The sequence below is a fragment of the Phasianus colchicus genome, chromosome Z, assembly GCF_987193195.1.
Source record: "Phasianus colchicus chromosome Z, bPhaCol1.hap1.1, whole genome shotgun sequence".
NCBI classification, from domain to species: Eukaryota; Metazoa; Chordata; class Aves; order Galliformes; family Phasianidae; genus Phasianus; species Phasianus colchicus.
The window spans coordinates 8,095,599-8,165,305 of record NC_143476.1 but is presented as its reverse complement, the minus strand read 5'-3'; the positions used below and the strand labels follow the sequence as shown (position 1 = coordinate 8,165,305).

General features: G+C 48.7%; 2 protein-coding genes and 3 long non-coding RNA genes across 5 annotated transcripts; all 5 read right to left on the bottom strand.

Annotated features, from left to right (window-relative positions):
- Positions 1–16,852: 16,852 nt before the first annotated feature.
- LOC149912399 (uncharacterized) lies at positions 16,853–17,735 on the bottom strand. Its single transcript, XR_016462296.1, has 3 exons — positions 17,677–17,735; positions 17,429–17,511; positions 16,853–17,068 (listed from the first exon to the last, which is right to left on the bottom strand). It is a non-coding gene; the product is annotated as an uncharacterized LOC149912399 (long non-coding RNA).
- A 1,467-nt stretch (positions 17,736–19,202) lies between these two features.
- Positions 19,203–20,707, bottom strand: LOC149912398 (rho GTPase-activating protein 33-like). The gene is made up of 3 exons (XM_090132484.1): positions 20,330–20,707; positions 19,562–19,684; positions 19,203–19,380 (listed from the first exon to the last, which is right to left on the bottom strand). Exons 1-3 carry the CDS (start codon positions 20,381–20,383, stop codon positions 19,243–19,245), a joined length of 315 nt encoding a protein of 104 aa, XP_089988610.1. The 5' UTR covers positions 20,384–20,707; the 3' UTR covers positions 19,203–19,242.
- An 18,668-nt stretch (positions 20,708–39,375) lies between these two features.
- LOC149912397 (uncharacterized) lies at positions 39,376–40,342 on the bottom strand. The gene is made up of 3 exons (XR_016462211.1): positions 40,284–40,342; positions 40,036–40,118; positions 39,376–39,675 (listed from the first exon to the last, which is right to left on the bottom strand). It is a non-coding gene; the product is annotated as an uncharacterized LOC149912397 (long non-coding RNA).
- A 14-nt stretch (positions 40,343–40,356) lies between these two features.
- LOC149912396 (uncharacterized) lies at positions 40,357–41,596 on the bottom strand. The gene is made up of 4 exons (XR_016462210.1): positions 41,515–41,596; positions 40,892–41,035; positions 40,512–40,614; positions 40,357–40,416 (listed from the first exon to the last, which is right to left on the bottom strand). It is a non-coding gene; the product is annotated as an uncharacterized LOC149912396 (long non-coding RNA).
- A 213-nt stretch (positions 41,597–41,809) lies between these two features.
- Positions 41,810–43,016, bottom strand: LOC149912395 (rho GTPase-activating protein 33-like). The gene is made up of 3 exons (XM_090131007.1): positions 42,937–43,016; positions 42,169–42,291; positions 41,810–41,987 (listed from the first exon to the last, which is right to left on the bottom strand). The coding sequence occupies exons 1-3, from the start codon at positions 42,988–42,990 to the stop codon at positions 41,850–41,852; spliced, it is 315 nt and encodes a 104-aa protein (XP_089987133.1). The 5' UTR covers positions 42,991–43,016; the 3' UTR covers positions 41,810–41,849.
- Positions 43,017–69,707: the final 26,691 nt, after the last annotated feature.

Below are 69,707 nucleotides of genomic sequence, written 5' to 3'. Positions count from 1 at the left end.
ATGGCAAAGCAGGTAAAAGATGGTTTTCCTTGTGTGACACAGGAGCTCTTGACTTGAAAGCAAGAGGGATGCAATAGAAAGAGCTGCAACCTCTGCCAGACATGGCAAAGTGAGTGGGATGTTGTTTCAATTAGTGCTGATGTCAGGAAGGACTGTAAGGATGGAAAGGCTGGTGTTTGCCATGGGCTGGGAAACACATCTGGTTTTCATTTTCTCTTTCTCTTTGAGTGCCAGATAAACATGGGATAGTTTGCCCTCACCTTGGACCCCTCCTACCCTCTTCTGCTGAAATGGAGAAATGTTCCAGCTTCTAGAAGGACATCAGGACAAAGATGTGTAATGAAAATAAGTCCAGGCTGGCTGTCCTTGTGGGCATCAGCTGCTGGCATCTGCATTGCTGCTGCCATGAGCATGGCACAGCAGGTAAAAGATTGCTTTTCCTTGTGTGACACAGGAGCTCTAGACTTGAAAGCAAGAGGGATGCAATAGAAAGAGCTGCAACCTCTGCCAGACATGGCAAAGGTGAGTGGGATGTTTTTTCAGTTGCTGATGATTTCAGGAAGGACTGTAAGAATGGAAAGTCTGGTGTTTGCCATGGGCTGGGAAACACATCTGGTTTTCATCTTCTCTTTGTCTTTGTGTGCCAGAAAAAGAGGAGAGTGTGCCCTAACCTTGGACCCCTCCTGCCCTCTTCTGCTGAGATGGAGAAATGTTCCAGCTTGTAGAAGGACATCAGGACAAAGATATGTAATGAAAATAAGTCCAGGCTGGCTGTCCTTGTGGGCATCAGCTGCTGGCATCTGCATTGCTGCTGCCATGAGCACGGCAAAGCAGGTAAAAGATTGCGTTTCCTTGTGTGACACAGGAGCTCTTGACTTGAAAGCTAGAGGGATGCAATAGAAAGAGCTGCAACCTCTGCCAGACATGGCAAGGGTGAGTGGGATGTTGTTTCCATTGCCTATGATGTCAGGAAGGATTGTAAGGATGGAGAGGCTGGTGTTTGCCATGGGCTGGGAAACACATCTGGTTTTCATTTTCTCTTTCTCTTTGAGTGCCAGATAAACATGGGATAGTTTGCCCTCACCTTGGACCCCTCCTGCCCTCTTCTGCTGAAATGGAGAAATGTTCCAGCTTCTAGAAGGACATCAGGACAAAGATATGTAATGAAAATAAGTCCAGGCTGGCTGTCCTTGTGGGCATCAGCTGCTGGCATCTGCATTGCTGCTGCCAAGAGCATGGCACAGCAGGTAAAAGATTGCTTTTCTTTGTGTGACACAGGAGCTCTTGACTTGAAAGCTAGAGGGATGCAATAGAAAGAGCTGCAACCTCTGCCAGACATGGCAAAGGTGAGTGGGATGTTGTTTCAGTTGCTGCTGATGTCAGGAAGGACTGTAAGGATGGAAAGGCTGGTGTTTGCCATGGGCTGGGAAACACATCTGGTTTTCATTTTCTCTTTCTCTTTGAGTGCCAGATAAAGAGCAGAGTGTGCCCTCACCTTGGACCCCTCCTGCCCTCTTCTGCTGAGATGGAGAAATGTTCCAGCTTCTAGAAGGACATCAGGACAAAGATATGTAATGTAAATAAGTCCAGGCTGGCTGTCCTTGTGGGCATCAGCTGCTGGCATCTGCATTGCTGCTGCCTAGAGCATGGCACAGCAGGTAAAAGATTGCTTTTCTTTGTGTGACACAGGAGCTCTTGACTTGAAAGCTAGAGGGATGCAATAGAAAGAGCTGCAACCTCTGCCAGACATGGCAAAGGTGAGTGGGATGTTTTTTCAATTATTGCTGAAGTCTGGAAGACTGTAAGGATGGAAAGGCTGGTTTTTGCCATGGGCTGGGAAACACATCTGGTTTTCATTTTCTCTTTCTCTTTGAGTGCCAGATAAAGAGCAGAGTGTGCTTTCAACTTGGACCCCTCCTGCCCTCTTCTGCTGACATGGAGAAATGTTCGAGCTTGTAGAAGGACATCAGGACAAAGATGTGTAATGAAAATAAGTCCAGGCTGGCTGTCCTTGTGGGCATCAGCTGCTGGCATCTGCATTGCTGCTGCCATGAGCATGGCACAGCAGGTAAAAGATTGCTTTTCCTTGTGTGACACAAGAGCTCTTGACTTGAAAGCTAGAGGGATGCAATAGAAAGAGTTGCAACCTCTGCCAGACATGGCAAAGGTGAGTGGGATGTTGTTTCAATTAGTGCTGATGTCAGGAGGACTGTAAGGATGGAAAGGCTGGTGTTTGCCATGGGCAGTGAAACACATCTGGTTTTCATTTTCTCTTTCTCTTTGAGTGCCAGATAAACATGGGATAGTTTGCCCTCACCTTGGACCCCTCCTACCCTCTTCTGCTGAAATGGAGAAATGTTCCAGCTTGTAGAAGGACATCAGGACAAAGATATGTAATGAAAATAAGTCCAGGCTGGCTGTCCTTGTGGGCATCAGCTGCTGGCATCTGCATTGCTGCTGCCATGAGCATGGCACAGCAGGTAAAAGATTGCTTTTCCTTGTGTGACACAAGAGCTCTTGACTTGAAAGCTAGAGGGATGCAATAGAAAGAGTTGCAACCTCTGCCAGACATGGCAAAGGTGAGTGGGATGTTGTTTCAGTTGCTGCTGATGTCAGGAAGGACTGTAAGGATGGAAAGGCTGGTGTTTGCCATGGGCTGGGAAACACATCTTGTTTTCATCTTCTCTTTGTGTGCCAGATAAAGAGCAGAGTGTGCCCTCACCTTGGACCCCTCCTGCCCTCTTCTGCTGAGATGGAGAAATGTTCCAGCTTGTAGAAGGACATCAGGACAAAGATATGTAATGAAAATAAGTCCAGGCTGGCTGTCCTTGTGGGCATCAGCTGCTGGCATCTGCATTGCTGCTGCCATGAGCATGGCACAGCAGGTAAAAGATTGCTTTTCCTTGTGTGACACAGGAGCTCTTGACTTGAAAGCTAGAGGGATGCAATAGAAAGAGCTGCAACCTCTGCCAGACATGGCAAAGGTGAGTGGGATGTTGTTTCAATTAGTGCTGAAGTCTGGAAGACTGTAAGGATGGAAAGGCTGGTGTTTGCCATGGGCTGGGAAACACATCTTGTTTTCATCTTCTCTTTGTGTGCCAGATAAAGAGCAGAGTGTGCCCTCACCTTGGACCCCTCCTGCCCTCTTCTGCTGAGATGGAGAAATGTTCCAGCTTGTAGAAGGACATCAGGACAAAGATATGTAATGAAAATAAGTCCAGGCTGGCTGTCCTTGTGGGCATCAGCTGCTGGCATCTGCATTGCTGCTGCCATGAGCATGGCACAGCAGGTAAAAGATTGCTTTTCCTTGTGTGACACAGGAGCTCTTGACTTGAAAGCTAGAGGGATGCAATAGAAAGAGCTGCAACCTCTGCCAGACATGGCAAAGGTGAGTGGGATGTTGTTTCAATTAGTGCTGAAGTCTGGAAGACTGTAAGGATGGAAAGGCTGGTGTTTGCCATGGGCTGGGAAACACATCTGGTTTTCATTTTCTCTTTCTCTTTGAGTGCCAGATAAAGAGCAGAGTGTGCCCTCACCTTGGACCCCTCCTGCCCTCTTCTGCTGAGATGGAGAAATGTTCCAGCTTGTAGAAGGACATCAGGACAAAGATGTGTAATGAAAATAAGTCCAGGCTGGCTGTCCTTGTGGGCATCAGCTGCTGGCATCTGCATTGCTGCTGCCATGAGCATGGCACAGCAGGTAAAAATGGTTTTCCTTGTGTGACACAGGAGCTCTTGACTTGAAAGCAAGAGGGATGCAATAGAAAGAGCTGCAACCTCTGCCAGACATGGCAAAGGTGAGTGGGATGTTGTTTCAATTAGTGCTGATGTCAGGAGGACTGTAAGGATGGAAAGGCTGGTGTTTGCCATGGGCAGTGAAACACATCTGGTTTTCATTTTCTCTTTCTCTTTGAGTGCCAGATAAACATGGGATAGTTTGCCCTCACCTTGGACCCCTCCTACCCTCTTCTGCTGAAATGGAGAAATGTTCCAGCTTGTAGAAGGACATCAGGACAAAGATATGTAATGAAAATAAGTCCAGGCTGGCTGTCCTTGTGGGCATCAGCTGCTGGCATCTGCATTGCTGCTGCCATGAGCATGGCACAGCAGGTAAAAGATTGCTTTTCCTTGTGTGACACAGGAGCTCTTGACTTGAAAGCTAGAGGGATGCAATAGAAAGAGCTGCAACCTCTGCCAGACATGGCAAAGGTGAGTGGGATGTTGTTTCAATTAGTGCTGATGTCAGGAGGACTGTAAGGATGGAAAGGCTGGTGTTTGCCATGGGCTGGGAAACACATCTGGTTTTCATTTTCTCTTTCTCTTTGAGTGCCAGATAAACAGGGGATAGTTTGCCCTCACCTTGGACCCCTCCTACCCTCTTCTGCTGAAATGGAGAAATGTTCCAGCTTGTAGAAGGACATCAGGACAAAGATATGTAATGAAAATAAGTCCAGGCTGGCTGTCCTTGTGGGCATCAGCTGCTGGCATCTGCATTGCTGCTGCCATGAGCATGGCAAAGCAGCTAAAAGATTGCGTTTCCTTGTGTGACACAGGAGCTCTTGACTTGAAAGCTAGAGGGATGCAATAGAAAGAGCTGCAACCTCTGCCAGACATGGCAAAGGTGAGTGAGATGTTGTTTCAATTAGTGCTGATGTCAGGAAGGACTGTAAGGATGGAAAGGCTGGTGTTTGCCATGGGCTTGGAAACACATCTGGTTTTCATTTTCTCTTTCTCTTTGAGTGCCAGATAAAGAGCAGAGTGTGCCCTCACCTTGGACCCCTCCTGCCCTCTTCTGCTGAAATGGAGAAATGTTCCAGCTTCTAGAAGGACATCAGGACAAAGATATGTAATGAAAATAAGTCCAGGCTGGCTGTCCTTGTGGGAATCAGCTGCTGGCATCTGCATTGCTGCTGCCATGAGCATGGCACAGCAGGTAAAAGATTGCTTTTCCTTGTGTGACACAGGAGCTCTTGACTTGAAAGCAAGAGGGATGCAATAGAAAGAGCTGCAACCTCTGCCAGACATGGCAAAGGTGAGTGGGATGTTGTTTCAATTAGTGCTGATGTCAGGAGGACTGTAAGGATGGAAAGGCTGGTGTTTGCCATGGGCAGTGAAACACATCTGGTTTTCATTTTCTCTTTCTCTTTGAGTGCCAGATAAACATGGGATAGTTTGCCCTCACCTTGGACCCCTCCTGCCCTCTTCTGCTGAAATGGAGAAATGTTCCAGCTTCTAGAAGGACATCAGGACAAAGATATGTAATGTAAATAAGTCCAGGCTGGCTGTCCTTGTGGGCATCAGCTGCTGGCATCTGCATTGCTGCTGCCATGAGCATGGCACAGCAGGTAAAAGATTGCTTTTCTTTGTGTGACACAGGAGCTCTTGACTTGAAAGCTAGAGGGATGCAATAGAAAGAGCTGCAACCTCTGCCAGACATGGCAAAGGTGAGTGGGATGTTGTTTCAATTAGTGCTGATGTCAGGAAGGACTGTAAGGATGGAAAGGCTGGTGTTTGCCATGGGCTGGGAAACACATCTGGTTTTCATCTTCTCTTTGTCTTTGTGTGCCAGAAAAAGAGGAGAGTGTGCCCTAACCCTGGACCCATCCTGCCCTCTTCTGCTGAGATGGAGAAATGTTCCAGCTTGTAGAAGGACATCAGGACAAAGATATGTAATGAAAATAAGTCCAGGCTGGCTGTCCTTGTGGGAATCAGCTGCTGGCATCTGCATTGCTGCTGCCATGAGCATGGCAAAGCAGGTAAAAGATTGCGTTTCCTTGTGTGACACAGGAGCTCTTGACTTGAAAGCTAGAGGGATGCAATAGAAAGAGCTGCAACCTCTGCCAGACATGGCAAAGGTGAGTGGGATGTTGTTTCCATTGCTGATGATGTCAGGAAGGATTGTAAGGATGGAGAGGCTGGTGTTTGCCATGGGCAGGGAGACACATCTTGTTTTCATTTTCTCTTTCTCTTTGAGTGCCAGATAAACATGGGATAGTTTGCCCTCACCTTGGACCCCTCCTGCCCTCTTCTGCTGAAATGGAGAAATGTTCCAGCTTCTAGAAGGACATCAGGACAAAGATATGTAATGAAAATAAGTCCAGGCTGGCTGTCCTTGTGGGCATCAGATGCTGGCATCTGCATTGCTGCTGCCATGAGCATGGCACAGCAGGTAAATGATTGCTTTTCCTTGTGTGACACAGGAGCTCTTGACTTGAAACCAAGTGGGATGCAATAGAAAGAGCTGCAACCTCTGCCAGACATGGCAAGGGTGAGTGGGATGTTGTTTCAATTATTGCTGAAGTCAGGAAGACTGTAAGGATGGAAAGGCTGGTGTTTGCCATGGGCTGGGAAACACATCTGGTTTTCATTTTCTCTTTGTCTTTGTGTGCCAGAAAAAGAGGAGAGTGTGTCCTCAACTTGGACCCCTCCTGCCCTCTTCTGCTGAGATGGAGAAATGTTCCAGCTTGTAGAAGGACATCAGGACAAAGATATGTAATGAAAATAAGTCCAGGCTGGCTGTCCTTGTGGGCATCAGCTGCTGGCATCTGCATTGCTGCTGCCATGAGCATGGCAAAGCAGGTAAAAGATGGCTTTTCCTTGTGTGACACAGGAGCTCTTGACTTGAAAGCAAGAGGGATGCAATAGAAAGAGCTGCAACCTCTGCCAGACATGGCAAAGGTGAGTGGGATGTTGTTTCAATTAGTGCTGATGTCAGGAGGACTGTAAGGATGGAAAGGCTGGTGTTTGCCATGGGCAGTGAAACACATCTGGTTTTCATTTTCTCTTTCTCTTTGAGTGCCAGATAAACATGGGATAGTTTGCCCTCACCTTGGACCCCTCCTACCCTCTTCTGCTGAAATGGAGAAATGTTCCAGGTTCTAGAAGGACATCAGGACAAAGATGTGTAATGAAAATAAGTCCAGGCTGGCTGTCCTTGTGGGCATCAGCTGCTGGCATCTGCATTGCTGCTGCCATGAGCATGGCAAAGCAGGTAAAAGATTGCGTTTCCTTGTGTGACACAGGAGCTCTTGACTTGAAAGCTAGAGGGATGCAATAGAAAGAGCTGCAACCTCTGCCAGACATGGCAAAGGTGAGTGAGATGTTGTTTCAATTAGTGCTGATGTCAGGAAGGACTGTAAGGATGGAAAGGCTGGTGTTTGCCATGGGCAGTGAAACACATCTGGTTTTCATTTTCTCTTTCTCTTTGAGTGCCAGATAAAGAGCAGAGTGTGCCCTCACCTTGGACCCCTCCTGCCCTCTTCTGCTGAAATGGAGAAATGTTCCAGCTTCTAGAAGGACATCAGGACAAAGATATGTAATGAAAATAAGTCCAGGCTGGCTGTCCTTGTGGGAATCAGCTGCTGGCATCTGCATTGCTGCTGCCATGAGCATGGCACAGCAGGTAAAAGATTGCTTTTCCTTGTGTGACACAGGAGCTCTTGACTTGAAAGCAAGAGGGATGCAATAGAAAGAGCTGCAACCTCTGCCAGACATGGCAAAGGTGAGTGGGATGTTGTTTCAATTAGTGCTGATGTCAGGAAGGACTGTAAGGATGGAAAGGCTGGTGTTTGCCATGGGCAGTGAAACACATCTGGTTTTCATTTTCTCTTTCTCTTTGAGTGCCAGATAAACATGGGATAGTTTGCCCTCACCTTGGACCCCTCCTACCCTCTTCTGCTGAAATGGAGAAATGTTCCAGCTTGTAGAAGGACATCAGGACAAAGATATGTAATGAAAATAAGTCCAGGCTGGCTGTCCTTGTGGGCATCAGCTGCTGGCATCTGCATTGCTGCTGCCATGAGCATGGCAAAGCAGGTAAAAGATTGCGTTTCCTTGTGTGACACAGGAGCTCTTGACTTGAAAGCTAGAGGGATGCAATAGAAAGAGCTGCAACCTCTGCCAGACATGGCAAGGGTGAGTGGGATGTTGTTTCCATTGCTGATGATGTCAGGAAGGATTGTAAGGATGGAGAGGCTGGTGTTTGCCATGGGCAGGGAAACACATCTTGTTTTCATTTTCTCTTTCTCTTTGAGTGCCAGATAAACATGGGATAGTTTGCCCTCACCTTGGACCCCACCTGCCCTCTGCTGCTCAGAGGGAGAAATGTTCCAGCTTGTAGAAGGACATCAGGACAAAGATATGTAATGAAAATAAGTCCAGGCTGGCTGTCCTTGTGGGCATCAGCTGCTGGCATCTGCATTGCTGCTGCCATGAGCATGGCACAGAACTAAAAGATTGCGTTTCCTTGTGTGACACAGGAGCTCTTGACTTGAAAGCTAGAGGGATGCAATAGAAAGAGCTGCAACCTCTGCCAGACATGGCAAAGGTGAGTGGGATGTTGTTTCAATTATTGCTGAAGTCAGGAAGACTGTAAGGATGGAAAGGCTGGTGTTTGCCATGGGCTGGGAAACACATCTTTTTTTCATCTTCTCTTTGTGTGCCAGAAAAGAGCAGAGTGTGCCCTCAACTTGGACCCCTCCTGCCCTCTTCTGCTGAGATGGAGAAATGTTCCAGCTTGTAGAAGGACATCAGGACAAAGATGTGTAATGAAAATAAGTCCAGGCTGGCTGTCCTTGTGGGCATCAGCTGCTGGCATCTGCATTGCTGCTGCCATGAGCATGGCACAGCAGGTAAAAGATTGCTTTTCCTTGTGTGACACAGGAGCTCTTGACTTGAATGCTAGAGGGATGCAATAGAAAGAGCTGCAACCTCTGCCAGACATGGCAAAGGTGAGTGGGATGTTGTTTCAGTTGCTGCTGATGTCAGGAAGGACTGTGAGGATGGAAAGGCTGGTGTTTGCCATGGGCTGGGAAACACATCTGGTTTTCATTTTCTCTTTCTCTTTGAGTGCCAGATAAACATGGGATAGTTTGCCCTCACCTTGGACCCCTCCTACCCTCTTCTGCTGAAATGGAGAAATGTTCCACCTTGTAGAAAGACATCAGGACAAAGATGTGTGATGTAAATAAGTCCAGACTGGCGGTCCTTGTGGGCATCAGCTGCTGGCATATGGACTTCTGCTGCCATGAGCATGGCACAGCAGGTAAAAGATTGCTTTTCCTTGTGTGACACAGGAGCTCTTGACTTGAAAGCTAGAGGGATGCAATAGAAAGAGCTGCAACCTCTGCCAGACATGGCAAAGGTGAGTGGGATGTTGTTTCAATTACTGCTGAAGTCAGGAAGACTGTAAGGATGGAAAGGCTGGTGTTTGCCATGGGCTGGGAAACATATCTGGTTTTCATTTTCTCTTTCTCTTTGAGTGCCAGATACAGAGCAGAGTGTGCCCTCACCTTGGACCCATCCTGCCCTCTGCTGCTCAGAGGGAGAAATGTCCAAGCTTCTAGAAGGACATCAGGACAAAGATGTGTAATGAAAATATGTCCAGGCTGGCTGTCCCTGTGGGCATCAGCTGCTGGCATCTGCATTGCTGCTGCCATGAGCATGGCACAGCAGGTAAAAGATTGCTTTTCCTTGTGTGACACAGGAGCTCTTGACTTGAAAGCTAGAGGGATGCAATAGAAAGAGCTGCAACCTCTGCCAGACATGGCAAAGGTGAGTGGGATGTTGTTTCCATTGCTGCTGATGTCAGGAAGGACTGTAAGGATGGAAAGTCTGGTGTTTGCCATGGGCTAGGAAACACATCTGGTTTTTATCTTCTCTTTCTTTTTGAGTGCCAGATAAAGAGCAGAGTGTGCCCTCACCTTGGACCCCTCCTGCCCTCTTCTGCTGAGATGGAGAAATGTTCCAGCTTGTAGAAGGACATCAGGACAAAGATGTGTAATGAAAATAAGTCCAGGCTGGCTGTCCTTGTGGTTATCAGCTGCTGGCACCTGCATTGCTGCTGCCATGAGCATGGCACAGCAGGTAAATGATTGCTTTTCCTTGTGTGACACAGGAGCTCTTGACTTGAAAGCTAGTGGAATGCAATAGAAAGAGCTACAACCTCTGCCAGACATGGCAAAGGTGAGTGGGATGTTGTTTCAATTAGTGCTGATGTCAGGAAGGACTGTAAGGATGGAAAGGCTGGTGTTTGCCATGGGCAGGGAAACACATCTGGTTTTCATCTTCTCTTTGTCTTTGAGGGCCAGATAAAGAGCAGAGTGTGCCCTCAACTTGGACCCCTCCTGCCCTCTTCTGCTGAGATGAAGAAATGTTCCAGCTTCTAGAAGGACATCAGGACAAAGATATGGAATGAAAATAAGTCCAGGCTGGCTGTCCTTGTGGGCATCAGCTGCTGGCTTCTGCATTGGTGTTGCCATGAGCATGTCACAGCAGGTAAGGGATTGCTTTTCCTTGTTGGACAGCTGTTAAGCCATTTTGATTCACCCTTTGCATCCACAGCATACAGTTTTTTCCCACACTGCTGTTTCTATCCAGCAGTGTGCATATGTGCAGTGCTACAGATGTTGGTGGTCCTGCCTGTGGCAGGGGGTTGGAGATTCGTGATCCTTGAGGTCCCTTCCAACCCGGGCCATTCTGTGTGTGTGTGTGTGACTGGCTAAACACCAATTGTTGCTAGCTCAGCAGGTATACTGCTAATTATTGAACGCCTGACAGCTGCTTATCAACACTTGGCCACTATTTCTGGACACCTGCTCATCCCTGAAGAGAGAGAAGTTTGGAAGGAGGACAGAGGGGAGTCTCTTGATGCCTGCCTGTTGCATCCCAACCTGCCCACAGAGTGAGTCACTTCGGCCTTGTGTGGAGGCCCTGGCTTCTTTGGAGTCTGTTTTTCTTTTGCTGAGCTTCTCCTATCCAAACAGAATGGCCTTACAACATGCTTTCTGGTCCTTAATGCTATACCCATGCAATTTGTAACTATTACAGTTCTGTAAGTGAGAATTGATCACATGATTGAACAACTGTATTTCTAAAATATGTTATGAAATAACTTCTTTTTACTAATACTAATACTAATAAAGTCTTTCTACTTTTTCAAACTGTTTCTAAGGGCAAATTACAAAACACATTGTGCTGTACTGCTTCAGAGCAATCCCACATTTGATAGCCAGTGCAGAAACAACATTCCATCCTACAGCATTAGCTAGTTCAGAGGTACCAGACGTGTATCTGGATGTGGCTGTTGTGCATAACTGGGGCTGAGGGATCAGAAGTGACAGCTCCACTCTTGGAGACCACAGAACTAAAATGGAAAGATAAAATAGTTGCAGGGCAATTGTTCTGTGTGCCTGAAGCAGGGACCGATTTATGGGGGAGAGATTTAACAGTTAAATGAGGATTACAGCTGCAAGTCTGTGAAACAGATATCAGGGGTCAATGAATGTGTTAACAGCTGTGATGAAGAAGAAATGAATCCAAATGGTGTGGGCAGGGGAAGGAAATCGGGGTGGACTCACAATTTTCCCTTACAAAGAACTGCTCAAGGAGGGAGTGGAGCTGTGAAACAGCAACAATATCCCATAGCCTTAGAAGGGAGAGTGGGTCTAAAAGCTGTAACACAGACAGTGCTTAAGGATGGTCTTCTGGATCCTTGTCTGTGGCCTTATAACACCCCAATCCTGTCGGCATGGAAGGCAGACGGCACGTATCGGCTGGTGCAAGATGTAAGGAAATGACTGAACCCGTTCTCAAAAGACAGCCTGTGGTTCCTAACCCCTATACCCTAATGAGTCAGATCGCACACGGACAGCAGTGGTTTGGTGTGAGAGACCTCACAGATGCTTTCCGGACAGCCTTTGGACTCAGAGAGAAATGGCTGCGTTTGTATGAGGACACATTGTAATCCTATTGTGATTCGTGATGATACTGTACATACTGGAAATCGTGCTAATCCTTGTCTTGGCAGCATTTGAAGCAAGCAACTGGTGCTGCTGTCATGCAGAAAGCTCCCTTCCAACCACTCAGCAAGCATTTGGATGAGACAGCTTCCTGCTGGGGAGCCCTCCGACATCACTGCTGCCTCCTCCAGAACCATACCTGCAGATGCTTCAGAGCTCTTCAGCATGGACTTCCTTCCTCCCATCAGCAGCTGCTCCTGCACTGACCTTCATTCACACTGGGATACCATCTGCTTCCAGCAGGAGCTGACCTGCGAGACAGAGAAAGGAAACGTGGGATGAGCACCAATGCAGAAGCACAAGGCTGTGTCACCACCACGTCTTGCAGCCTTGGGAAGTCAGCTGCAACTGCAGCCTTGGTCAGAATTACAACGGGCACCGTAAATTAAGTGTGACCTCTGAAGTTGTTGCCATGATCAGAAATAGACGCTGAAATCGCTCACATAACTGTCGGTGGTTCCCTCCAAATTCTTTTGCTTTGGGGAACAGATGGACTCGGAATGGAAGGACACGAGAAAAAGGACATCTGTTTGAGCTCAGCAGACTTGAGAGGTGGGCCTGGGTGAACCTCATGAGGTTCAGCACAGCCAAGTGCAAGGTTTGGCATTTGGGCCGGAGGAATCCCAGGCATTCTTTTGTCATCGTGGTGGTTTCCAATAGACCCCAACAATGAGACATCAGGTCGCCGTGTGGGCTCCTGGGTGACACTGCCATTTCCCAGCCATTGCAGCCTAGGGGCAAATAAAGTAAAATACTTCAGAAAGATCTCACACTGATTGCATATTTTACTGTTCTTTTACACAAAACAGAAGGGGAGGGCAGCAGATGCATGCAGCTGCATCAACACCCAGGCTGCTAAAGGAATGGAAAGACAGAAACATCAAATATCAATGCCTTATTCTAATGCAAGGAGGGAAGCTTCTATCAATGTTACTTTTTATCATTCAAAATGAGCAGTTGGCACTCTTAAAGGAAAATCCTAGGCCCCAGGTTCTGACAGTGTGGCAATCTGGCACGGACTCAGCTGTGACGGATCCAAACAGTCTGTTCCAGATTTTAACATCCCTTCTATGCATTCACAAGTTTTCTCTCTTGACTTCCCCTTACAGCCGTTAGATGCCAGCAAAACATCCCACAAACACTCCTTAACTCTGTGCACACAGGCACCCATCCAACCAGAGCCATCAGTCATTCCCAGCCATGCGCTCTTCCTCCAATCATGGTCAGCATCACACGGCTGTCACGCAGCTCACTTGACTCAGTTTTTCTCTTCTTTCTGGAGGTGTCCTTGCTTCGCAGCCTTACCTTCTCGTGATGTTTATCTCGCTCTGCAGCTCCTGCTCTGAATAGGCTTTCTTGGATTCCCGCATGACAGGCACAAAATGCAGCCACAGCCCCTGCCACCAAGGTCAGCTCTTCAGCACACATTACCTGAGGAGCACTTGGCAACTCATGCAACCTGAGCAGTGCCAGGAAGACTGTTTCACTTCTGCTTCTCCTGGCTCAGAAATTCATTTTCCTACCTAGAAAATGGGAAAAGAAAAGAAAAAAGAAAGAAAGAAAGAAAAACAATCCTGACATAAGCAGACACAAGTGTTACTATGGGATTCTGGAAGGCAAGGGATTTACCCTCTATGATGAGAAGTTGACTGCAAAGAACTAAGAAGAGCCATGAGCAGGTTGTGAACTTGTGGGTAAAATTAGGAAGTGCAGCAGTGCAGGGCTTCTGGAGGTGAGGGTCTGCTACAGCCGCCTGGAAAGAGAGCCTGTTGGTGGGAGCTGCTTACTGCAGCCAGCAGAAGCATCGCACTCACTGACTCTCATCCTGATGGGGGATTCCAGTCAGTCTGGGAAATCAGCATGGCTGGCTGCAAGCAATCTGACAGACTCCTGGAGTGCAGTGAGAATCACTCTGTGGTGCAGGCATTGGGCACAGCAAGCAGAAGGGAAGCATTGCTGGACATGGTGCACACCAGGGGTTACGACAGGAGGCGGTCAGGGCTGCAGTGACCATGCCCTCCTTGAGTTGGTGATCTCAAGGAATGCGGGCCTGGCAGGAAGCAAAGGCAGGAGCCTGAACTTCAGGAGAGCCAGCTGCAGGCTGTTCCAGGAATTCTTGGACGAGATCCTCTGGACAACTGTTTGTAGGGGCAAAGGCATGGAAAAGAGCTGGTCACTTTCTCAGAAGAAAACTTGCTCAGGTTGCACGCTGAGCTGCAGGAGAGGAAGGGGAGGAGGTGCCAGCACGGCTCTGCACGATGCTCTGCCACACTGGGCAGCTTGATCATGGCTCAGCAGTGGGATCCGACGTGGAGAAGGGGAGAAGGAAATCAAGGATGGGAGGGAACCATCAGACACAGTCAATAACTGTCTGTGAAGTCTTGCAAACCAGAGATTCCCAGGTTGTTTCTGCTTTCGTAGCATCTTTGTGCTGCAGGGTGAGCAAAAGGTTCTGCTGCTTGATTCTTCTGCAGGAGCCGCCTAAAAGGGAAATGGCCACTGAGCTGCAGACCAAGCAGTACTGCCTGACGTTGGCCAGGGGGAGCTTCTCCTGCCGCAGTGTGCTGATGACAGGTCTGGAGATGATCTGCAGGGCCAGTTCGTAGATGGGAGCCAGGAAAGGACATGATGGGAGGAGGGAGGTGTTAAGCAACAGCCAACGCATGGAAATGCATCAGAAAGCCCTGAAAAGCATCACAAAGCCACAGCCAGGAAGCTTGGGAGTATCATGAGCAGCATCCAGGATGCGAGAGATTATTTGCTACCATGCCAAATGGTAGCAGAGCTCCCCCTGCAGACATCCCAAAGCCAGAGAAAACAGGAACAAACCCGGAGCTGTGCTGCACAAACCCAACACCCACAGCATTGCAAGCTGGGGTGCCTTGCTGTGTGCTGCATTCATCCCAGTCCGTGTGAATGAAGACTCTGGAGGCAGTCAAGGCGTTGATTGAGCACGAGTGTGCTTTTATTATTGTATAAAGGACAGGAGGATGTGAGAGGTCCACGGTGAAGATGGGACTCATCCTGTCTTGTCATGGAGAGAGTGGCTCAGAGCTCTCAGTGCTGCTGTCCGGTGCCTGGGACTGGAGGCCTGATTGAAAGTCCCCCTGCAAGAGGCTCTGCTCCTCTTCACTGATGCTGACCTGCTCCTGCATGGAGGTGCTGCTGTCGGGGCACTCACACTGTGCTTGGGATGGGCTGCACTGCAGAGACTCTGGGTTAAAATCCACACTTGTGACTGTGGTGTCTGGGAGGCACAGGTCAGCAACTTCAGCAGAGCCAGGTGTAATGAGAGCATGGACTTCGATGAGCTCCTTCTCTCCATTAATGTTGTTAGATGGAAGGCTGCTATTGGAACTGCAGCAATTTGTGCTTCCTATGAGCTCTCCACTGATGGAAGCACACAGAGCATCCTCGCTACTTGCCCTGGATCTTATGGCTTGGCAAGGGCTCGATTCACCTAGAAAGGATACACAGGGGTTAGTGTCAAACTTTCACAAGCTGAATTACGACAGTGGTTCTTGATCAGGGGTGAAGATTTAGGCATGGGATTGAATGCTAGAAAGAGATACAAGTGCAGAGCAAGCTTAAATTCTATGTTCCTGAAAAGCAGGGATTTGGAAGCTGCATTTGCACCCTTACCTGCCAGGACTACCACTGCTGTTTCTGAGGGCTGCCTGGCATTGCGCTGCAGTTGGCGTTTGCTGCCAGAGGATGGCTTCCTGAGGCTGAAGCAGCAACACCAACTGCTAGCTGGTGATTCCTCATTCTTGCTGGGTGGATTTTGCCTGGAGAGAGAAAACAGCCAATGCTGTGAGTCGTGCGTGGTGCAGGGTGAGGGAAGAGCTGCACGGAGCTCTTGGCAGCAGTTGCTTGTTCCTAGCACTGCCTGGTTTCTGCAGGAAAACACAAAAACCCACCCAAACAATGATGCTAGGTGCTGGAAAAGAAAGTCCTCTTTACCTGTCAGATGGAAAGTCAACGACGGTGTGGAATTTGCCCTGCCCAGCTGCAGGGCTTTCTTCCACTTCAATGTCCCTGCTGCTCTCTGTTACCACAGAAGAGGTGCTGTGGCCTCGCCTCTGTGCCTGTGCCTCCTCCAGGCTGAGCAGCTTTGTGGCAGCAGAAGAGACTCCCACAGACTTGGGCCCTGGGAGAGAATTGTGCCCTGTCAAGGAAAACCACAGGTAAGAGCGAGGATCAGAAAGCAGCAGCACAGCCACCAGAGTTCTGGGGGAGGTGCTGTACTTTTCTCAGGCTTGCTTATCCGAGCCACTGGAAGAAGAGGAGCCCAAAATAACCATGTGGGCAGAGGTCTGTTTATGGCAAAGGACACGGTCATAATGAAGAGCAGCTTACTGTATCAAAATAGGCAAGGAAAAACCCAAGGAAATGGGGGCAGGGAACTGAGAAAGCTTCGCTGCCACACTTGCATCAATCTTCTCCTGCGTGCAAACATAATAATGACAGTTTCCTCCTTGTGAAGTTTGGGCTTGGACATTCTCAGCATCCAGCAACAGGATGCCATACCCTAATGGAAGCCCAGAGGTCTGCTGTCCCCTTGATGGTAAAAGAGTATCTCAAAGGTCCCGGAGAAGGCCTGCATTTGGTCAAGGTGTCAGGTCAAGATCAAGCTAATGGAGGAAGACACTCACCTGCTGCATCTGCGATGTCTGCTCTGGATTTGCAGCAGAAGAGGACGTCTGTGTGGTTGATGAGAAATTCCACCACATCTGACTGTGTCTGCAGCTCCATGCAGGCAGCTCTTCCGCTGGCGCAGGCAGACTCGTTCTGCTGTGATCTGTAGAAAAGGCAGATTTTAGAAGTCATTTCTCCAAGAACGTTTCCCCGAGTCTGAATTGTTGCAGCCAAAAGCTGTCAGCTGCGGCTCTGGAGACTTCCGCGGTGGGCAATCAGTGATGCCACTGCAGAAATTCCCCTGGATGATCAAGGACACGTCAGTCCCATCTCAACAAGACTGCAGTAATTGTCACCTAGACATTGTGCCCGTGGGGATGGAGAACAGCTCAGGCTCCTGCTCTTCTGTCAGCCACAGATTTTACAGGAGAAGAGCACATTTGATGGAGAAAAAGGGAGCACTGTTTTTTTTTTTTAATGGAGAACAGATGTAAGCGTTGTGTTGAAACAGAACCAGAAGTTTACCTTAAGAGGTTTGGAGCCCACACAATGGCTAGGTTCTTGGCATGCATGTTTGTGATGGTGGAGCTCCCAGCCAGACACGCCAAGTGTCTCATCAGGAACTCCAGTGTCCTGGAAAACAAGAGAGGCAAACGTTCAGCACCAACGAGCATGCCGTGCTGCAATTCAGAAAGCAAACCTCCATTCATGCTACTTCTTGTGATTGCTACTGTCACCGAAGATGAGGTAGATCCAACCTGACTGAGTGCCACGCTGCAGCACCAAGCCCCAGCACAGCACAGCCGCAGCCATCAGCTGCACCAAGCGTGCCCCCGTGCCCAGGAACTGACCCCATAAAGTAAGCCCATGGAGCCTTCAACCCTTCAGCATACACAGGCATCGTGTTGCCGGCGTGAGACAGAGCCTGGAACCGCATCGTTGCCCTCTGCAATGCAGTAGGGCTGAGCTCAGCAGGCTGAGGGCAGCACTGACCTGTAGTGAGGAGCGGGCAGCTGCTGGATGACGTCCTGCATTCTGAGCAGCCGCTCCTCCTCTGTAGCGGCACCAACAGCATCCTGGAGTAGTGCAGAAAGGGAGCGAGACACCAATCAGGCTAGTACACCACTGCGAGTAAACCTCGTGGGGCTGACAGCAAAAGGGCCTCCGAGCTGGGGCACTGCTGCAGCCATCTGCCAAGAGGCCCAGGAAGAGGGAAATGAAAGACGTGGCCTTGTGCTTACCGAGAACTTGCCGTACAGCTGGTGGGTGAGCAGAGGGTTCGGGAGCTCCCTGAAGTACATCTTGCAGACGGAGCTCACGCTGTGAATGTCGCGGACGGTGAGCTCAGGAATCTGCTCCGACTCAAATTCCTGCCTGGAGAGAGGGACGCAAACCCGGTTGAGTGAGAGGAAGGCAAGCCCAAAGCCACACCAGATGCACTCAGGCTGTGTCAGTCGCAGCACTCTTACCGCAGTCTCTGGATGTTGGACGCGACGCCGGACAGGCGGTATATCCCCTGCACCACGCCGTGCTGCTCAGTGAACTCAGCGCAGCTCTGGAGGACCTGGGGGACTGAAGAACACGTGCCAGCCGTCAGTGGAGCTCCTGATTCAAGTCCTGCTGCAGGCTGTGCTTCACATCCCATCCACTAAGCCCAGCCAGGCTTGGCTGAAGCAAATACAGATGTGCTTGTCTCTTAGGAGCATCCGCCTCACTTTATCCTTCAGCCATCAACTCCCATTACACGTGTCTCCACGGCTATCAGCCTGCCCCCTGCTAGATATGAGCTCCCTTTCATCTTCTTTAGATGCCCAGCAGAGGAAGATCTCAGGAATGGGCAGCTCCTTACCATCACGACCGGAGTGGAGAAGATGCTCTCCCAGGTCACCGCCAAACACCCTTTCCTTCTCCACCTCCCGCTCGGTCGGTTTCTTTGGGCGGGCCTTCACCAAGGAACGAAGGAAGGTGAGGATCTTGCTGCGTTTCTTGGGCACTGCACAACAAAAGGAAGAAACCAGGTCATTTCAGGTCTGGCTCCGTTGGACGAGGCCGAGCACAGCACATTCTACAGAGAACGTCAGAACGGGAAGAACATTACCAACCAGTACATACAAAAAGGGATTTTCCCCATCTCTGGAGGAGCCCAAGGCCAGGTTGGATGGGGCCCTGGGCAGCCTGGTCTAATCTGACATTAAATGTGGGGGCTGGCAGCACAGCCTGATGCAAGGAAGTGGAAGCTTGAGGATCCTTAAGGACCCTACCATCCCAAGCCATTCTATGAAGATTCTATAGTTTCCCCAAGTCCAATCATAAACACAGGAGGATTGGGCCAAATCTCTGCCCCATGGTGTGCATGAAGAATCATCAACCCAGAGGACAATGTGGGATGGATAAAGGAGGTACTAAACATGGAACGCACCCCCAAAAAGACTTCATTTTGCTTCCCCACACCATCAAATGTAACATCCCTACCTGGCTTTGGCACTGAGTTGATGAGTGCCTCAGGAATGTTCTTATTAATGAGTTCCACACACTCCCCTGGGAAAAATCCAACCTGTAACAAGAAGAGAAGCCAACTATTGCATGCAGCACTTCTCAGATCTGAACTGTTAAACCAAAAGCCACATAACATTTCCCTCGGAACGTGCTTGCCTGACGTTCCATAAGACTATCCAGCAGAAAATGGCCATAGTTCAAAGCATAAAGGTAATAATTTTTCAACATTTGCAGCCAACGGCAAGGTCCTCTGACACCGACACAGGGAAACTGTTTACGTCCATTAGGCATCCTGTGCATGCAGAGCAGCTCTAAGCTAAGATTCCTGCCTTTACTGCAGTTGCACTCTCCAGTCTGAAGCTTGTGCCTACCTGGAAGCCGAGCTTGCCTCTCCACCAGGGGGTCAGCTCCTTTGGTGGCATGTCGATGACACACACGATGTCTCCGACCTGCAAGAGATTGCAACGTCAATCCCAGCTTCAGCACAGCTGGGAGGAAAGCACAGCTCAAATGTCTGCATTCTTCTGCACTGCCAAACATCGCCGAGCATTAAAGCACTTGCACCAGTGCAGCTCTGAAGACATTTGCCATTGTAAAATTGAGCAACAAGGAACGCCTTGAACTGCTTACCTCAAAGGAGAGTTCATCCGCTGCCTGGGCAACGTGTCTCTTAATAGCATGGGCAGCAGCAATAGCTGGAACATTCACAGGTGCCACCTCATGGTCTAGCAGGGGCTTCCCCTTGTTCTCAGCCTGAAACAGAGAGCACAGGCCACGGTGAGGAGCTGGGAACCAACAAGGAGGATTTCAAGGTGAGGAGCACATCTGCAGAGAAAGCTGCAGGAAATGCACTCGGTCCTTATCATGGGCACTTCAGAAGGAACTGCAAGTCTAATAACGGCTGTTTCTCTCCCTGGTGTGCAGCAGGCACACGCCAGCAAAGATGCATCTCTCCCCACCCAGACTAATCAGCAATGGCACTGACGCAGACAGGTGGCCTTGTCCATTTTGCCCCCTCCTTTCCTGCGCTCTTTGTGCAGGAAGGCTGGCTGTTTAAGATGCTAGGAGACCGTGAAGAGGGAAACCAAAGCTACGGCTGCAGTTACAAGGTGCAAACAGTGCCATTGCAAGCACCAAGCAGCTCTCTTGAGCAGTCCAACCAACAGCGAGGCCAAACAGAGCAGAGAATGATTGTTGTTTCTGCAGCCATTTCAAGGGAAAAGTCAGTAGAGGACAAACCCCACAGCCGAGATGGCTCTGGTACTTTTAAAAACTTGCCACGCTTGCACTACTGACTTGCCACAGAGGAGCTCTCTTGGAAAGCAGGAGAGCACATCTGCGGCTCACTCTGCTGGCTGCAGTCAGGGAACAAAGACCAATCAGAGCTTCATACTCTACCTCTGTCCATGCCAGGTCAGGCCCACAGCTGATCTCGCTGCACGCCACAGCCATCAGCGTAGGTGTGACAAGCTGGAACTGAAAAGAAACACACTTTTATTTTCTCTGTTCACATCTCTGCTGTGCTCCCTACAGCTGTCGGGCACACTCACACAGCCCAAGCACGCCTGCTGGTGTCCCTGGTGATGCTGTGCATCTCCGCACAAGCTGGGGCTGGGACTCTTTGCCTAAGGGATTGGTTTCCTGTAGACCAGCTGGTCACAGCACCACAGACAGCATCCTTCTGAGGGCTGAGCTGCAGAGCACGTGGAGAAAACCCACACGTGACCAGCGTCCCATCAAAGCTGGATGAGGTTGTGTTACTAAACACGGGGCGTCACGGGCTGCTAAAGCATGTGGGGGGACAAAGCATGGCAGGTACCTGGCAAGAGATCAGAACGAGGGAGAGAAATCTCACGAATCCGCAGCCTTTCCTTGTCACTTTGCTCTGATCTTCCACGAGCAAAAGCTGCAGCAGGGAAGCAGGCAGAGGGTGGAGAGAGGAGAGAGAAAGAGCAGGTCAGTTTGCTTCCACGGTTTAGCAAAGACTACAAGGGAAAAACCAAAATCTGCCCTCCCTCAACTTAAAAACTTAAGTTTTCAACTTAAAACCATTTCCCCTTGTCCTGCTGTTATCTACCCTTTCAAAGAGTTGATTCCCCTCCTCTTTTTAGGCTCCCTTTAGGTACTGAAGGCTGCCATGAGGTCACCCCACTGCCTTCTTTTCTCCAGGCTGAACAAGCCCAGCTCCCTCAGCCTGTCTTTGCAGGGGAGGTGCTCCAGTCCCCTGATCATCTCTGTGGCTCGCCTCTGGACCCTCTCCAACAGCTCCCTGTCTTTCTGGACACTGTACTGCAGCTGGGGCCTCACAAGAACAGAGCAGGGGGGGACGATCACCTCCCTGTCCCTCATGGCCACCCCTCTGCTGATGGAGATAATGTGATCCTATGAGCTCCGCCAGCCAGCAGTTCTCAGCACTCACTGTCCCCCCGTCTCTCCCACACTGTCTCAGCTTACCTACGAGGTGCTGCACAGGACGGTGTGAAGACAAAGGGACGCAGTCGGTGCACAAGTGCAACAAGCGAGCTGCTCAGTCAGAGCTCCAGCGCTCCAATGAAGGGACGCAGCACGCACTGCTCCTCCCCTCATTCTAGCCCTTATGACATCACTGAGGGCCACCAGGCTGCTCCACCACGACCCACAGGGTGGGGAGGCAAGACCAGTCACAAGGGCAGAAGATTCCAACAGCCCAGCCCAACGTTCTGGAATCAGGGGCTGCTTGGAATTCTACCCCAGCCAAATCCTGGAGAAGCTGGCACGGGGTCGTCATGACCAAAGCGCAGGACCTGGCGCTTGCTCTTGTTGAGCCTCGCACAACTGGCCTCAGTGCATCCCTCTGGAGGGCCTTCCTGCCCTCAGCCAGATGGACGCTTCCTCCCAGCAGCGTACCTTGCAGTGCTGGGCCCATGTCAAATCCACACTAGAGTGGGTTTTGTTACATTCAAGGGCATGTTGCAGCACCAATCACCTGTAAGGAAATAAAGCAGGAGATGGGAGAAACACAGAACTGCTGCCAGACTGCTTTATCCCTTTCTCAGCCCAACTTCCCTTGCCTCATCCCCTACCCCAAGTCCTGGATGATGCCCACGGGCTGACAGTTGGATCTCAAGTCCATAGGACTCCTTTCACAGGGCTCCATCAAAAAGGCTGTCACACTTGTTCCGTACACTCACACTGACCCAGCAGTGGTATCACAGTCACTTAACACACACACAACAACCAAACCCCGAGCATGCACATCCCTTCCTGCGTGACTGCAGCCCACAGCTCCCCTTCACACCTCCGTGGATCTCTGGTGTTTTACACTGATGCAGCCTCGCTGCAGCTCCGTGGCTGTCACACAAGGCCTGCAGGACCTCTTTCTCTGCAAACCCCGTCTGCAGGCATTGGTTCACGAGGTTCACCTCCTGCCCTCCTGAGCAAAAACAAGCACTAAGAACAAGAGCAAAGCACGCTGGACTCGACCTGGCCCGATCCCCGCCCTCAGTCCTGTCAGACGGACCCTGGTGTGGAGACTCATCCCCAAAGCCTGGCTGGACATCAGCACAGGCATCATTCTTCAAACGCCCCATCCAAGCAGCAAGGGATCAAAGCGTTGGCACAGCTGAAACAGAAATGCTGTGTGAGTTTCCTGTTAGCACTGAGCAGGAACAAATCTACCGCTGAGCAGCAGGATGTGAGACAAGCAGCAGAAGACACCCAACCTGCAGAACCAGCTCGTTTGGGGTCGGTCCAGATGTTTGTCTGCTCCCTTGCCTGGCCCAGGCCAAGCTTGTGAGCTGCTCCTCCTTTGTGCAGGGGGAAATGGTGCAGATGCCATGTGGTGGCTATGCACAGCATGCCTTGGACTTGCTTTTCCTCTCTCCATCTGCCATTAGCAAACAGCATCTCCAGCCTCCAGAGATCACTGAGTCCAACCCCTGCACAACAGTGAAAAAAAAAGATATGATAAGGGGTACTTAAAGCACAGCATCTGTAATCAGATCAGACTCCTGCACTGTGAATACTTCCATGAGTATTCCTGCAGAGTGCATCACTTAGTCTCTCCTAAGCCTTGTGTTCATGGTTTTCCTGTAAGAGCTTGTCTAAACACTGCAGATAATCGTGGTTATGCTAGAAGCATTTGGATTTATTGATCCTTACTGTGATTTCAATAACAAATGCAGATGCTTTTTTTTTCGGGACAGCTTTCAATTTCTCAACTGAAATTTCAATATTGCATTAGGTGTTGACAACCACGGGGCTGCAGTACAGAGAATTACAGGAAGATTAATTTCTCCATCTCCATGCTCCTAGACATTTATGATTACAGTGATGTAGTTATAGACAAAGTTGCAAGATACCAAAGCTAGAATAACCTCTTGGTGCAGCAGGATGTCTGGAGCCCAAGTGCAGAGTCTCAGTGTTGCAAAGCCTTGAAGAGGTGCACCGTATGTGCTGGGGCTGATGACACAGACACTGGAGCAAGGCCAGTGTGATGTTAGAAACTTGACCAGCAGCTGATCTGTTGTCAGCCATTTCTGGACACAAACGGGATCTGGTCGACTTAGGACATGACCTTTGGGCTGGAGAGCAACTCCCCGAGGAATCACACAGCCACTGCAGACCGTTGGCAAGAACCCCATACCAAAACAGCTCATCTGCAATCAGTTTTTAATCTGTGCAGCAGAGATTGGAACAGGCGCACGCTCTCTGGAATTGCAGGAATTTTCACAAGTGGAATGTACATCACCTGTGTGCTCCAGCTCTTCTGTGTGCATGCTAGGAGCAGTGATCCCCCTGCACCCAGGGCTGCAATAAAGTCCTGTGGGCTTTCTAACCTGCCCACCAGCAGCCCAGGCTGCCCAGAGCCACATCCAGCCTGGCCGTGGATGCCTGCAGGGATGGGGCATCCACAGCCTCCCTGGGCAACCTGTTCCAGTGCCTCACCACCCTCTGGCTGAAAAACTTCCTCCTCACATCCAACCTAAACCTCAACAGCCCCCGTCTCAGTTTAAAGCCATTCCCCACTTGTCCCATCACTATCCACCCTCCAAAACAAAACACCTTGGCTGTTCAACACTGAAAGAGCAAAATAACCCACAGCTCTTACTTCCACTGTATGCATTTAATTCCAAACTTAAGGTCACAGGTTAATTACTCATGTGATCCTTCCTGACAGAAGAACTACTCGTAGTGATGTGTAGGAGTAAGGAACAGTTTGAAAAGGTCATGGACATATTAGAACTTGCAGCATTTATCTTAATAGATGCCTACATTGCAAAGCATTTTGTAAAACACACGTTACAAGTACTGTGCATTGGATTACACTATATCAAACTCTAAGTAACAATACAGGTTGCTTTTCAATCTACACTTACATGTTTTCTTCTAAGTCCTTGATAAAATTCCTTACTACCTTCAGTTTTATAGCCAAAGCAGTGTTTGAGCTGGTAATGTACTCTTGAACAGCACTGCTGCCTTTAGCATTTGTATGTTTAGATCTGAAAAGAGAATTTGGTCATTATTTCACGATGAGAGAACCTTGATCTGACACAACAGAATTACAAAAAAATGACAATACTGTAAAATGCCAGAGTAAGAATGTGGCTTTGATTTTTTTTTTTCTTTTTTTTTTTTTTTAATGGTGAGTGTACCATTAATTCAAGACAAGAATTTTGTTTGTAAGTCGATCTCTATAACTGTTCTTGGCATCATTCTGTAGGATGAACTAGATACATGGAATTTGGCACTGGCTCCCCAGGGCAGTGGTTTGGCACTGAGCTGACAAAGGCCAAAGAGCATTTGCACAATGCTCTCAGACACAGGGCTTGACCCATAGGAGGTCCGGTGTGGAACCAGGAGGTGGAATACATGATCCTCGAGGTCCCTTCCAAATAAAGATATTCCATCATCCTCTAATACTTATATTCCCAAGTCCTGTACACAGTGCTCAGATGCTTAATTGAAAGGTTCCATGAAACAGTGAGGTATCTATGTCCCTTTACCACTCAGTTATTCAATTTGCCACATGGATCTTTCATCCAGTCACATTAAAAAAGCACTCAAAGTATTTCCTTCAGTCTTCCATTCTGATAGAGCTTTCTGGAGCAAATAAAGAGTTGCAACTCAGAATGTCCACACCTCCCTTCCTGCACCCTGCATACTTTTTTAATTGTACTGTGATTACGTACCATTCTATTGTCACCCTCATTCTGTCATTATCTAGGCAGTTTACTGACATTAAATTTTCCAGCAACAGATGCCCACAAGTACAGCCAGCCTGGACTTATTTCCAATACTTACCTTTGTCCTGATGTCCTTGTAGGAGGTGGGACATTTCTCCATCTCAGCAGCAGAGGGCAGGAGGGGTCCAAGGTGAGGGCACGCTCTCCTCTATTTTTCTGGCACTCAAAGACAAAGGGAACAAGAAAACCAGATGTGTTTCCCTGCCCATGGCAAACACCAGCCTTTCCATCCTTACAGTCCTTCCTGCCATCAGCAGAGACATTTTGCTTTCTTGTGCCACTTCATCCCTTTAGCATCTGGCATCCTAACAAAAAAGTACTCTAACACAGGAATTTTAATATTTTCATATCAAATGTCAGAATTAGAACCATTATGTTTACCAAATATTTAAAACGTTCAACCCAGTGAGAAGTGAATTGATGTTGCATTTAGCATTCAGATAAGAACTTGTAAAGGAAGTAAAAAGTGCTGCTTTCATAAACTATAGTCTCATTGTCAAGCCTTGCACTGTCTCAGCAGATTATTACAGAATGTTCATTCAAGCAGGAATTAAGAGATGCGTCTGAATTGATAACAACAACGAATAATTAAGAAAGCTTGACTGCAGTCTGCTTGAGGATTCCAGTCTGAAGTGTGTTCCACCTGATGACAACTGGGAATGTCTTTCTTTCACCATTAGAATCATTGCACCTCTGACTAAACACATAGCTAATCACCACTGAAAACCTAGGTGCAATTTCTGCAGTGCACAGACCAACTACGTGTTGATTAACATTCAGAGAGATTGTGCAGGTGTCCTTTTAGGAACTGGCCTACAGTATGCTAAGAGGGATGGATGTGGGGACATTAGGATCACGTGCCCTCTGCCTTTTAAGGCACCCCAAGCAGAGCAGGTCAGCAGGCTGAAGAGCTGAGTGGGTCACCAGGGCTCAGAGACTTCACTCGGCCATCTGAAAGTTGAGGGACTTCAGCCCAAGCTGCCCTTTTCCATGCAGGCAAGGAGGCCAAGAGAAGGTGGATCGGCACGGTTCTGGTGCAGACAGGGGCTGCAGTGTGAGCAGGCCTACACAGACAAGGCTGTGCCCACACAGAGTGACAGCAGCTTTCGCTGTGAGCAGATTCCCAGGGGGCCTGAGCCATGGCAGTTCTTGATGGCAGCATGTTCCAATCAGCCCTGGAAGTCTTCTCTGGACGTCTGTCGCATTCTGGAATCCACACTGAGGACGCAGTCGCTGTGTCAGAGCAGCTGGCAGAGTCACGGGGAACCGTGACGTAGTTGGCCCAGGGAGCAACAACAAGGCCTGCACTGCTCAGCCAGCCCAGGCCAAAGGGGAGCACGAGAGAGAGCAGAGGAGAGAGGGGGGGAAAGAGGGCCAGGAAGGAAAGGCCTGTGCCTGAATGGACGTGTAGCAGCAGCTGCTGACAGCAAACTCGGTGATGGCAGGGGCACAGCAGAGCAGTGCAATGCTGGCAGCTTCCTGTGTCTTTCACACAGGCACTGCAGACATGGCCAGCACTGGGAGATCAGCAGAACTGCTGCACACCTCTGCCAGCCCAGGCCAGAGGAGTGCAGAACAGTGAGCTGCTGCTGAGGGGAGAGAGGATGGCCTGAGAGCTGACCTGAGAGGCAGGGCTGGCTGTGTGACAGCAGCCTCTGTGTCCTCCTCCTGTGTCTGTGAGGGCCAGAGGGCCAGAAGAGAACATGCCCAGACAACGAAGCCCTGCTGTCCTCTGCTGCTCAGCTGGAGAGATGTTCCGCCTTCCTGAAGGACGCTGATCCAAAGGGAAGGAATCAAAGGAAGTCCAGGCTGGCTGTCCTTGTGGGCATCAGCTGCTGGCAGCTGCCTCTGTGCTGCCATGGGCAGGGCACAGCACACACAGTGTTTGCAGTTCCCTGTGTGACACTGGCCCTGGTGACCTGACAGCCATAGGGAGACAAGAGAAAGAGCTGCCTCCCTCTGCCAGATGAGGCAAAGGTGAGAATCCCAGAATCACAGCATGGCCCGGCTTGGAAAGGAGCTCAAGGTTCATGAATCTCCAACCCTTGGCTCTCCAAGGGTGCACAGGGGGCTTTGTTCTCCCTGTGGTGCAGCTTCAGTGCCAACTCACAGCTGAGCTGGTTGGCACACTGTGACAGCCTGCCGCTCTGAAGCTCTTGGGGCAGTGCTCAGTTCTTTCTGAAGTACTCTGGAAAACGCTGCTTCTCCTTCACCAAGTCTGTTTCCAGACAGACGTCTTTTTCTCCTCTGTACACACAAACAGTATCTTGTAACTCCCTGGCACAGTGCTCAGAAGTGATACTTCTGGAAGCACGTCAGAGAAAAGTGGCCTTGTCCCAGTGGACTTTCAGAGCAGATGAGAACAAGTCTTGGTTGACGGCTTTCTTCTGCTTCTGGAACTGCACAGGCAGGTTGTGTGTTGTCATACTTTATGCCAGAGTGCCAAACTGAAGCAGTTTCTGCAACCTCTTTTTTTCATACTTGTCACTCTTTGCTGAGACCTTAACTTAGTCATTTTTAATGCGCTCTCATCTAAACTACTGTGTCCTCCAGTGTCAGTGTTGTATGAATCAGGACTGTGGGATTTCATCAGTGAAAGGATTCTGCTCTAATGACTGTCATTCTAAAGCTGATATTGTTTCTGCCGCATCAGGCTTGCATGAAGCTTCTTTGATCAACAGGGAAATCAGAAAAATTGCTTTTCCTATTGCAGTTTCCTTTTAACTAGTGATGAAAGCTGTCAGTTTATTTTTGGCACCAGAAATCCTGGGATGCAACCAGGTTAGATAAGAAGTGACACTGAGTCAACAGTAAAGGAACACAGATGAGATAGCATCACACAGCTCTGGAAAAGATGTTCCAGCTCTGTGTCTACCTACACCTTCAGGAGATGAAAAGTACTGGCTTACTGAGGTGTCCTGGGTTGCAGGCTCTGTTAATCTCCATTTTCGGAAGAGCTGCTTGCAATAAATACCTTGTAAGGTGAATGAGCTTGATAGAAGTAGGGTGTGAAAGAGATGGATTTGCTGTTTCCCTGAAGGTGCAGGAGTATTGCTGTGCCTACAGTCAGTAAACAAGGCAGAAATCACTGTGTTCCTCAGAATGAAAAGCAAAAGAATAAAAATCTTTTTGGGAGTGACAGCACGCCTGAATGAAGCACAAATCTAAACATTTAAAATAAGGGCTAGTGTCAAAGGGACTTGCAGTATTTCTCGGGAAGAAATATTTGATGCTTCTTTAGGAAAGTCATCCTAACAAAAGTGTACTGATGTCTTTGCTGAGGATTTCCTTGGTTCCAGCCTGAAGGTGTGCGCAGGCATGAGCAGGCAGTGCTGAGCTGCAGGTGAGTGCCTGTGTCCCACAGCAGGAAACCCGTGGATGTCTTCAGGGGTTTGAAATGGGCAGAGCTGTGAAACCTGCAGGCTTTCACTGAAATTGTCCTCTGCTTTATTTTGTAATCTTAGTTTCACCAATGCTTTCCAATATGATTTTCGTATGAATGCAGATACATGGGATAGGATTTAAAGTTTTTATGGTGCTGCTGTATAATTTTCTGTAGTCATCATAAGCCAATAAAAAAAAAAAAAAAAAAAGGTAATCAGGCAATCTATTAACAACCTGTGGCACATGTCAAAACAATGAAATTCCTTGCAGGAAGACAATATTGCTATATAATAATGTGGCTATCCAAAACTGTTAATTATACTTGATGAGCTGGAGATAATCCTGAAATGTGGGACTTTGATCTTAGCCAACAATAATAAAACTTATTATCATTCTTGAATTCGCAGCTGCTATCAAAAGCCTGTGTCTTATTTCCCTTTTAGTAACACTGGCTAAATCAGAGAAAGTGATAAAAGAATTTCATGATTGCAGCTTAGGGATTCTTTCCCACTTGACCAGAAGTAATCGATGTCCAAAAATGTCGGTAAATACTTTTTCTATCTTATTTTGCCAGATGTATTGATATTTGAGATGAATGGCAAAAACATTTTGCGTACATAGATAAGCAGTGCAAATTTGCAGGATTGTTTTAGAGGAAAAAGCTCCGGTTATCAGATCGTTTCCATGCAGAAATAAGATTTACAGAAAAATTCTCCTTATTATTATTCACGCATGAATAAGTACAAAAAAGAGATGTGGGGGATGTTGTTTCAATTCCAGCTGATTGTAGGAAGGACTGTCAGGATGGAAAGGCTAGTATCTGCCATGGGCAAAGAAACACTTCTGGTTTTCATCTTCTCTTTGCCTTTGAGTGCAAGAGACCATGAGGAGAGTGTGCCCTAAACTTGGACCCTTTTTGAGCATTGCAGCAGAGATGTAGAAGTGTTCAACCTTCTAGAAGGACTTCAGGACAAAGATATGTAATGAAAATAAGTCCAGGCTGGCTGTCCTTGTGTGCATCAGCTGCTGGCATCTGCATTGCTGCTGCCATGAGCATGGCAAAGCAGGTAAAAGGTTGCTTTTCCTTGTGTGACACAGGAGCTCTTGAGTTGAAAGCTAGAGGGATGCAATAGAAAGAGCTGCAACCTCTGCCAGACATGGCAAAGGTGAGTGGGATATTGTTTCAGTTGCTGCTGATGTCAGGAAGGACTGTAAGGATGGAAAGTCTGGTGTTTGCCATGGACAGAGAAACACATCTGGTTTTCATCTTCTCTTTGTCTTTGTGTGCCAGAAAAAGAGGAGAGTGTGCCCTCACCTTGGACCCATCCTGCCCTCTTCTGCTGAGAGGGAGAAATGTTACAGCTTGTAGAAGGACATCAGGACAAAGATATTAAATGAAAATAAGTCCAGGCTGGCTGTCCTTGTGGGCATCAGCTGCTGGCATCTGCATTGCTGCTGCCATGAGCATGGCACAGCAGGTAAAAGATTGCTTTTCCTTGTGTGACACAGGAGCTCTTGACTTGAAAGCTAGAGGGATGCAATAGAAAGAGCTGCAACCTCTGCCAGACATGGCAAAGGTGAGTGGGATGTTGTTTCAATTAGTGCTGATGTCAGGAAGGACTGTAAGGATGGAAAGGCTCGTGTTTGCCATGGGCAGGGAAACACATCTGGTTTTCATCTTCTCTTTGTCTTTGTGTGCCAGAAAAAGACGAGAGTGTGCCCTAACCTTGGACCCCTCCTGCCCTCTTCTACTGAGATGGTGAAATGTTCCAGCTTGTAGAAGGACATCAGGACAAAGATATGTAATGAAAATAAGTCCAGGCTGGCTGTCCTTGTGGACATCAGCTGCTGGCATCTGGACTTCTGCTGCCATGAGCATGGCACAGCAGGTAAAAGATTGCTTTTCCTTGAGTGACACAGGAGCTCTTGAGTTGAAAGCTAGAGGGATGCAATAGAAAGAGCTGCAACCTCTGCCAGACATGGCAAACTTGAGTGGGATGTTGTTTCAGTTATTGCTGAAGTCTGGAAGACTGTAAGGATGGAAAGGCTGGTGTTTGCCATGGGCTGGGAAACACATCTGGTTTTCATTTTCTCTTTCTCTTTGTGTGCCAGAAAAAGAGGAGAGTGTGCCCTCACCTTGGACCCCTCCTGCCCTCTGCTGCTGAGATGGAGAAATGTTCCAGCTTGTAGAAAGACAACAGGGCAAATATATGTAATGAAAATAAGTCCAGGCTGGCTGTCGTTGTGGGCATCAGCTGCTGGCATCTGCATTGCCTCTGCCATGAGCATGGCAAAGCAGGTAAAAGATTGCTTTTCCTTGTGTGACACAGGAGCTCTTGACTTGAAAGCTAGAGGGATGCAATAGAAAGAGCTGCAACCTCTGCTTGACATGACAAGGGTGAGTGGGATGCTGTTTCAATTAGTGCTGATGTCAGGAGGATTGTAAGGATGGAAAGTTTAGTGTTTGCCATGAGCAGGGAAACACATCTGGTTTTCATTTTCTCTTTCTCTTTGACTGCCAGATAAACATGGGATAGTTTGCCCTCACCTTGGAACTCTCCTTCCCTCTGCTTCTGAGAGGGAGAAATGTTCCATCTTCTAGAAGGACATCAGGACAAAGATATGTAATGTAAATAAGTCCAGGCTGGCTGTCCTTGTGGGCATCAGCTGCTGGCATCTGCATTGCTGCTGCCATGAGCATGGCACAGCAGGTAAAAGATTGCTTTTCCTTGTGTGACACAGGAGCTCTTGACTTAAAAGCTAGAGGGATGCAATAGAAAGAGCTGCAACCTCTGCCAGACATGGCAAAGGTGAGTGGGATGTTGTTTCAATTATTGCTGATGATTGCAGGAAGGACTGTAAGGATGGAAAGGCTGGTGTTTGCCATGGGCAGGGAAACACATCTAGTTTTCATTTTCTCTTTGAGTGCCAAATAAAGAGCAGAGTGTGCCCTCACCTTGGATCCCTCCTGCCCCCTTCTACTGAGATGGAGAAATGTTCCAGGTTCTAGAAGGACATCAGGACAAAGATATGTAATGAAAATAAGTCCAGGCTGGCTGTCCTTGTGGGCATCAGCTGCTGGCATCTGCATTGCTGCTGCCATGAGCATGGCACAGCAGGTAAAAATTGCGTTTCCTTGTGTGACAGGAGCTCTTGACTTGAAAGCTAGAGGGATGCAATAGAAAGAGCTGCAACCTCTGCCAGACATGGCAAAGGTGAGTGGGATGTTGTTTCAGTTAGTGCTGATGTCAGGAAGGACTGTAAGGATTGAAAGGCTGGTGTTTGCCATGGGCTGGGAAACACATCTTGTTTTCATCTTCTCTTTGTGTGCCAGAAAAAGAGCAGAGTGTGCCCTCACCTTGGACCCCTCCTGCCCTCTTCTGCTGAGAGGGAGAAATGTTCCAGCTTGTAGAAGGACATCAGGACAAAGATGTGTAATGAACATAAGTCCAGGCTGGCTTTCCTTGTGGGCATCAGCTGCTGGCATCTGCATTGCTGCTGCCATGAGCATGGCACAGCAGGTAAAAGATTGCTTTTCCTTGTGTCACAGGAGCTCTTGACTTGAAAGCTAGAGGGATGCAATAGAAAGAGCTGCAACCTCTGCCAGACATGGCAAAGGTGAGTGGGATGTTGTTTCAATTAGTGCTGATGTCAGGAAGGACTGTAAGGATGGAAAGGCTGGTGTTTGCCATGGGCAGGGAAATACATCTGGTTTTCATTTTCTCTTTCTCTTTGAGTGCCAGATAAAGAGCAGAGTGTGCCCTCACCTTGGACCCATCCTGCTTTCTGCTGCTCAGAGGGTGAAATGTTCCAGCTACTAGAAGGACATCAGTACAAGGATGTGTAATGAAAATAAGTCCAGGCTGGCTGTCCTTGTGGGCATCAGCTGCTGGCATCTGCATTGCTGCTGCCATGAGCATGGCACAGCAGGTAAAAGATTGCGTTTCCTTGTGTGACACAGGAGCTCTTGACTTGAAAGCTAGAGGGATGCAATAGAAAGAGCTGCAACCTCTGCCAGACATGGCAAAGGTGAGTGGGATGTTGTTTCAATTAGTGCTGATGTCAGGAAGGACTGTAAGGATGGAAAGGCTGGTGTTTGCCATGGGCAGGGAAACACATCTGGTTTTCATCTTCTCTTTGTCTTTGAGGGCCAGATAAAGAGCAGAGTGTGCCCTCAACTTGGACCCCTCCTGCCCTCTTCTGCTGAGATGAAGAAATGTTCCAGCTTCTAGAAGGACATCAGGACAAAGATATGTAATGAAAATAAGTCCAGGCTGGCTGTCCTTGTGGGCATCAGCTGCTGGCTTCTGCATTGGTGTTACCATGAGCATGTCACAGCAGGTAAGGGATTGCTTTTCCTTGTTGGACAGCTGTTAAGCCATTTTGATTCACCCTTTGCATCCACAGCATACAGTTTTTTCCCACACTGCTGTTTCTATCCAGCAGTGTGCATATGTGCAGTGCTACAGATGTTGGTGGTCCTGCCTGTGGCAGGGGGTTGGAGATTCGTGATCCTTGAGGTCCCTTCCAACCCGGGCCATTCTGTGTGTGTGTGTGTGACTGGCTAAACACCAATTGTTGCTAGCTCAGCAGGTATACTGCTAATTATTGAACGCCTGACAGCTGCTTATCAACACTTGGCCACTATTTCTGGACACCTGCTCATCCCTGAAGAGAGAGAAGTTTGGAAGGAGGACAGAGGGGAGTCTCTTGATGCCTGCCTGTTGCATCCCAACCTGCCCACAGAGTGAGTCAGTTCGGCCTTGTGTGGAGGCCCTGGCTTCTTTGGAGTCTGTTTTTCTTTTGCTGAGCTTCTCCTATCCAAACAGAATGGCCTTACAACATGCTTTCTGGTCCTTAATGCTATACCCATGCAGTTTGTAACTATTACAGTTCTGTAAGTGAGAATTGATCACATGATTGAACAACTGTATTTCTAAAATATGTTATGAAATAACTTCTTTTTACTAATACTAATACTAATAAAGTCTTTCTACTTTTTCAAACTGTTTCTAAGGGCAAATTACAAAACACATTGTGCTGTACTGCTTCAGAGCAATCCCACATTTGATAGCCAGTGCAGAAACAACATTCCATCCTACAGCATTAGCTAGTTCAGAGGTACCAGACGTGTATCTGGATGTGGCTGTTGTGCATAACTGGGGCTGAGGGATCAGAAGTGACAGCTCCACTCTTGGAGACCACAGAACTAAAATGGAAAGATAAAATAGTTGCAGGGCAATTGTTCTGTGTGCCTGAAGCAGGGACCGATTTATGGGGGAGAGATTTAACAGTTAAATGAGGATTACAGCTGCAAGTCTGTGAAACAGATATAAGGGGTCAATGAATGTGTTAACAGCTGTGATGAAGAAGAAATGAATCCAAATGGTGTGGGCAGGGGAAGGAAATCGGGGTGGACTCACAATTTTCCCTTACAAAGAACTGCTCAAGGAGGGAGTGGAGCTGTGAAACAGCAACAATATCCCATAGCCTTAGAAGGGAGAGTGGGTCTAAAAGCTGTAACACAGACAGTGCTTAAGGATGGTCTTCTGGATCCTTGTCTGTGGCCTTATAACACCCCAATCCTGTCGGCATGGAAGGCAGACGGCACGTATCGGCTGGTGCAAGATGTAAGGAAATGACTGAACCCGTTCTCAAAAGACAGCCTGTGGTTCCTAACCCCTATACCCTAATGAGTCAGATCGCACACGGACAGCAGTGGTTTGGTGTGAGAGACCTCACAGATGCTTTCCGGACAGCCTTTGGACTCAGAGAGAAATGGCTGCGTTTGTATGAGGACACATTGTAATCCTATTGTGATTCGTGATGATACTGTACATACTGGAAATCGTGCTAATCCTTGTCTTGGCAGCATTTGAAGCAAGCAACTGGTGCTGCTGTCATGCAGAAAGCTCCCTTCCAACCACTCAGCAAGCATTTGGATGAGACAGCTTCCTGCTGGGGAGCCCTCCGACATCACTGCTGCCTCCTCCAGAACCATACCTGCAGATGCTTCAGAGCTCTTCAGCATGGACTTCCTTCCTCCCATCAGCAGCTGCTCCTGCACTGACCTTCATTCACACTGGGATACCATCTGCTTCCAGCAGGAGCTGACCTGCGAGACAGAGAAAGGAAACGTGGGATGAGCACCAATGCAGAAGCACAAGGCTGTGTCACCACCACGTCTTGCAGCCTTGGGAAGTCAGCTGCAACTGCAGCCTTGGTCAGAATTACAACGGGCACCGTAAATTAAGTGTGACCTCTGAAGTTGTTGCCATGATCAGAAATAGACGCTGAAATCGCTCACATAACTGTCGGTGGTTCCCTCCAAATTCTTTTGCTTTGGGGAACAGATGGACTCGGAATGGAAGGACACGAGAAAAATGACATCTGTTTGAGCTCAGCAGACTTGAGAGGTGGGCCTGGGTGAACCTCATGAGGTTCAGCACAGCCAAGTGCAAGGTTTGGCATTTGGGCCGGAGGAATCCCAGGCATTCTTTTGTCATCGTGGTGGTTTCCAATAGACCCCAACAATGAGACATCAGGTCGCCGTGTGGGCTCCTGGGTGACACTGCCATTTCCCAGCCATTGCAGCCTAGGGGCAAATAAAGTAAAATACTTCAGAAAGATCTCACACTGATTGCATATTTTACTGTTCTTTTACACAAAACAGAAGGGGAGGGCAGCAGATGCATGCAGCTGCATCAACACCCAGGCTGCTAAAGGAATGGAAAGACAGAAACATCAAATATCAATGCCTTATTCTAATGCAAGGAGGGAAGCTTCTATCAATGTTACTTTTTATCATTCAAAATGAGCAGTTGGCACTCTTAAAGGAAAATCCTAGGCCCCAGGTTCTGACAGTGTGGCAATCTGGCACGGACTCAGCTGTGACGGATCCAAACAGTCTGTTCCAGATTTTAACATCCCTTCTATGCATTCACAAGTTTTCTCTCTTGACTTCCCCTTACAGCCGTTAGATGCCAGCAAAACATCCCACAAACACTCCTTAACTCTGTGCACACAGGCACCCATCCAACCAGAGCCATCAGTCATTCCCAGCCATGCGCTCTTCCTCCAATCATGGTCAGCATCACACGGCTGTCACGCAGCTCACTTGACTCAGTTTTTCTCTTCTTTCTGGAGGTGTCCTTGCTTCGCAGCCTTACCTTCTCGTGATGTTTATCTCGCTCTGCAGCTCCTGCTCTGAATAGGCTTTCTTGGATTCCCGCATGACAGGCACAAAATGCAGCCACAGCCCCTGCCACCAAGGTCAGCTCTTCAGCACACATTACCTGAGGAGCACTTGGCAACTCATGCAACCTGAGCAGTGCCAGGAAGACTGTTTCACTTCTGCTTCTCCTGGCTCAGAAATTCATTTTCCTACCTAGAAAATGGGAAAAGAAAAGAAAAAAGAAAGAAAGAAAGAAAAACAATCCTGACATAAGCAGACACAAGTGTTACTATGGGATTCTGGAAGGCAAGGGATTTACCCTCTATGATGAGAAGTTGACTGCAAAGAACTAAGAAGAGCCATGAGCAGGTTGTGAACTTGTGGGTAAAATTAGGAAGTGCAGCAGTGCAGGGCTTCTGGAGGTGAGGGTCTGCTACAGCCGCCTGGAAAGAGAGCCTGTTGGTGGGAGCTGCTTACTGCAGCCAGCAGAAGCATCGCACTCACTGACTCTCATCCTGATGGGGGATTCCAGTCAGTCTGGGAAATCAGCATGGCTGGCTGCAAGCAATCTGACAGACTCCTGGAGTGCAGTGAGAATCACTCTGTGGTGCAGGCATTGGGCACAGCAAGCAGAAGGGAAGCATTGCTGGACATGGTGCACACCAGGGGTTACGACAGGAGGCGGTCAGGGCTGCAGTGACCATGCCCTCCTTGAGTTGGTGATCTCAAGGAATGCGGGCCTGGCAGGAAGCAAAGGCAGGAGCCTGAACTTCAGGAGAGCCAGCTGCAGGCTGTTCCAGGAATTCTTGGACGAGATCCTCTGGACAACTGTTTGTAGGGGCAAAGGGATGGAAAAGAGCTGGTCACTTTCTCAGAAGAAAACTTGCTCAGGTTGCACGCTGAGCTGCAGGAGAGGAAGGGGAGGAGGTGCCAGCACGGCTCTGCACGATGCTCTGCCACACTGGGCAGCTTGATCATGGCTCAGCAGTGGGATCCGACGTGGAGAAGGGGAGAAGGAAATCAAGGATGGGAGGGAACCATCAGACACAGTCAATAACTGTCTGTGAAGTCTTGCAAACCAGAGATTCCCAGGTTGTTTCTGCTTTCGTAGCATCTTTGTGCTGCAGGGTGAGCAAAAGGTTCTGCTGCTTGATTCTTCTGCAGGAGCCGCCTAAAAGGGAAATGGCCACTGAGCTGCAGACCAAGCAGTACTGCCTGACGTTGGCCAGGGGGAGCTTCTCCTGCCGCAGTGTGCTGATGACAGGTCTGGAGATGATCTGCAGGGCCAGTTCGTAGATGGGAGCCAGGAAAGGACATGATGGGAGGAGGGAGGTGTTAAGCAACAGCCAACGCATGGAAATGCATCAGAAAGCCCTGAAAAGCATCACAAAGCCACAGCCAGGAAGCTTGGGAGTATCATGAGCAGCATCCAGGATGCGAGAGATTATTTGCTACCATGCCAAATGGTAGCAGAGCTCCCCCTGCAGACATCCCAAAGCCAGAGAAAACAGGAACAAACCCGGAGCTGTGCTGCACGCACCCCACAGCCACAGCATTGCAAGCTGGGGTGCCTTGCTGTGTGCTGCATTCATCCCAGTCCGTGTGAATGAAGACTCTGGAGGCAGTCAAGGCGTTGATTGAGCACGAGTGTGCTTTTATTATTGTATAAAGGACAGGAGGATGTGAGAGGTCCACGGTGAAGATGGGACTCATCCTGTCTTGTCATGGAGAGAGTGGCTCAGAGCTCTCAGTGCTGCTGTCCGGTGCCTGGGACTGGAGGCCTGATTGAAAGTCCCCCTGCAAGAGGCTCTGCTCCTCTTCACTGATGCTGACCTGCTCCTGCATGGAGGTGCTGCTGTCGGGGCACTCACACTGTGCTTGGGATGGGCTGCACTGCAGAGACTCTGGGTTAAAATCCACACTTGTGACTGTGGTGTCTGGGAGGCACAGGTCAGCAACTTCAGCAGAGCCAGGTGTAATGAGAGCATGGACTTCGATGAGCTCCTTCTCTCCATTAATGTTGTTAGATGGAAGGCTGCTATTGGAACTGCAGCAATTTGTGCTTCCTATGAGCTCTCCACTGATGGAAGCACACAGAGCATCCTCGCTACTTGCCCTGGATCTTATGGCTTGGCAAGGGCTCGATTCACCTAGAAAGGATACACAGGGGTTAGTGTCAAACTTTCACAAGCTGAATTACGACAGTGGTTCTTGATCAGGGGTGAAGATTTAGGCATGGGATTGAATGCTAGAAAGAGATACAAGTGCAGAGCAAGCTTGAATTCTATGTTCCTGAAAAGCAGGGATTTGGAAGCTGCATTTGCACCCTTACCTGCCAGGACTACCACTGCTGTTTCTGAGGGCTGCCTGGCATTGCGCTGCAGTTGGCGTTTGCTGCCAGAGGATGGCTTCCTGAGGCTGAAGCAGCAACACCAACTGCTAGCTGGTGATTCCTCATTCTTGCTGGGTGGATTTTGCCTGGAGAGAGAAAACAGCCAATGCTGTGAGTCGTGCGTGGTGCAGGGTGAGGGAAGAGCTGCACGGAGCTCTTGGCAGCAGTTGCTTGTTCCTAGCACTGCCTGGTTTCTGCAGGAAAACACAAAAACCCACCCAAACAATGATGCTAGGTGCTGGAAAAGAAAGTCCTCTTTACCTGTCAGATGGAAAGTCAACGACGGTGTGGAATTTGCCCTGCCCAGCTGCAGGGCTTTCTTCCACTTCAATGTCCCTGCTGCTCTCTGTTACCACAGAAGAGGTGCTGTGGCCTCGCCTCTGTGCCTGTGCCTCCTCCAGGCTGAGCAGCTTTGTGGCAGCAGAAGAGACTCCCACAGACTTGGGCCCTGGGAGAGAATTGTGCCCTGTCAAGGAAAACCACAGGTAAGAGCGAGGATCAGAAAGCAGCAGCACAGCCACCAGAGTTCTGGGGGAGGTGCTGTACTTTTCTCAGGCTTGCTTATCCGAGCCACTGGAAGAAGAGGAGCCCAAAATAACCATGTGGGCAGAGGTCTGTTTATGGCAAAGGACACGGTCATAATGAAGAGCAGCTTACTGTATCAAAATAGGCAAGGAAAAACCCAAGGAAATGGGGGCAGGGAACTGAGAAAGCTTCGCTGCCACACTTGCATCAATCTTCTCCTGCGTGCAAACATAATAATGACAGTTTCCTCCTTGTGAAGTTTGGGCTTGGACATTCTCAGCATCCAGCAACAGGATGCCATACCCTAATGGAAGCCCAGAGGTCTGCTGTCCCCTTGATGGTAAAAGAGTATCTCAAAGGTCCCGGAGAAGGCCTGCATTTGGTCAAGGTGTCAGGTCAAGATCAAGCTAATGGAGGAAGACACTCACCTGCTGCATCTGCGATGTCTGCTCTGGATTTGGAGCAGAAGAGGACGTCTGTGTGGTTGATGAGAAATTCCACCACATCTGACTGTGTCTGCAGCTCCATGCAGGCAGCTCTTCCGCTGGCGCAGGCAGACTCGTTCTGCTGTGATCTGTAGAAAAGGCAGATTTTAGAAGTCATTTCTCCAAGAACGTTTCCCCGAGTCTGAATTGTTGCAGCCAAAAGCTGTCAGCTGCGGCTCTGGAGACTTCCGCGGTGGGCAATCAGTGATGCCACTGCAGAAATTCCCCTGGATGATCAAGGACACGTCAGTCCCATCTCAACAAGACTGCAGTAATTGTCACCTAGACATTGTGCCCGTGGGGATGGAGAACAGCTCAGGCTCCTGCTCTTCTGTCAGCCACAGATTTTACAGGAGAAGAGCACATTTGATGGAGAAAAAGGGAGCACTGTTTTTTTTTTTTTAATGGAGAACAGATGTAAGCGTTGTGTTGAAACAGAACCAGAAGTTTACCTTAAGAGGTTTGGAGCCCACACAATGGCTAGGTTCTTGGCATGCATGTTTGTGATGGTGGAGCTCCCAGCCAGACACGCCAAGTGTCTCATCAGGAACTCCAGTGTCCTGGAAAACAAGAGAGGCAAACGTTCAGCACCAACGAGCATGCCGTGCTGCAATTCAGAAAGCAAACCTCCATTCATGCTACTTCTTGTGATTGCTACTGTCACTGAAGATGAGGTAGATCCAACCTGACTGAGTGCCACGCTGCAGCACCAAGCCCCAGCACAGCACAGCCGCAGCCATCAGCTGCACCAAGCGTGCCCCCGTGCCCAGGAACTGACCCCATAAAGTAAGCCCATGGAGCCTTCAACCCTTCAGCATACACAGGCATCGTGTTGCCGGCGTGAGACAGAGCCTGGAACCGCATCGTTGCCCTCTGCAATGCAGTAGGGCTGAGCTCAGCAGGCTGAGGGCAGCACTGACCTGTAGTGAGGAGCGGGCAGCTGCTGGATGACGTCCTGCATTCTGAGCAGCCGCTCCTCCTCTGTAGCGGCACCAACAGCATCCTGGAGTAGTGCAGAAAGGGAGCGAGACACCAATCAGGCTAGTACACCACTGCGAGTAAACCTCGTGGGGCTGACAGCAAAAGGGCCTCCGAGCTGGGGCACTGCTGCAGCCATCTGCCAAGAGGCCCAGGAAGAGGGAAATGAAAGACGTGGCCTTGTGCTTACCGAGAACTTGCCGTACAGCTGGTGGGTGAGCAGAGGGTTCGGGAGCTCCCTGAAGTACATCTTGCAGACGGAGCTCACGCTGTGAATGTCGCGGACGGTGAGCTCAGGAATCTGCTCCGACTCAAATTCCTGCCTGGAGAGAGGGACGCAAACCCGGTTGAGTGAGAGGAAGGCAAGCCCAAAGCCACACCAGATGCACTCAGGCTGTGTCAGTCGCAGCACTCTTACCGCAGTCTCTGGATGTTGGACGCGACGCCGGACAGGCGGTATATCCCCTGCACCACGCCGTGCTGCTCAATGAACTCAGCGCAGCTCTGGAGGACCTGGGGGACTGAAGAACACGTGCCAGCCGTCAGTGGAGCTCCTGATTCAAGTCCTGCTGCAGGCTGTGCTTCACATCCCATCCACTAAGCCCAGCCAGGCTTGGCTGAAGCAAATACAGATGTGCTTGTCTCTTAGGAGCATCCGCCTCACTTTATCCTTCAGCCATCAACTCCCATTACACGTGTCTCCACGGCTATCAGCCTGCCCCCTGCTAGATATGAGCTCCCTTTCATCTTCTTTAGATGCCCAGCAGAGGAAGATCTCAGGAATGGGCAGCTCCTTACCATCACGACCGGAGTGGAGAAGATGCTCTCCCAGGTCACCGCCAAACACCCTTTCCTTCTCCACCTCCCGCTCGGTCGGTTTCTTTGGGCGGGCCTTCACCAAGGAACGAAGGAAGGTGAGGATCTTGCTGCGTTTCTTGGGCACTGCACAACAAAAGGAAGAAACCAGGTCATTTCAGGTCTGGCTCCGTTGGACGAGGCCGAGCACAGCACATTCTACAGAGAACGTCAGAACGGGAAGAACATTACCAACCAGTACATACAAAAAGGGATTTTCCCCATCTCTGGAGGAGCCCAAGGCCAGGTTGGATGGGGCCCTGGGCAGCCTGGTCTAATCTGACATTAAATGTGGGGGCTGGCAGCACAGCCTGATGCAAGGAAGTGGAAGCTTGAGGATCCTTAAGGACCCTACCATCCCAAGCCATTCTATGAAGATTCTATAGTTTCCCCAAGTCCAATCATAAACACAGGAGGATTGGGCCAAATCTCTGCCCCATGGTGTGCATGAAGAATCATCAACCCAGAGGACAATGTGGGATGGATAAAGGAGGTACTAAACATGGAACGCACCCCCAAAAAGACTTCATTTTGCTTCCCCACACCATCAAATGTAACATCCCTACCTGGCTTTGGCACTGAGTTGATGAGTGCCTCAGGAATGTTCTTATTAATGAGTTCCACACACTCCCCTGGGAAAAATCCAACCTGTAACAAGAAGAGAAGCCAACTATTGCATGCAGCACTTCTCAGATCTGAACTGTTAAACCAAAAGCCACATAACATTTCCCTCGGAACGTGCTTGCCTGACGTTCCATAAGACTATCCAGCAGAAAATGGCCATAGTTCAAAGCATAAAGGTAATAATTTTTCAACATTTGCAGCCAACGGCAAGGTCCTCTGACACCGACACAGGGAAACTGTTTACGTCCATTAGGCATCCTGTGCATGCAGAGCAGCTCTAAGCTAAGATTCCTGCCTTTACTGCAGTTGCACTCTCCAGTCTGAAGCTTGTGCCTACCTGGAAGCCGAGCTTGCCTCTCCACCAGGGGGTCAGCTCCTTTGGTGGCATGTCGATGACACACACGATGTCTCCGACCTGCAAGAGATTGCAACGTCAATCCCAGCTTCAGCACAGCTGGGAGGAAAGCACAGCTCAAATGTCTGCATTCTTCTGCACTGCCAAACATCGCCGAGCATTAAAGCACTTGCACCAGTGCAGCTCTGAAGACATTTGCCATTGTAAAATTGAGCAACAAGGAACGCCTTGAACTGCTTACCTCAAAGGAGAGTTCATCCGCTGCCTGGGCAACGTGTCTCTTAATAGCATGGGCAGCAGCAATAGCTGGAACATTCACAGGTGCCACCTCATGGTCTAGCAGGGGCTTCCCCTTGTTCTCAGCCTGAAACAGAGAGCACAGGCCACGGTGAGGAGCTGGGAACCAACAAGGAGGATTTCAAGGTGAGGAGCACATCTGCAGAGAAAGCTGCAGGAAATGCACTCGGTCCTTATCATGGGCACTTGAGAAGGAACTGCAAGTCTAATAACGGCTGTTTCTCTCCCTGGTGTGCAGCAGGCACACGCCAGCAAAGATGCATCTCTCCCCACCCAGACTAATCAGCAATGGCACTGACGCAGACAGGTGGCCTTGTCCATTTTGCCCCCTCCTTTCCTGCGCTCTTTGTGCAGGAAGGCTGGCTGTTTAAGATGCTAGGAGACCGTGAAGAGGGAAACCAAAGCTACGGCTGCAGTTACAAGGTGCAAACAGTGCCATTGCAAGCACCAAGCAGCTCTCTTGAGCAGTCCAACCAACAGCGAGGCCAAACAGAGCAGAGAATGATTGTTGTTTCTGCAGCCATTTCAAGGGAAAAGTCAGTAGAGGACAAACCCCACAGCCGAGATGGCTCTGGTACTTTTAAAAACTTGCCACGCTTGCACTACTGACTTGCCACAGAGGAGCTCTCTTGGAAAGCAGGAGAGCACATCTGCGGCTCACTCTGCTGGCTGCAGTCAGGGAACAAAGACCAATCAGAGCTTCATACTCTACCTCTGTCCATGCCAGGTCAGGCCCACAGCTGATCTCGCTGCACGCCACAGCCATCAGCGTAGGTGTGACAAGCTGGAACTGAAAAGAAACACACTTTTATTTTCTCTGTTCACATCTCTGCTGTGCTCCCTACAGCTGTCGGGCACACTCACACAGCCCAAGCACGCCTGCTGGTGTCCCTGGTGATGCTGTGCAGCTCTGCACAAGCTGGGGCTGGGACTCTTTGCCTAAGGGATTGGTTTCCTGTAGACCAGCTGGTCACAGCACCACAGACAGCATCCTTCTGAGGGCTGAGCTGCAGAGCACGTGGAGAAAACCCACACGTGACCAGCGTCCCATCAAAGCTGGATGAGGTTGTGTTACTAAACACAGGGCGTCACGGGCTGCTAAAGCATGTGGGGGGACAAAGCATGGCAGGTACCTGGCAAGAGATCAGAACGAGGGAGAGAAATCTCACGAATCCGCAGCCTTTCCTTGTCACTTTGCTCTGATCTTCCACGAGCAAAAGCTGCAGCAGGGAAGCAGGCAGAGGGTGGAGAGAGGAGAGAGAAAGAGCAGGTCAGTTTGCTTCCACGGTTTAGCAAAGACTACAAGGGAAAAACCAAAATCTGCCCTCCCTCAACTTAAAAACTTAAGTTTTCAACTTAAAACCATTTCCCCTTGTCCTGCTGTTATCTACCCTTTCAAAGAGTTGATTCCCCTCCTCTTTTTAGGCTCCCTTTAGGTACTGAAGGCTGCCATGAGGTCACCCCACTGCCTTCTTTTCTCCAGGCTGAACAAGCCCAGCTCCCTCAGCCTGTCTTTGCAGGGGAGGTGCTCCAGTCCCCTGATCATCTCTGTGGCTCGCCTCTGGACCCTCTCCAACAGCTCCCTGTCTTTCTGGACACTGTACTGCAGCTGGGGCCTCACAAGAACAGAGCAGGGGGGGACGATCACCTCCCTGTCCCTCATGGCCACCCCTCTGCTGATGGAGATAATGTGATCCTATGAGCTCCGCCAGCCAGCAGTTCTCAGCACTCACTGTCCCCCCGTCTCTCCCACACTGTCTCAGCTTACCTACGAGGTGCTGCACAGGACGGTGTGAAGACAAAGGGACGCAGTCGGTGCACAAGTGCAACAAGCGAGCTGCTCAGTCAGAGCTCCAGCGCTCCAATGAAGGGACGCAGCACGCACTGCTCCTCCCCTCATTCTAGCCCTTATGACATCACTGAGGGCCACCAGGCTGCTCCACCACGACCCACAGGGTGGGGAGGCAAGACCAGTCACAAGGGCAGAAGATTCCAACAGCCCAGCCCAACGTTCTGGAATCAGGGGCTGCTTGGAATTCTACCCCAGCCAAATCCTGGAGAAGCTGGCACGGGGTCGTCATGACCAAAGCGCAGGACCTGGCGCTTGCTCTTGTTGAGCCTCGCACAACTGGCCTCAGTGCATCCCTCTGGAGGGCCTTCCTGCCCTCAGCCAGATGGACGCTTCCTCCCAGCAGCGTACCTTGCAGTGCTGGGCCCATGTCAAATCCACACTAGAGTGGCTTTTGTTACATTCAAGGGCATGTTGCAGCACCCATCTATTTCACCTGGAAGGAAATAAAGCAGGAGATGGGAGAAACACAGAACTACTGCCAGACTGCTTTATCCCTTTCTTAGCCCAACTTCCCTTGCCTCATCCCCTACCCCAACTCCTGGATGATGCCCACGGGCTGATAGTTGGATCTCAAGTCCATAGGACTCCTTTCACAGGACTCCATCAAAAGGCTGTCACACTTGTTCCGTACACTCACACTGACCCAGCAGTGGTATCACAGTCACTTAACACACACACAACAACCAAACCCCGAGCATGCACATCCCTTCCTGCGTGACTGCAGCCCACAGCTCCCCTTCACACCTCCGTGGATCTCTGGTGTTTTACACGGATGCAGCCTCGCTGCAGCTCCGTGGCTGTCACACAAGGCCTGCAGGACCTCTTTCTCTGCAAACCCCGTCTGCAGGCATTGGTTCACGAGGTTCACCTCCTGCCCTCCTGAGCAAAAACAAGCACTAAGAACAAGAGCAAAGCACGCTGGACTCGACCTGGCCCGATCCCCGCCCTCAGTCCTGTCAGACGGACCCTGGTGTGGAGACTCATCCCCAAAGCCTGGCTGGACATCAGCACAGGCATCATTCTTCAAACGCCCCATCCAAGCAGCAAGGGATCAAAGCGTTGGCACAGCTGAAACAGAAATGCTGTGTGAGTTTCCTGTTAGCACTGAGCAAATCTACCGCTGAGCAGCAGGATGTGAAACAAGCAGCAGAAGACACCCAACCTGCAGAACCAGCTCGTTTGGGGTCGGTCCAGATGTTTGTCTGCTCCCTTGCCTGGCCCAGGCCAAGCTTGTGAGCTGCTCCTCCTTTGTGCAGGGGGAAATGGTGCAGATGCCATGTGGTGGCTATGCACAGCATGCCTTGGACTTGCTTTTCCTCTCTCCATCTGCCATTAGCAAACAGCATCTCCAGCCTCCAGAGATCACTGAGTCCAACCCCTGCACAACAGTGAAAAAAAAAGATATGATAAGGGGTACTTAAAGCACAGCATCTGTAATCAGATCAGACTCCTGCACTGTGAATACTTCCATGAGTATTCCTGCAGAGTGCATCACTTAGTCTCTCCTAAGCCTTGTGTTCATGGTTTTCCTGTAAGAGCTTGTCTAAACACTGCAGATAATCGTGGTTATGCTAGAAGCATTTGGATTTATTGATCCTTACTGTGATTTCAATAACAAATGCAGATGCTTTTTTTTTCGGGACAGCTTTCAATTTCTCAACTGAAATTTCAATATTGCATTAGGTGTTGACAACCACGGGGCTGCAGTACAGAGAATTACAGGAAGATTAATTTCTCCATCTCCATGCTCCTAGACATTTATGATTACAGTGATGTAGTTATAGACAAAGTTGCAAGATACCAAAGCTAGAATAACCTCTTGGTGCAGCAGGATGTCTGGAGCCCAAGTGCAGAGTCTCAGTGTTGCAAAGCCTTGAAGAGGTGCACCGTATGTGCTGGGGCTGATGACACAGACACTGGAGCAAGGCCAGTGTGATGTTAGAAACTTGACCAGCAGCTGATCTGTTGTCAGCCATTTCTGGACACAAACGGGATCTGGTCGACTTAGGACATGACCTTTGGGCTGGAGAGCAACTCCCCGAGGAATCACACAGCCACTGCAGACCGTTGGCAAGAACCCCATACCAAAACAGCTCATCTGCAATCAGTTTTTAATCTGTGCAGCAGAGATTGGAACAGGCGCACGCTCTCTGGAATTGCAGGAATTTTCACAAGTGGAATGTACATCACCTGTGTGCTCCAGCTCTTCTGTGTGCATGCTAGGAGCAGTGATCCCCCTGCACCCAGGGCTGCAATAAAGTCCTGTGGGCTTTCTAACCTGCCCACCAGCAGCCCAGGCTGCCCAGAGCCACATCCAGCCTGGCCGTGGATGCCTGCAGGGATGGGGCATCCACAGCCTCCCTGGGCAACCTGTTCCAGTGCCTCACCACCCTCTGGCTGAAAAACTTCCTCCTCACATCCAACCTAAACCTCAACAGCCCCCGTCTCAGTTTAAAGCCATTCCCCACTTGTCCCATCACTATCCACCCTCCAAAACAAAACACCTTGGCTGTTCAACACTGAAAGAGCAAAATAACCCACAGCTCTTACTTCCACTGTATGCATTTAATTCCAAACTTAAGGTCACAGGTTAATTACTCATGTGATCCTTCCTGACAGAAGAACTACTCGTAGTGATGTGTAGGAGTAAGGAACAGTTTGAAAAGGTCATGGACATATTAGAACTTGCAGCATTTATCTTAATAGATGCCTACATTGCAAAGCATTTTGTAAAACACACGTTACAAGTACTGTGCATTGGATTACACTATATCAAACTCTAAGTAACAATACAGGTTGCTTTTCAATCTACACTTACATGTTTTCTTCTAACTCCTTGATAAAATTCCTTACTACCTTCAGTTTTATAGCCAAAGCAGTGTTTGAGCTGGTAATGTACTCTTGAACAGCACTGCTGCCTTTAGCATTTGTATGTTTAGATCTGAAAAGAGAATTTGGTCATTATTTCACGATGAGAGAACCTTGATCTGACACAACAGAATTACAAAAAAATGACAATACTGTAAAATGCCAGAGTAAGAATGTGGCTTTGATTTTTTTTTTTTCTTTTTTTTTTTTTTTAATGGTGAGTGTACCATTAATTCAAGACAAGAATTTTGTTTGTAAGTCGATCTCTATAACTGTTCTTGGCATCATTCTGTAGGATGAACTAGATACATGGAATTTGGCACTGGCTCCCCAGGGCAGTGGTTTGGCACTGAGCTGACAAAGGCCAAAGAGCATTTGCACAATGCTCTCAGACACAGGGCTTGACCCATAGGAGGTCCGGTGTGGAACCAGGAGGTGGAATACATGATCCTCGAGGTCCCTTCCAAATAAAGATATTCCATCATCCTCTAATACTTATATTCCCAAGTCCTGTACACAGTGCTCAGATGCTTAATTGAAAGGTTCCATGAAACAGTGAGGTATCTATGTCCCTTTACCACTCAGTTATTCAATTTGCCACATGGATCTTTCATCCAGTCACATTAAAAAAGCACTCAAAGTATTTCCTTCAGTCTTCCATTCTGATAGAGCTTTCTGGAGCAAATAAAGAGTTGCAACTCAGAATGTCCACACCTCCCTTCCTGCACCCTGCATACTTTTTTAATTGTACTGTGATTACGTACCATTCTATTGTCACCCTCATTCTGTCATTATCTAGGCAGTTTACTGACATTAAATTTTCCAGCAACAGATGCCCACAAGTACAGCCAGCCTGGACTTATTTCCAATACTTACCTTTGTCCTGATGTCCTTGTAGGAGGTGGGACATTTCTCCATCTCAGCAGCAGAGGGCAGGAGGGGTCCAAGGTGAGGGCACGCTCTCCTCTATTTTTCTGGCACTCAAAGACAAAGGGAACAAGAAAACCAGATGTGTTTCCCTGCCCATGGCAAACACCAGCCTTTCCATCCTTACAGTCCTTCCTGCCATCAGCAGAGACATTTTGCTTTCTTGTGCCACTTCATCCCTTTAGCATCTGGCATTCTAACAAAAAAGTACTCTAACACAGGAATTTTAATATTTTCATATCAAATGTCAGAATTAGAACCATTATGTTTACCAAATATTTAAAACGTTCAACCCAGTGAGAAGTGAATTGATGTTGCATTTAGCATTCAGATAAGAACTTGTAAAGGAAGTAAAAAGTGCTGCTTTCATAAACTATAGTCTCATTGTCAAGCCTTGCACTGTCTCAGCAGATTATTACAGAATGTTCATTCAAGCAGGAATTAAGAGATGCGTCTGAATTGATAACAACAACGAATAATTAAGAAAGCTTGACTGCAGTCTGCTTGAGGATTCCAGTCTGAAGTGTGTTCCACCTGATGACAACTGGGAATGTCTTTCTTTCACCATTAGAATCATTGCACCTCTGACTAAACACATAGCTAATCACCACTGAAAACCTAGGTGCAATTTCTGCAGTGCACAGACCAACTACGTGTTGATTAACATTCAGAGAGATTGTGCAGGTGTCCTTTTAGGAACTGGCCTACAGTATGCTAAGAGGGATGGATGTGGGGACATTAGGATCACGTGCCCTCTGCCTTTTAAGGCACCCCAAGCAGAGCAGGTCAGCAGGCTGAAGAGCTGAGTGGGTCACCAGGGCTCAGAGACTTCACTCGGCCATCTGAAAGTTGAGGGACTTCAGCCCAAGCTGCCCTTTTCCATGCAGGCAAGGAGGCCAAGAGAAGGTGGATCGGCACGGTTCTGGTGCAGACAGGGGCTGCAGTGTGAGCAGGCCTACACAGACAAGGCTGTGCCCACACAGAGTGACAGCAGCTTTCGCTGTGAGCAGATTCCCAGGGGGCCTGAGCCATGGCAGTTCTTGATGGCAGCATGTTCCAATCAGCCCTGGAAGTCTTCTCTGGACGTCTGTCGCATTCTGGAATCCACACTGAGGACGCAGTCGCTGTGTCAGAGCAGCTGGCAGAGTCACGGGGAACCGTGACGTAGTTGGCCCAGGGAGCAACAACAAGGCCTGCACTGCTCAGCCAGCCCAGGCCAAAGGGGAGCACGAGAGAGAGCAGAGGAGAGAGGGGGGAAAGAGGGCCAGGAAGGAAAGGCCTGTGCCTGAATGGACGTGTAGCAGCAGCTGCTGACAGCAAACTCGGTGATGGCAGGGGCACAGCAGAGCAGTGCAATGCTGGCAGCTTCCTGTGTCTTTCACACAGGCACTGCAGACATGGCCAGCACTGGGAGATCAGCAGAACTGCTGCACACCTCTGCCAGCCCAGGCCAGAGGAGTGCAGAACAGTGAGCTGCTGCTGAGGGGAGAGAGGATGGCCTGAGAGCTGACCTGAGAGGCAGGGCTGGCTGTGTTACAGCAGCCTCTGTGTCCTCCTCCTGTGTCTGTGAGGGCCAGAGGGCCAGAAGAGAACATGCCCAGACAACGAAGCCCTGCTGTCCTCTGCTGCTCAGCTGGAGAGATGTTCCGCCTTCCTGAAGGACGCTGATCCAAAGGGAAGGAATCAAAGGAAGTCCAGGCTGGCTGTCCTTGTGGGCATCAGCTGCTGGCAGCTGCCTCTGTGCTGCCATGGGCAGGGCACAGCACACACAGTGTTTGCAGTTCCCTGTGTGACACTGGCCCTGGTGACCTGACAGCCATAGGGAGACAAGAGAAAGAGCTGCCTCCCTCTGCCAGATGAGGCAAAGGTGAGAATCCCAGAATCACAGCATGGCCCGGCTTGGAAAGGAGCTCAAGGTTCATGAATCTCCAACCCTTGGCTCTCCAAGGGTGCACAGGGGGCTTTGTTCTCCCTGTGGTGCAGCTTCAGTGCCAACTCACAGCTGAGCTGGTTGGCACACTGTGACAGCCTGCCGCTCTGAAGCTCTTGGGGCAGTGCTCAGTTCTTTCTGAAGTACTCTGGAAAACGCTGCTTCTCCTTCACCAAGTCTGTTTCCAGACAGACGTCTTTTTCTCCTCTGTACACACAAACAGTATCTTGTAACTCCCTGGCACAGTGCTCAGAAGTGATACTTCTGGAAGCACGTCAGAGAAAAGTGGCCTTGTCCCAGTGGACTTTCAGAGCAGATGAGAACAAGTCTTGGTTGACGGCTTTCTTCTGCTTCTGGAACTGCACAGGCAGGTTGTGTGTTGTCATACTTTATGCCAGAGTGCCAAACTGAAGCAGTTTCTGCAACCTCTTTTTTTCATACTTGTCACTCTTTGCTGAGACCTTAACTTAGTCATTTTTAATGCGCTCTCATCTAAACTACTGTGTCCTCCAGTGTCAGTGTTGTATGAATCAGGACTGTGGGATTTCATCAGTGAAAGGATTCTGCTCTAATGACTGTCATTCTAAAGCTGATATTGTTTCTGCCGCATCAGGCTTGCATGAAGCTTCTTTGATCAACAGGGAAATCAGAAAAATTGCTTTTCCTATTGCAGTTTCCTTTTAACTAGTGATGAAAGCTGTCAGTTTATTTTTGGCACCAGAAATCCTGGGATGCAACCAGGTTAGATAAGAAGTGACACTGAGTCAACAGTAAAGGAACACAGATGAGATAGCATCACACAGCTCTGGAAAAGATGTTCCAGCTCTGTGTCTACCTACACCTTCAGGAGATGAAAAGTACTGGCTTACTGAGGTGTCCTGGGTTGCAGGCTCTGTTAATCTCCATTTTCGGAAGAGCTGCTTGCAATAAATACCTTGTAAGGTGAATGAGCTTGATAGAAGTAGGGTGTGAAAGAGATGGATTTGCTGTTTCCCTGAAGGTGCAGGAGTATTGCTGTGCCTACAGTCAGTAAACAAGGCAGAAATCACTGTGTTCCTCAGAATGAAAAGCAAAAGAATAAAAATCTTTTTGGGAGTGACAGCACGCCTGAATGAAGCACAAATCTAAACATTTAAAATAAGGGCTAGTGTCAAAGGGACTTGCAGTATTTCTCGGGAAGAAATATTTGATGCTTCTTTAGGAAAGTCATCCTAACAAAAGTGTACTGATGTCTTTGCTGAGGATTTCCTTGGTTCCAGCCTGAAGGTGTGCGCAGGCATGAGCAGGCAGTGCTGAGCTGCAGGTGAGTGCCTGTGTCCCACAGCAGGAAACCCGTGGATGTCTTCAGGGGTTTGAAATGGGCAGAGCTGTGAAACCTGCAGGCTTTCACTGAAATTGTCCTCTGCTTTATTTTGTAATCTTAGTTTCACCAATGCTTTCCAATATGATTTTCGTATGAATGCAGATACATGGGATAGGATTTAAAGTTTTTATGGTGCTGCTGTATAATTTTCTGTAGTCATCATAAGCCAATAAAAAAAAAAAAAAAAAAAAGGTAATCAGGCAATCTATTAACAACCTGTGGCACATGTCAAAACAATGAAATTCCTTGCAGGAAGACAATATTGCTATATAATAATGTGGCTATCCAAAACTGTTAATTATACTTGATGAGCTGGAGATAATCCTGAAATGTGGGACTTTGATCTTAGCCAACAATAATAAAACTTATTATCATTCTTGAATTCGCAGCTGCTATCAAAAGCCTGTGTCTTATTTCCCTTTTAGTAACACTGGCTAAATCAGAGAAAGTGATAAAAGAATTTCATGATTGCAGCTTAGGGATTCTTTCCCACTTGACCAGAAGTAATCGATGTCCAAAAATGTCGGTAAATACTTTTTCTATCTTATTTTGCCAGATGTATTGATATTTGAGATGAATGGCAAAAACATTTTGCGTACATAGATAAGCAGTGCAAATTTGCAGGATTGTTTTAGAGGAAAAAGCTCCGGTTATCAGATCGTTTCCATGCAGAAATAAGATTTACAGAAAAATTCTCCTTATTATTATTCACGCATGAATAAGTACAAAAAAGAGATGTGGGGGATGTTGTTTCAATTCCAGCTGATTGTAGGAAGGACTGTCAGGATGGAAAGGCTAGTATCTGCCATGGGCAAAGAAACACTTCTGGTTTTCATCTTCTCTTTGCCTTTGAGTGCAAGAGACCATGAGGAGAGTGTGCCCTAAACTTGGACCCTTTTTGAGCATTGCAGCAGAGATGTAGAAGTGTTCAACCTTCTAGAAGGACTTCAGGACAAAGATATGTAATGAAAATAAGTCCAGGCTGGCTGTCCTTGTGTGCATCAGCTGCTGGCATCTGCATTGCTGCTGCCATGAGCATGGCAAAGCAGGTAAAAGGTTGCTTTTCCTTGTGTGACACAGGAGCTCTTGAGTTGAAAGCTAGAGGGATGCAATAGAAAGAGCTGCAACCTCTGCCAGACATGGCAAAGGTGAGTGGGATATTGTTTCAGTTGCTGCTGATGTCAGGAAGGACTGTAAGGATGGAAAGTCTGGTGTTTGCCATGGACAGAGAAACACATCTGGTTTTCATCTTCTCTTTGTCTTTGTGTGCCAGAAAAAGAGGAGAGTGTGCCCTCACCTTGGACCCATCCAGCCCTCTTCTGCTGAGAGGGAGAAATGTTACAGCTTGTAGAAGGACATCAGGACAAAGATATTAAATGAAAATAAGTCCAGGCTGGCTGTCCTTGTGGGCATCAGCTGCTGGCATCTGCATTGCTGCTGCCATGAGCATGGCACAGCAGGTAAAAGATTGCTTTTCCTTGTGTGACACAGGAGCTCTTGACTTGAAAGCTAGAGGGATGCAATAGAAAGAGCTGCAACCTCTGCCAGACATGGCAAAGGTGAGTGGGATGTTGTTTCAATTAGTGCTGATGTCAGGAAGGACTGTAAGGATGGAAAGGCTCGTGTTTGCCATGGGCAGGGAAACACATCTGGTTTTCATCTTCTCTTTGTCTTTGTGTGCCAGAAAAAGACGAGAGTGTGCCCTAACCTTGGACCCCTCCTGCCCTCTTCTACTGAGATGGTGAAATGTTCCAGCTTGTAGAAGGACATCAGGACAAAGATATGTAATGAAAATAAGTCCAGGCTGGCTGTCCTTGTGGACATCAGCTGCTGGCATCTGGACTTCTGCTGCCATGAGCATGGCACAGCAGGTAAAAGATTGCTTTTCCTTGAGTGACACAGGAGCTCTTGAGTTGAAAGCTAGAGGGATGCAATAGAAAGAGCTGCAACCTCTGCCAGACATGGCAAACTTGAGTGGGATGTTGTTTCAGTTATTGCTGAAGTCTGGAAGACTGTAAGGATGGAAAGGCTGGTGTTTGCCATGGGCTGGGAAACACATCTGGTTTTCATTTTCTCTTTCTCTTTGTGTGCCAGAAAAAGAGGAGAGTGTGCCCTCACCTTGGACCCCTCCTGCCCTCTGCTGCTGAGATGGAGAAATGTTCCAGCTTGTAGAAAGACAACAGGGCAAATATATGTAATGAAAATAAGTCTAGGCTGGCTGTCCTTGTGGGCATCAGCTGCTGGCATCTGCATTGCCTCTGCCATGAGCATGGCAAAGCAGGTAAAAGATTGCTTTTCCTTGTGTGACACAGGAGCTCTTGACTTGAAAGCTAGAGGGATGCAATAGAAAGAGCTGCAACCTCTGCTTGACATGACAAGGGTGAGTGGGATGCTGTTTCAATTAGTGCTGATGTCAGGAGGATTGTAAGGATGGAAAGTTTAGTGTTTGCCATGAGCAGGGAAACACATCTGGTTTTCATTTTCTCTTTCTCTTTGACTGCCAGATAAACATGGGATAGTTTGCCCTCACCTTGGAACTCTCCTTCCCTCTGCTTCTGAGAGGGAGAAATGTTCCATCTTCTAGAAGGACATCAGGACAAAGATATGTAATGTAAATAAGTCCAGGCTGGCTGTCCTTGTGGGCATCAGCTGCTGGCATCTGCATTGCTGCTGCCATGAGCATGGCACAGCAGGTAAAAGATTGCTTTTCCTTGTGTGACACAGGAGCTCTTGACTTAAAAGCCAGAGGGATGCAATAGAAAGAGCTGCAACCTCTGCCAGACATGGCAAAGGTGAGTGGGATGTTGTTTCAATTATTGCTGATGATTGCAGGAAGGACTGTAAGGATGGAAAGGCTGGTGTTTGCCATGGGCAGGGAAACACATCTAGTTTTCATTTTCTCTTTGAGTGCCAAATAAAGAGCAGAGTGTGCCCTCACCTTGGATCCCTCCTGCCCCCTTCTACTGAGATGGAGAAATGTTCCAGGTTCTAGAAGGACATCAGGACAAAGATATGTAATGAAAATAAGTCCAGGCTGGCTGTCCTTGTGGGCATCAGCTGCTGGCATCTGCATTGCTGCTGCCATGAGCATGGCACAGCAGGTAAAAATTGCGTTTCCTTGTGTGACAGGAGCTCTTGACTTGAAAGCTAGAGGGATGCAATAGAAAGAGCTGCAACCTCTGCCAGACATGGCAAAGGTGAGTGGGATGTTGTTTCAGTTAGTGCTGATGTCAGGAAGGACTGTAAGGATTGAAAGGCTGGTGTTTGCCATGGGCTGGGAAACACATCTTGTTTTCATTTTCTCTTTGTGTGCCAGAAAAAGAGCAGAGTGTGCCCTCACCTTGGACCCCTTCTGCCCTCTTCTGCTGAGATGGAGAAATGTTCCAGCTTGTAGAAAGACATCAGGACAAAGATGTGTAATGAACATAAGTCCAGGCTGGCTTTCCTTGTGGGCATCAGCTGCTGGCATCTGCATTGCTGCTGCCATGAGCATGGCACAGCAGGTAAAAGATTGCTTTTCCTTGTGTCACAGGAGCTCTTGACTTGAAAGCTAGAGGGATGCAATAGAAAGAGCTGCAACCTCTGCCAGACATGGCAAAGGTGAGTGGATGTTGTTTCCATTGCTGATGATTGCAGGAAGGACTGTAAGGATGGAAAGGCTGGTGTTTGCCATGGGCAGGGAAACACATCTGGTTTCATTTTCCCTTTGTGTGCCAGATAAAGAGCAGAGTGTGCCCTCACCTTGGACCCCTCCTGCCCTCTTCTGCTGAGATGGAGAAATGTTCCAGCTTGTAGAAGGACATCAGGACAAGGATATGTAATGAAAATAAGTCCAGGCTGGCTGTCCTTGTGGGCATCAGCTGCTGGCATCTGCATTGCTGCTGCCATGAGCATGGCACAGCAGGTAAAAGATTGCTTTTCCTTGTGTGACACAGGAGCTCTTGACTTGACAGCTAGAGGGATGCAATAGAAAGAGCTGCAACCTCTGCCAGACATGGCAAAGGTGAGTGGGATGTTCTTTCAATTAGTGCTGATGTCAGGAAGGACTGGAAGGATGGAAAGGCTGGTGTTTGCCATGGGCAGGGAAACACAGCTGGTTTTCATTTTCTCTTTCTCTTTGAGTGCCAGATAAAGAGCAGAGTGTGCCCTCACCTTGGACCCCTCCTGCCCTCTTCTGCTGAGATGGAGAAATGTTCCAGCTTGTAGAAGGACATCAGGACAAGGATATGTAATGAAAATAAGTCCAGGCTGGCTGTCCTTGTGGGCATCAGCTGCTGGCATCTGCATTGCTGCTGCCATGAGCATGGCACAGCAGGTAAAAGATTGCTTTTCCTTGTGTGACACAGGAGCTCTTGACTTGACAGCTAGAGGGATGCAATAGAAAGAGCTGCAACCTCTGCCAGACATGGCAAAGGTGAGTGGGATGTTGTTTCAATTAGTGCTGATGTCAGGAGTACGTTAAGAATGGAAAGGCTGGTGTTTGCCATGGGCTGCGAAACACATCTTGTTTTCATTTTCTCTTTGTATTCCAGAAAAAGAGGAGAGTGTTCCCTCACCTTGGAACTCTCATGCGCTCTGATGCTGAGATGGAGAAATGTTCCAGCTTCTAGAAGGACATCAGGACAAAGATATGTAATGTAAATAAGTCCAGGCTGGCTGTCCTTGTGGGCATCAGCTGCTGGCATCTGCATTGCTGCTGCCATGAGCATGGCACAGCAGGTAAAAGATTGCTTTTCCTTGTGTGACACAGGAGCTCTTGACTTGACAGCTAGAGGGATGCAATAGAAAGAGCTGCAACCTCTGCCAGACATGGCAAAGGTGAGTGGGATGTTGTTTCAATTATTGCTGATGATTGCAGGAAGGACTGTAAGGATGGAAAGGCTGGTGTTTGCCATGGGCTGGGAAACACATCTGGTTTTCATTTTATCTTTGAGTGCCAAATAAAGAGCAGAGTGTGCCCTCACCTTGGATCCCTCCTGCCCCCTTCTACTGAGATGGAGAAATGTTCCAGGTTCTAGAAGGACATCAGGACAAAGATATGTAATGAAAATAAGTCCAGGCTGGCTGTCCTTGTGGGCATCAGCTGCTGGCATCTGCATTGCTGCTGCCATGAGCATGGCACAGCAGGTAAAAGATTGCGTTTCCTTGTGTGACACAGGAGCTCTTGTCTTGAAAGCTAGAGGGATGCAATAGAAAGAGCTGCAACCTCTGCCAGACATGGCAAAGGTGAGTGGGATGTTGTTTCAATTAGTGCTGATGTCAGGAAGGACTGTAAAGATGGAAAGTCTGGTGTTTGCCATGGGGAGGGAAACACATCTGGTTTTCATTTTCTCTTTATCTTTGAGTGCCAGATAAAGAGCAGAGTGTGCCCTCACCTTGGACCCCTCCTGCCCTCTTCTGCTGAGATGGAGAAATGTTCCAGCTTGTAGAAGGACATCAGGACAAGGATATGTGATGAAAATAAGTCCAGGCTGGCTGTCCTTGTGGGCATCAGCTGCTGGCATCTGCATTGCTGCTGCCATGAGCATGGCAAAGCAGGTAAAAGATTGCTTTTCCTTGTGTGACACAGGAGCTCTTGACTTGACAGCTAGAGGGATGCAATAGAAAGAGCTGCAACCTCTGCCAGATATGGCAAATGTGAGTGGAATGCTGTTTCAGTTGCTGCTGATGTCAGGAAGGACTGTAAGGATGGAAAGGCTGGTGTTTGCCATGGGCAGGGAAACACATCTGGTTTTCATTTTCTCTTTCTCTTTGAGTGCAAGATAAAGAGCAGAGTGTGCCCTCACCTTGGACCCATCCTGCCCTCTGCTGCTGAGATGGTGAAATGTCCCAGCTTCTAGAAGGACATCAGGATAAGGATATGTAATGAAAATAAGTCCAGGCTGGCTGTCCTTGTGGGCATCAGCTGCTGGCATCTGCATTGCTGCTGCCATGAGCATGGCACAGCAGGTAAAAGATTGCGTTTCCTTGTGTGACACAGGAGCTCTTGTCTTGAAAGCTAGAGGGATGCAATAGAAAGAGCTGCAACCTCTGCCAGACATGGCAAAGGTGAGTGGGATGTTGTTTCAATTAGTGCTGATGTCAGGAAGGACTGTAAAGATGGAAAGTCTGGTGTTTGCCATGGGGAGGGAAACACATCTGGTTTTCATTTTCTCTTTATCTTTGAGTGCCAGATAAAGAGCAGTGTGTGCCCTCACCTTGGACCCTTCCTGCCCTCTTCTGCTGAGATGGAGAAATGTTCCAGCTTGTTAGAAGGACATCAGGACAAGGATATGTGATGAAAATAAGTCCAGGCTGGCTGTCCTTGTGGGCATCAGCTGCTGGCATCTGCATTGCTGCTGCCATGAGCATGGCAAAGCAGGTAAAAGATTGCTTTTCCTTGTGTGACACAGGAGCTCTTGACTTGACAGCTAGAGGGATGCAATAGAAAGAGCTGCAACCTCTGCCAGATATGGCAAATGTGAGTGGAATGCTGTTTCAGTTGCTGCTGATGTCAGGAAGGACTGTAAGGATGGAAAGGCTGGTGTTTGCCATGGGCAGGGAAACACATCTGGTTTTCATTTTCTCTTTCTCTTTGAGTGCCAGATAAAGAGCAGAGTGTGCCCTCACCTTGGACCCATCCTGCCCTCTGCTGCTGAGATGGTGAAATGTCCCAGCTTCTAGAAGGACATCAGGATAAGGATATGTAATGAAAATAAGTCCAGGCTGGCTGTCCTTGTGGGCATCAGCTGCTGGCATCTGCATTGCTGCTGCCATGAGCATGGCACAGCAGGTAAAAGATTGCGTTTCCTTGTGTGACACAGGAGCTCTTGTCTTGAAAGCTAGAGGGATGCAATAGAAAGAGCTGCAACCTCTGCCAGACATGGCAAAGGTGAGTGGGATGTTGTTTCAATTAGTGCTGATGTCAGGAAGGACTGTAAAGATGGAAAGTCTGGTGTTTGCCATGGGGAGGGAAACACATCTGGTTTTCATTTTCTCTTTATCTTTGAGTGCCAGATAAAGAGCAGTGTGTGCCCTCACCTTGGACCCTTCCTGCCCTCTTCTGCTGAGATGGAGAAATGTTCCAGCTTGTTAGAAGGACATCAGGACAAGGATATGTGATGAAAATAAGTCCAGGCTGGCTGTCCTTGTGGGCATCAGCTGCTGGCATCTGCATTGCTGCTGCCATGAGCATGGCAAAGCAGGTAAAAGATTGCTTTTCCTTGTGTGACACAGGAGCTCTTGACTTGACAGCTAGAGGGATGCAATAGAAAGAGCTGCAACCTCTGCCAGATATGGCAAATGTGAGTGGAATGCTGTTTCAGTTGCTGCTGATGTCAGGAAGGACTGTAAGGATGGAAAGGCTGGTGTTTGCCATGGGCAGGGAAACACATCTGGTTTTCATTTTCTCTTTCTCTTTGAGTGCCAGATAAAGAGCAGAGTGTGCCCTCACCTTGGACCCATCCTGCCCTCTGCTGCTGAGATGGTGAAATGTCCCAGCTTCTAGAAGGACATCAGGATAAGGATATGTAATGAAAATAAGTCCAGGCTGGCTGTCCTTGTGGGCATCAGCTGCTGGCATCTGCATTGCTGCTGCCATGAGCATGGCACAGCAGGTAAAAGATTGCGTTTCCTTGTGTGACACAGGAGCTCTTGTCTTGAAAGCTAGAGGGATGCAATAGAAAGAGCTGCAACCTCTGCCAGACATGGCAAAGGTGAGTGGGATGTTGTTTCAATTAGTGCTGATGTCAGGAAGGACTGTAAAGATGGAAAGTCTGGTGTTTGCCATGGGGAGGGAAACACATCTGGTTTTCATTTTCTCTTTATCTTTGAGTGCCAGATAAAGAGCAGTGTGTGCCCTCACCTTGGACCCCTCCTGCCCTCTTCTGCTGAGATGGAGAAATGTTCCAGCTTGTTAGAAGGACATCAGGACAAGGATATGTGATGAAAATAAGTCCAGGCTGGCTGTCCTTGTGGGCATCAGCTGCTGGCATCTGCATTGCTGCTGCCATGAGCATGGCAAAGCAGGTAAAAGATTGCTTTTCCTTGTGTGACACAGGAGCTCTTGACTTGACAGCTAGAGGGATGCAATAGAAAGAGCTGCAACCTCTGCCAGATATGGCAAATGTGAGTGGAATGCTGTTTCAGTTGCTGCTGATGTCAGGAAGGACTGTAAGGATGGAAAGGCTGGTGTTTGCCATGGGCAGGGAAACACATCTGGTTTTCATTTTCTCTTTCTCTTTGAGTGCCAGATAAAGAGCAGAGTGTGCCCTCACCTTGGACCCATCCTGCCCTCTGCTGCTGAGATGGTGAAATGTCCCAGCTTCTAGAAGGACATCAGGATAAGGATATGTAATGAAAATAAGTCCAGGCTGGCTGTCCTTGTGGGCATCAGCTGCTGGCATCTGGACTTCTGCTGCCATGAGCATGGCACAGCAGGTAAAAGGTTGCGTTTCCTTGTGTGACACAGGAGCTCTTGACTTGAAAGCTAGAGGGATGCAATAGAAAGAGCTGCAACCTCTGGCAGAAATGGCAAAGGTGAGTGGGATGTTGTTTCAATAAGTGCTGATGTCAGGAAGGACTGTAAGGATGGAAAGTCTGGTGTTTGCCATGGGCAGGGAAAGACATCTGGTTTTCATTTTCTCTTTCTGTGCCAGAAAAAGAGCAGAGTGTGCCCTCACCTTGGACCCCTCCTGCCCTCTTCTGCTGAGATGGAGAAATGTTCCAGCTTCTTGAAGGACATCAGGACAAGGATATGTAATGAAAATAAGTCCAGGCTGGCTGTCCTTGTGGGCATCAGCTGCTGGCATCTGCATTGCTGCTGCCATGAGCATGGCACAGCAGGTAAAAGATTGCTTTTCCTTGTGTGACACAGGAGCTCTTGACTTGACAGCTAGAGGGATGCAATAGAAAGAGCTGCAACCTCTGCCAGACATGGCAAAGGTGAGTGGGATGTTGTTTCAATTAGTGCTGATGTCAGGAGTACGTTAAGAATGGAAAGGCTGGTGTTTGCCATGGGCTGCGAAACACATCTTGTTTTCATTTTCTCTTTGTATTCCAGAAAAAGAGGGGAGTGTTCCCTCACCTTGGAACTCTCATGCGCTCTGATGCTGAGATGGAGAAATGTTCCAGCTTCTAGAAGGACATCAGGACAAAGATATGTAATGTAAATAAGTCCAGGCTGGCTGTCCTTGTGGGCATCAGCTGCTGGCATCTGCATTGCTGCTGCCATGAGCATGGCACAGCAGGTAAAAGATTGCTTTTCCTTGTGTGACACAGGAGCTCTTGACTTAAAAGCTAGAGGGATGCAATAGAAAGAGCTGCAACCTCTGCCAGACATGGCAAAGGTGAGTGGGATGTTGTTTCAATTATTGCTGATGATTGCAGGAAGGACTGTAAGGATGGAAAGGCTGGTGTTTGCCATGGGCTGGGAAACACATCTGGTTTTCATTTTATCTTTGAGTGCCAAATAAAGAGCAGAGTGTGCCCTCACCTTGGATCCCTCCTGCCCCCTTCTACTGAGATGGAGAAATGTTCCAGGTTCTAGAAGGACATCAGGACAAAGATATGTAATGAAAATAAGTCCAGGCTGGCTGTCCTTGTGGGCATCAGCTGCTGGCATCTGCATTGCTGCTGCCATGAGCATGGCACAGCAGGTAAAAGATTGCGTTTCCTTGTGTGACACAGGAGCTCTTGTCTTGAAAGCTAGAGGGATGCAATAGAAAGAGCTGCAACCTCTGCCAGACATGGCAAAGGTGAGTGGGATGTTGTTTCAATTAGTGCTGATGTCAGGAAGGACTGTAAAGATGGAAAGTCTGGTGTTTGCCATGGGGAGGGAAACACATCTGGTTTTCATTTTCTCTTTATCTTTGAGTGCCAGATAAAGAGCAGAGTGTGCCCTCACCTTGGAAATCTCCTGCCCTCTGCTGCTCAGAGGGAGAAATGTCCAAGCTTCTAGAAGGACATCAGGACAAATATATGTAATGACAATAAGTACAGGCTGGCTGTCCTTGTGGGCATCAGCTGCTGGCATCTGCATTGCTGCTGCCATGAGCATGGCACAGCAGGTAAGAGATTGCTTTTTCTTGTGTGACACAGGAGCTCTTGACTTTAAAGCTGAGGTATGCAATAGAAAGAGCTGCAACCTCTGCCAGACATGGCATACTTCAGTGGGATGTTGTTTCAGTTGCTGCTGATGTCAGGAAGGACTGTAAGGATGGAAAGTCTGGTGTTTGCCATGGGCAGGGAAACACATCTGGTTTTCATTTTCTCTTTCTCTTTGAGTGCCAGATAAACAGGGGAGAGTGTGCCCTCACCTTGGATATCTCCTGCCCTCTTCTGCTGAGAGGGAGAAATGTTCCAGCTTGTAGAAGGACATCAGGACAAAGATATGTAATGAAAATAAGTCCAGGCTGGCTGTCCTTGTGGGCATCAGCTGCTGGCATCTGCATTGCTGCTGCCATGAGCATGGCAAAGCAGGTAAAAGATTGCTTTTCCTTGTGTGACACAGGAGCTCTTGACTTGAAAGCTAGAGGGATGCAATAGAAAGAGCTGCAACCTCTGCCAGACATGGCAAAGGTGAGTGGGATGTTGTTTCACTTGCTGATGATGTCAGGAAGGACTGTAAGGATGGAAAGGCTGGTGTTTGCCATGGGCAGGGAAACACATCTGGTTTTCATCTTCTCTTTCTCTTTGAGTGCCATATTAACAGGGGAGAGTGTGCCCACACCTTGGAACTCTCCTGCCCTCTTCTGCTCAGAGGGAGAAATGTCCAAGCTTCTAGAAGGACATCAGGACAAAGATATGTAATGAAAATAAGTCCAGGCTGGCTGTCCTTGTGGGCATCAGCTGCTGGCATCTGCATTGCTGCTGCCATGAGCATGGCACAGCAGGTAAAAGATTGCTTTTCCTTGTGTGACACAGGAGCTCTTGAGTTGAAAGCTAGAGGGATGCAATAGAAAGAGCTGCAACCTCTGCCAGACATGGCAAAGGTGAGTGGGATGTTGTTTCAGTTGCTGCTGATGTCAGGAAGGACTGTGAGGATGGAAAGTCTGGTGTTTGCCATGGGCAGGGAAACACATCTGGTTTTCATCTTCTCTTTGTGTGCCAGAAAAAGAGGAGAGTGTGCCTGCTACTTGGACTCCTCCTGCCCTCTTCTGCTCAGAGGGAGAAATGTTCCAGCTTGTAGAAGGACATCAGGACAAAGATATGTAATGAAAATAAGTCCAGGCTGGCTGTCCTTGTGGGCATCAGCTGCTGGCATCTGCATGGCTGCTGCCATGAGCATGGCACAGCAGGTAAGAGATTGCTTTTTCTTGTGTGACACAGGAGCTCTTGACTTGAAAGCTAGAGCGATGCAATAGAAAGAGCTGCAACCTCTGCCAGACATGGCAAAGGTGAGTGGGATGTTGTTTCAGTTGCTGCTGATGTCAGGAAGGACTGTAAGGATGGAAAGGCTGGTGTTTGCCATGGGCAGGGAAACACATCTGGTTTTCATTTTCTCTTTCTCTTTGAGTGCCAGATAAACAGGGGAGAGTGTGCCCTCACCTTGGAACTCTCCTGCCCTCTTCTGCTGAGAGGGAGAAATGTTCCAGCTTGTAGAAGGACATCAGGACAAAGATATGTAATGAAAATAAGTCTAGGCTGGCTGTCCTTGTGGGCATCAGCTGCTGGCATCTGCATTGCTGCTGCCATGAGCATGGCACAGCAGGTAAAAGATTGCTTTTCCTTGTGTGACACAGGAGCTCTTGAGTTGAAAGCTAGAGGGATGCAATAGAAAGAGCTGCAACCTCTGCCAGACATGGCAAACTTGAGTGGGATGTTGTTTCAGTCGCTGCTGATGTCAGGAAGGACTGTAAGGATGGAAAGGCTGGTGTTTGCCATGGGCAGGGAAACACATCTGGTTTTCATCTTCTCTTTGTCTTTGTGTGCCAGAAAAAGAGGAGAGTGTGCCTGCTACTTGGACCCCTCCTGCCCTCTGCTGCTGAGATGGAGAAATGTCCCAGCTTGTAGAAGGACATCAGGACAAAGATATATAATGACAATAAGTCCAGGCTGGCTGTCCTTGTGGGCATCAGCTGCTGGCATCTGCACTGCTGCTGCCATGAGCATGGCAAAGCAGGTAAAAGATTGCTTTTCCTTGTGTGACACAGGAGCTCTTGACTTGAAAGCTAGAGGGATGCAATAGAAAGAGCTGCAACCTCTGCCAGACATGGCAAAGGTGAGTGGGATGTTGTTTCAATTAGTGCTGATGTCAGGAAGGACTGTAAGGATAGAAAGGCTGGTGTTTGCCATGGGCAGGGAAACACATCTGGTTTTCATTTTCTCTTTCTCTTTGAGTAACAGGTAAACAGGGGAGAGTGTGCCCTCACCTTGGAAATCTCCTGCCCTCTGCTGCTCAGAGGGAGAAATGTCCAAGCTTCTAGAAGGACATCAGGACAAAGATATGTAATGAAAATAAGTCCAGGCTGGCTGTCCTTGTGGGCATCAGCTGCTGGCATCTGCATTGCTGCTGCCATGAGCATGGCACAGCAGGTAAAAAATTGCTTTTCCTTGTGTGACACAGGAGCTCTTGAGTTGAAAGCTAGAGGGATGCAATAGAAAGAGCTGCAACCTCTGCCAGACATGGCAAAGGTGAGTGGGATGTTGTTTCAGTTGCTGCTGATGTCAGGAAGGACTGTGAGGATTGAAAGTCTGGTGTTTGCCATGGGCAGGGAAACACATCTGGTTTTCATTTTCTCTTTCTCTTTGAGTGCCAGATAAACAGGGGAGAGTGTGCCCTCACCTTGGAACTCTCCTGCCCTCTTCTGCTGAGAGGGAGAAATGTTCCAGCTTGTAGAAGACATCAGGACAAAGATATGTAATGAAAATAAGTCCAGGCTGGCTGTCCTTGTGGGCATCAGCTGCTGGCATCTGCACTGCTGCTGCCATGAGCATGGCACAGCAGGTAAGAGATTGCTTTTTCTTGTGTGACACAGGAGCTCTTGACTTTAAAGCTGAGGTATGCAATAGAAAGAGCTGCAACCTCTGCCAGACATGGCAAAGGTGAGTGGGATGTTGTTTCAGTTGCTGCTGATGTCAGGAAGGACTGTGAGGATGGAAAGTCTGGTGTTTGCCATGGGCAGGGAAACACATCTGGTTTTCATCTTCTCTTTGTGTGCCAGAAAAAGAGGAGAGTGTGCCTGCTACTTGGACTCCTCCTGCCCTCTTCTGCTCAGAGGGAGAAATGTTCCAGCTTGTAGAAGGACATCAGGACAAAGATATGTAATGAAAATAAGTCCAGGCTGGCTGTCCTTGTGGGCATCAGCTGCTGGCATCTGCATGGCTGCTGCCATGAGCATGGCACAGCAGGTAAGAGATTGCTTTTTCTTGTGTGACACAGGAGCTCTTGACTTTAAAGCTGAGGTATGCAATAGAAAGAGCTGCAACCTCTGCCAGACATGGCAAACTTCAGTGGGATGTTGTTTCAGTTGCTGCTGATGTCAGGAAGGACTGTAAGGATGGAAAGGCAGGTGTTTGCCATGGGCAGGGAAACACATCTGGTTTTCATCTTCTCTTTGTGTGCCAGAAAAAGAGGAGAGTGTGCCCTAACATTGGACCCCTCCTGCCCTCTGCTGCTGAGATGGAGAAATGTCCCAGCTTCTAGAAGGACATCAGGACAAAGATATGTAATGAAAATAAGTCCAGGCTGGCTGTCCTTGTGGGCATCAGCTGCTGGCATCTGCATTGCTGCTGCCATGAGCATGGCAAAGCAGGTAAAAGATTGCTTTTCCTTGTGTGACACAGGAGCTCTTGACTTGAAAGCTAGAGGGATGCAATAGAAAGAGCTGCAACCTCTGCCAGACATGGCAAAGGTGAGTGGGATGTTGTTTCAGTTGCTGCTGATGTCAGGAAGGACTGTAAGGATGGAAAGTCTGGTGTTTGCCATGGGCAGGGAAACACATCTGGTTTTCATTTTCTCTTTCTCTTTGAGTGCCAGATAAACAGGGGAGAGTGTGCCCTCACCTTGGATATATCCTGCCCTCTTCTGCTGAGATGGAGAAATGTTCCAGCTTGTAGAAGGACATCAGGACAAAGATATGTAATGAAAATAAGTCCAGGCTGGCTGTCCTTGTGGGCATCAGCTGCTGGCATCTGCATTGCTGCTGCCATGAGCATGGCACAGCAGGTAAAAGATTGCTTTTCCTTGTGTGACACAGGAGCTCTTGACTTGAAAGCTAGAGGGATGCAATAGAAAGAGCTGCAACCTCTGGCAGAAATGGCAAAGGTGAGTGGGATGTTGTTTCAGTTGCTGCTGATGTCAAGATGGACTGTGAGGATGGAAAGGCTGGTGTTTGCCATGGGCAGGGAAACACATCTGGTTTTCATTTTCTCTTTCTCTTTGAGTAACAGGTAAACAGGGGAGAGTGTGCCCTCACCTTGGAAATCTCCTGCCCTCTGCTGCTCAGAGGGAGAAATGTCCAAGCTTCTAGAAGGACATCAGGACAAATATATGTAATGACAATAAGTCCAGGCTGGCTGTCCCTGTAGGCATCAGCTGCTGGCATCTGCATTGCTGCTGCCATGAGCATGGCACAGCAGGTAAAAGATTGCTTTTCCTTGTGTGATACAGGAGCTCTTGAGTTGAAAGCTAGAGGGATGCAATAGAAAGAGCTGCAACCTCTGCCAGACATGGCAAACTTGAGTCGGATGTTGTTTCAGTTGCTGCTGATGTCAGGAAGGACTATAAGGATGGAAAGGCTGGTGTTTGCCATGGGCAGGGAAACACATCTGGTTTTCATCTTCTCTTTGTGTGCCAGAAAAAGAGGAGAGTGTGCCTGCTACTTGGACCCCTCCTGCCCACTTCTGCTCAGAGGGAGAAATGTTCCAGCTTGTAGAAGGACATCAGGACAAAGATATGTAATGAAAATAAGTCCAGGCTGGCTGTCCTTGTGGGCATCAGCTGCTGGCATCTGCATTGCTGCTGCCATGAGCATGGCACAGCAGGTAAAAGATTGCTTTTTCTTGTGTGACACAGGAGCTCTTGACTTTAAAGCTGAGGTATGAAATAGAAAGAGCTGCAACCTCTGCCAGACATGGCATACTTCAGTGGGATGTTGTTTCAGTTGCTGCTGATGTCAGGAAGGACTGTAAGGATGGAAAGGCTGGTGTTTGCCATGGGCAGGGAACCACATCTGGTTTTCATCTTCTCTTTGTGTGCCAGAAAAAGAGGAGTGTGTGCCCTAACCTTGGACCCCTCCTGCCCTCTGCTGCTGAGATGGAGAAATGTTCCAGCTTGTAGAAGGACATCAGGACAAAGATATGTAATGAAAATAAGTCCAGGCTGGCTGTCCTTGTGGGCATCAGCTGCTGGCATCTGCATTGCTGCTGCCATGAGCATGGCACAGCAGGTAAGAGATTGCTTTTCCTTGTGTGACACAGGAGCTCTTGACTTTAAAGCTAGAGGGATGCAATAGAAAGAGCTGCAACCTCTGCCAGACATGGCAAACTTCAGTGGGATGTTGTATCAGTTGCTGCTGATGTCAGGAAGGACTGTAAGGATGGAAAGGCTGGTGTTTGCCATGGGCAGGGAAAACATCTGGTTTTCATTTTCTCTTTCTCTTTGAGTGCCAGATAAACTGGGGAGAGTGTGCCCTAACCTTGGACCCCTCCTGCCCTCTGCTGCTGAGATGGAGAAATGTTCCAGCTTCTAGAAGGACATCAAGACAAAGATATGTAATGAAAATAAGTCCAGGCTGGCTGTCCTTGTGGGCATCAGCTGCTGGCATCTGCATTGCTGCTGCCATGAGCATGGCACAGCAGGTAAAAGATTGCTTTTCCTTGTGTGATACAGGAGCTCTTGAGTTGAAAGCTAGAGGGATGCAATAGAAAGAGCTGCAACCTCTGCCAGACATGGCAAAGGTGAGTGGGATGTTGTTTCAGTTGCTGCTGATGTCAGGAAGGACTGTAAGGATGGAAAGTCTGGTGTTTGCCATGGGCAGGGAAAGACATCTGGTTTTCATTTTCTCTTTCTGTGCCAGATAAAGAGCAGAGTGTGCCCTCACCTTGGACCCCTCCTGCCCTCTTCTGCTGAGATGGAGAAATGTTCCAGCTTCTAGAAGGACATCAGGACAAGGATATGTAATGAAAATAAGTCCAGGCTGGCTGTCCTTGTGGGCATCAGCTGCTGGCATCTGCATTGCTGCTGCCATGAGCATGGCACAGCAGGTAAAAGATTGCTTTTCCTTGTGTGACACAGGAGATCTTGACTTGACAGCTAGAGGGATGCAATAGAAAGAGCTGCAACCTCTGCCAGACATGGCAAAGGTGAGTGGGATGTTGTTTCAATTAGTGCAGATGTCAGGAAGGACTGTAAGGATGGAAAGGCTGGTGTTTGCCATGGGCAGGGAAACACATCTGGTTTTCATTTTCTCTTTCTCTTTGAGTGCCAGTTAAAGAGCAGAGTGTGCCCTCACCTTGGACCCATCCTGCCCTCTGCTGCTCAGAGTGAGAAATGTCCCAGCTTGTAGAAGGACATCAGGACAAAGATATGTAATGAAAATAAGTCCAGGCTGGCTGTCCTTGTGGGCATCAGCTGCTGGCATCTGCACTGCTGCTGCCATGAGCATGGCACAGCAGGTAAAAGATTGCTTTTCCTTGTGTGACACAGGAGCTCTTGAGTTGAAAGCTAGAGGGATGCAATAGAAAGAGCAGCAACCTCTGGCAGAAATGACAAAGGTGAGTGGGATGTTGTTTCAGTTGCTGCTGATGTCAGGAAGGACTGTGAGGATGGAAAGTCTGGTGTTTGCCATGGGCAGGGAAACACATCTGGTTTTCATCTTCTCTTTGTGTGCCAGAAAAAGAGGAGAGTGTGCCTGCTACTTGGACCCCTCCTGCCCTCTTCTGCTGAGATGGAAAAATGTTCCAGCTTGTAGAAGGACATCAGGACAAAGATATATAATGACAATAAGTCCAGGCTGGCTGTCCTTGTGGGCATCAGCTGCTGGCATCTGCACTGCTGCTGCCATGAGCATGGCAAAGCAGGTAAAAGATTGCTTTTCCTTGTGTGACACAGGAGCTCTTGACTTGAAAGCTAGAGGGATGCAATAGAAAGAGCTGCAACCTCTGCCAGACATGGCAAAGGTGAGTGGGATGTTGTTTCAATTAGTGCTGATGTCAGGAAGGACTGTAAGGATGGAAAGGCTGGTGTTTGCCATGGGCAGGGAAACACATCTGGTTTTCATTTTCTCTTTCTCTTTGAGTAACAGGTAAACAGGGGAGAGTGTGCCCTCACCTTGGAAATCTCCTGCCCTCTGCTGCTCAGAGGGAGAAATGTCCAAGCTTCTAGAAGGACATCAGGACAAATATATGTAATGACAATAAGTCCAGGCTGGCTGTCCCTGTAGGCATCAGCTGCTGGCATCTGCATTGCTGCTGCCATGAGCATGGCACAGCAGGTAAAAGATTGCTTTTCCTTGTGTGACACAGGAGCTCTTGACTTGAAAGCTAGAGCGATGCAATAGAAAGAGCTGCAACCTCTGCCAGACATGGCAAAGGTGAGTGGGATGTTGTTTCAGTTGCTGCTGATGTCAGGAAGGACTGTAAGGATGGAAAGTCTGGTGTTTGCCATGGGCAGGGAAACACATCTGGTTTTCATTTTCTCTTTCTCTTTGAGTGCCAGATAAACAGGGGAGAGTGTGCCCTCACCTTGGACCCCTCCTGCCCTCTGCTGCTGAGATGGAGAAATGTTCCAGCTTGTAGAAGGACATCAAGACAAGGATATGTAATGAAAATAAGTCCAGGCTGGCTGTCCTTGTGGGCATCAGCTGCTGGCATCTGCATTGCTGCTGCCATGAGCATGGCACAGCAGGTAAAAGATTGCTTTTCCTTGTGTGATACAGGAGCTCTTGAGTTGAAAGCTAGAGGGATGCAATAGAAAGAGCTGCAACCTCTGGCAGAAATGGCAAAGGTGAGTGGGATGTTGTTTCAGTTGCTGCTGATGTCAAGATGGACTGTGAGGATGGAAAGGCTGGTGTTTGCCATGGGCAGGGAAACACATCTGGTTTTCATGTTCTCTTTGTGTTCCAGAAAAAGAGGAGAGTGTGCTTGCTACTTGGACCCCTCCTGCCCTCTTCTGCTCAGAGGGAGAAATGTTCCAGCTTGTAGAAGGACATCAGGACAAAGATATGTAATGAAAATAAGTCCAGGCTGGCTGTCCTTGTGGGCATCAGCTGCTGGCATCTGCATGGCTGCTGCCATGAGCATGGCACAGCAGGTAAGAGATTGCTTTTCCTTGTGTGACACAGGAGCTCTTGACTTGAAAGCTAGAGCGATGCAATAGAAAGAGCTGCAACCTCTGCCAGACATGGCATACTTCAGTGGGATGTTGTTTCAGTTGCTGCTGATGTCAGGAAGGACTGTAAGGATGGAAAGGCTGGTGTTTGCCATGGGCAGGGAAACACATCTGGTTTTCATTTTCTCTTTCTCTTTGAGTGCCAGATAAACAGGGGAGAGTGTGCCCTCACCTTGGAACTCTCCTGCCCTCTTCTGCTGAGAGGGAGAAATGTTCCAGCTTGTAGAAGGACA

Coding starts and splice junctions, on each gene's coding strand:
- LOC149912395 (XM_090131007.1), bottom strand. CDS start 42,990: ATGGCTGTGGCGTGCAGCGAGATCAGCTGTGGGCCTGACCTGGCATGG. Junction 42,292..42,936: donor CTGACCTGGCATGGACAGAG/GTAGAGTATGAA, acceptor TCTCTGTTTCAG/GCTGAGAACAAGGGGAAGCC. Junction 41,988..42,168: donor CGGATGAACTCTCCTTTGAG/GTAAGCAGTTCA, acceptor AATCTCTTGCAG/GTCGGAGACATCGTGTGTGT.
- LOC149912398 (XM_090132484.1), bottom strand. CDS start 20,383: ATGGCTGTGGCGTGCAGCGAGATCAGCTGTGGGCCTGACCTGGCATGG. Junction 19,685..20,329: donor CTGACCTGGCATGGACAGAG/GTAGAGTATGAA, acceptor TCTCTGTTTCAG/GCTGAGAACAAGGGGAAGCC. Junction 19,381..19,561: donor CGGATGAACTCTCCTTTGAG/GTAAGCAGTTCA, acceptor AATCTCTTGCAG/GTCGGAGACATCGTGTGTGT.